Source organism: Spea bombifrons, chromosome 5 (assembly GCF_027358695.1).
Source record: "Spea bombifrons isolate aSpeBom1 chromosome 5, aSpeBom1.2.pri, whole genome shotgun sequence".
Classification (NCBI taxonomy): Eukaryota; Metazoa; Chordata; class Amphibia; order Anura; family Pelobatidae; genus Spea; species Spea bombifrons.
The window spans coordinates 76,366,132-76,434,008 of NC_071091.1; the positions used below are offsets into that span (position 1 = coordinate 76,366,132).

General features: G+C 38.2%; 2 protein-coding genes across 2 annotated transcripts; one reads left to right on the forward strand and one right to left on the reverse strand.

Moving 5' to 3' along the window:
- Nucleotides 1-291: 291 nt before the first annotated feature.
- LOC128497700 (laminin subunit alpha-1-like) lies at nt 292-46,614 on the forward strand. The gene is given in 48 exon segments (XM_053467860.1): nt 292-301; nt 2,051-2,221; nt 3,146-3,258; nt 7,993-8,235; nt 8,912-9,014; nt 9,904-10,010; nt 10,256-10,436; nt 11,578-11,714; nt 11,855-12,091; nt 12,284-12,469; nt 12,842-12,963; nt 13,100-13,220; nt 13,311-13,448; nt 15,034-15,155; nt 15,935-16,021; nt 16,465-16,658; nt 17,424-17,566; nt 18,930-19,028; nt 19,731-19,842; nt 21,624-21,783; nt 22,174-22,384; nt 22,616-22,732; nt 22,814-22,977; nt 23,323-23,461; nt 24,723-24,825; nt 25,409-25,525; nt 27,327-27,509; nt 28,584-28,738; nt 29,313-29,456; nt 30,057-30,190; nt 30,645-30,709; nt 30,712-30,773; nt 32,146-32,270; nt 34,068-34,218; nt 34,545-34,689; nt 34,854-34,995; nt 35,343-35,457; nt 35,838-36,008; nt 38,022-38,173; nt 38,480-38,668; nt 39,027-39,207; nt 39,799-39,914; nt 40,887-41,076; nt 41,722-41,880; nt 42,158-42,311; nt 42,904-43,037; nt 45,099-45,321; nt 46,407-46,614. Coding segments are annotated over 48 exon segments (6,888 nt in total). The 3' UTR covers nt 46,568-46,614.
- Nucleotides 46,615-53,227: 6,613 nt separating this feature from the next.
- On the reverse strand, nt 53,228-54,617 carry LOC128496720 (rho GTPase-activating protein 28-like). Its single transcript, XM_053466481.1, has 3 exons — nt 54,524-54,617; nt 54,006-54,070; nt 53,228-53,443 (listed from the first exon to the last, which is right to left on the reverse strand). Exons 1-3 carry the CDS (start codon nt 54,589-54,591, stop codon nt 53,352-53,354), a joined length of 225 nt encoding a protein of 74 aa, XP_053322456.1. The 5' UTR covers nt 54,592-54,617; the 3' UTR covers nt 53,228-53,351.
- Between the last annotated feature and the right edge of the window lie 13,260 nt (nt 54,618-67,877).

Below are 67,877 nucleotides of genomic sequence, written 5' to 3' on the forward strand. Positions count from 1 at the left end.
TATATACATAGCGATATCAAGATAATAAACCACAGGAGGAAGACTCAAAAAAAAAACAAAAAAAACACAATACTACAGTGTTTCTGACAACTGGTGAGGCCATTCATTCCATGTTAAGAAAATCATGTCTGAGAATAATCGTTGTTAACTCTTGCTTAAAGTATCAAACATTCTAAATGTTTAAAATGTACTATTTCTCAAGGCCCTTGGTGTATTGGAAGGAGGTGATTCTCTATGACCTACAAAGTTCTACAGGTTTCTATTTTTATTATAGCTGGGTTTCAACGCTCAATGGCTGCATGTGAGTGGGGTCAAGTCAGGTAGGTAGGGTTGGCTGCATACACGGGTTTGGGCTAGCGTACAGTGGACTATCGAAGGGGTGAGAGTGGAAGGAGCTGAGTCAAAGAAGGGAGAATCTGGAGAATAATGTAGGAAGGGTAGCCCATACAGCCAAGCCCCATAAAGAACACGGACTGCTGAGTAATATGATGTGACTTCTGTTCTGAACCCACATATTACTGTTGCTTACCTCACCTCAAACTACGCATCACCTTCGTTCTCTTTAAAGGATGTTTATTGTACTCAACAATCAAAGAACAAAAGGGTGTGGGGGGAAAGCAAGTGGTAACATCCACACAGCGGGTTATCTTCAATTTTTCTTTTGCTTTTCTTACTACCTATGGTTTTAATTGCTTAGAAGAAGGACACAAACTGAAAAGTATCTTTGAATATTCCATATAGGTCCTAACTTTGTTAAAAATATGGATAACTAAAATGTAGCTGTTATTTATTGATTTATGTCGTATCATCATATTCTGTAAAGCTTTACAATGGGTGACAAGTAGTGTAGCACATAACAAGTAGGACATACAGAACAATGCTTAGGTAATTGTTCATAAAGATCCTTTGCTTTTATCATTCTTTCAAATGATAAAAGGTTAAAACTTGACATATATTAAAAGAAAATATGTATTGATGACTGAGCAAAGCTCCCAATAAAAGGAATGTGCTATGAAGATAAGTTATCAGAACTTAAAAGGTCAGAGGCATACATAAGCTAAAGCCAGTCAAAATAATGGAAGGAATGTGCAGATTTGCAGTTTCATGGCTCTAGGAACATGAACACAGATAACAAAACCCTACAGTTTTTTTGGCAATTGAACTGCATGATTGCTTCATAAAGTAGAGCACTAACCAGACGCAAGCATGAGGGTAGCAAGAAAGTAAACAGGAAAACACTGCGATCCCAGGTCAGGAAGAATGCCTGAGCGAGCCCTTTGTTTGCCTTAATGTATTATATCTTTATCTAGAGCATCAACATTGAATTTTAAACATAATTGTATTCAAAGGCACTGTGTCACTTAGACAAAATGTTAATTACAAGCTCTTGCATGTTAAGTAAATTAACCTTTTACAGATCTGTCATTTTATTATTTAATTTGAAGGTTTAATTGCGTAAAAAGTCTTATCAGTTCATGTTTTTTTTGTGTCACTTGACAAGTGTTTCCCCCAAAAATGAAAATTAGGCAACTTGCATGAATATATAATTATTTCTGAGAAGAGTTTGCACTTTTGACAGCGCTAGAAATGATGTTTCCATGTTTCATTAAATTACAAAAGTGTGAAATTTAGCAGTGTATGGACAACAAGATACATAAGTTATATTATTAACATGTTCTTTTTAAGATTGGTCCATCAGGCATGGCAGATTATCTTTATCTTGTTTGGATATATATATAACTTTAAAACATGACATTTTATCAACATTTCTTGGGAGGTTTTTAGGACAATTCTTCTCTAATAAACGTACTATAATACATTGCTTCATAATATTGTTCTAAAGCAAGAACTGTTCACGGACGATACCAAAAATCACTAACATTGTGCTAATATATAGTGATGACAGCAAAGTAACCAGGGAAAAAGAGTTAATGCTTGATTAAATACACATACATATTGTGTTTTAAATCATCAACTGGAATACTTTAAAACTGAAAACACATTATTCCCCTGTTATTCTACATGGTAAATCTTGTTGTGTTCTGTTTAGGTTTGTTTCCCGCTATACTGAATCTTGCCAGTAATGCCGTTATTACCACTAATGCCACATGTGGTGAAATGGGACCAGAAATGTTTTGTAAACTTGTAGAACATGTGCGAGGGAGGCCAATACGCAACCCTCAATGTAGCATCTGTGATGAGAACAGTTCCAATCCCAAAGGTAAGTTACCCATCTTCTGATATACTGTTGAGTCTATTCACCAACAAATAGTTAAATGGTTTAGTCACATGTCATTACATGCAAGCAATTCATATAGTCACTCAAATACAAAATGTAAAAGTTAAAAAGGCTGAACCCTGTAAGTGCAAAGGGGTGGACAGTGAAGTACCTCATTCACTCCTAGTTCACCGACTTGGATTTTTTGGGGGGAGGGGGGTAAATAGGGTGTTTAATATAAAGTTTATTTTTTTGTACTCAATAACCTTTTCCCCCAGTATATTTTAAACTTCATCCCAGTAAACACTAAATTATGTAGAGCATGGTGGGCTTTATACCCCAATATAGTCTATTATTACCCCCTACCCCACCACATACAGGGTAGGGGATAAAGGTGGATGGGTTGTTGACCCCCTTGCTTAATGTGGGGATCCCTGTTTCATTTCTATTATTATTTTTGTAATTAATCTTTTTTTGGTGTCTGTGTGTGTGGGAGGTTACATGTCACCCCCTGAGGCTACAAAGAGAAATTTGCAAGCTTCAGCTTATATTTACAAATCACAAGCAATCTGGGGGTTGAATTATTCTGCATATTGCTTGCTTTTTTCAAGCAATCAATGTGCAGAATAAGTTGTGTGTGTTTGAGTATGTGAGTTAGTAATAGTGAATATATGAATGAGCTGCTACAAATTAAGATTTGTTTGCCAACTCTCATGCACTCACATTGTAGTTAAAAGACCTCATTATGTGTTGTACATCTTGCTGGTTAACTGCAAACAGGCATCGTTATTTCTGTAGTATTTTGTTTACTGACCGGAACCCAATAATCCTCTCACCAAAATATATAGAAATAAAATGCTTTCTTACTCAATTTTCTATTCTCTTTCACTTGCAAGCTGGTATATGTTTTTATTTGTTTATTTACAGAACGGCACCCGATAACCAATGCAATCGATGGCACTAATGATTGGTGGCAAAGTCCCAGTATTCAGAATGGCAGAATATATCACTGGGTCACCATAACACTGGATTTAAGACAAGTAATTATGACACTTTCTTGTTTTAATGTTTTTTCTAGCTAAAATCTTTTTTCCTGATTTAAAATAGCACCTTTCTGCATAGTCCTACACATTTGCAGTTCTTTATGGCATCTATGTAGTATTTGTGGGAGAATAGTCAACTAAGGGTATGGTGTGACACCAGGGTTATTTTATCTTTTAGTTAGCACAGTTAGAACCAGATTGCCTATACCTTCACATTTTAATATGTATGGATCAAGTACTGCACAACCCCTACTGTATTAGAAAGACCTTCATTACTCTTTAATTACAAGCATCCTGAATTGGAAATACCACACATATACCAAATGTGTAAGATATCACATTTCCAGTTCCTTTGAACAATCTAAATTACAAGCTAACCAAATAACGTCTGGATCCTTATAAATCTCACATGTACAGTCTTTGTTCCACTTGGAAGTACTCATTATACGGTCCTCTGTTTCTCTATAAATAACCTGTAAACTGCATAATATATGGACTGCTTATCTGTAGTGTTTATGTCTTTTATCTGTGAACTTTCTAAATAGTGCATGTAATACTGTGTAGAAAAAATAGCGGCACACAATGCTTTACATTTAGTTGATAAAGTCAAAATCTCATGGGAAAAAAATATGTTTCTCTTTGAGGATTAAATATAATGATTTATGCATTTCATTAATCAGAGTGTCCTGCTGGGTGATTAAGACTGAGCCATTCAATTATTTGAAAGGAGTAAGGGTGTTTGCCTAGTAGGTTGGGCTCAGATAACAGAGCTACATCACAGATATGAACGTCTGCCTGAAAATATTATATTTTGCTAAAACTACAACTATTAAATAAGGAAACCATATTTGTAACCTGGTACTAAGTAAAATAAATAGTCACAATTCCCTTTTAATAGTGTGGTTGATCACAATCCAAGAATTTGAAAGGTAACAAAGTAAATGACATTCAAAATAATAAGTATTATTATTATTATTGTATTAGTAATACTAAATTGTTCTGTTACGTGCATGAAATGGACATAGCAGGTCAAAGATATCACTAGGATCAATACTAGAATCAATTCTCGCCAATTCTTTCCCCACCACTATATCATAAATGCCCCAAATCCTCTTGTGTGTAAAAAATTTACTTTATTTAGGGCATAAGGACAGCTTTAGCATTTGCGACTAGGAATAATTAATTAAACCCTGTATTAGTGCTTCTCATTTTCAGTGTTGGTTAATGCATGATAAGGGGTTTACATTTTAATTCAGTTTACTTTAACCGGGGGATCCATTTGTCTGCTTATTAACCATGCCTAACCACCTTAATGAGAAAGCTAGGGTCACATCTCTACATTATCTCATTATATTAAAAAATAGATTAAATTAAGCTATATGAAAATGTATTGTTTTTTTCAAATTTGGTACGTTTTTGAAACCTCTGAGATTCCAAAGATTTATGTTATTCTACGGCTTTAGCCCAATTAAATATATCAACTTTAATGTAGGACCTCTTGAACAAACATGGCTATAGCCATTTTCCTTATTTAAGGGACAGCCATCATATGCACTTCAATTCATGTGGTTCCTTTAAATGTTCCTGTTGTCTGCTTTGTGAATACATGAGGCTAGGGTTTAGGGTTCTGTAGAATCCCCCACCCCATATGTGTTTGCCCCTTTTCCAAGTCGGGTTTTTTCTTTCCAACCCTGAACTCAGTCCCGACTCAGAAAGGCTAATGTGCCACTATATTTGCTACATTTATGCAGAAAAAAATTACATGTTATTTGTTTCAAAACAGTTGTGGTTTTCATATAATACAATGTTTTGACATTAGATACAATACAGTTCAGAAGTTTGGGGTCATGGAAATTTGTAACTGTGCTAATATAGTTGCAAAACGGGTTTTCTAATGATCAATTAGCCTTTTAAATGTAAACTTGGATTAGCAAACATAACGTGCCATTGGAACACAGGAGTGATGGGAGTGATAAAGGGCCTAGTACGCCAATGAAGATATTCCATACAAAATCAGCTCTTTCCATCTGCAATAGTCATTTAACAACATTAACGACGTCTGCACGGTATTTCTCATCCATTCCATGTTATTCTAATAGACAAAAATGTATTTTCTTTCGAAAACAAGCAAGTTGGTAAGTGACCCCAAACTTTTGAACGGTTGCGTGTATCCATATTAGATATATGTTTTATCTCTGTTATCTCAGTCCAATCATCTAGACGACAAACTAGGTCCTCATCATGCTACCTTGCTGTTAAACGCAGAATGTCTAGTCTAATTAATGGAGTGGACACTCTGACTACTGACTCGAGGAGATTATTTCATTAGATAAACAATACTTTATATCATCGCAATGTCCCATTTAAAATAATGCATCCTAAATTTGCATACGTGTTTGCATGTTATCCCTACAAGCTTTAAGGTATTCATGCATAAATCTACTTATTTGCTCTTTGTGTCAAATATTGTGCAGCAAAAAGAGACATCACTGATCTGGTAAATTTATCCTGAGAGAATCATCAGTCACGTTGCTCATCCATTGTGTTGTAAGGAGACAGTTTTACAGCATGTTGCTTGACTGCCTATTATTTTCCATGGGTTTTTTCCCAGGCCACTGTCATATAGCCATTTATTTGGTGTCAAGGGTTACTTTCATGCCTTATATTCTTAGCAGTTTTATTATATATTTTTCAGCACACTGGGTGAACTTTTTTTTTCTTTAAATACTCTTAAACACTTCCACTGTATTTTCTGGGGACACATTGCATACAATATAAATATATAAGTTTGTGAAAGAAACAAAACACTCTAATAGAATTTGGATTTTAGAAGCCATTTTCCTCCTAGTGGTTGTTGCAATAAATGGGATTATAGTAAGTGGGTGGTGATGTCATTATTTAGATCCTAAAATACATGCAGAATGAGCTGTTCTCTCTTAAGTTCAGAAAGTGTTTTTATGATGTTAAGCTATTTGTCAACACACTGCTTGTTAGCAGTTTACGCTAATCCTCCTAAATGCCTAAGAATTTTATGTGCCTTTTTACTCTGCCACCTAGTCTATTCTATGGTGTCCTGCAAGGTACAGACCAGTGAAATGTCCCATCTGTGCAACCTCTATATACATCTCTAAGGGTACCAACTGTTAAACTAAGGAAAATAATTAAGTCTGCAACCCAAAATATGTATGCCTCAGTCTGAAGACAAATATAAATCTGATCTTTGTGCTTACAGAATTTCACTCCGCTTACCTCTTCCCGTCGCACACTGTCCCACCCTATCTCGCAATGTTCACACCAGATTAATATCAGTTAGCACACATCAAGCTATGAAAGACAAAAAGTCAATCTTTTATGATAAAATAATGTACACAGAATATTTTAAATAACTTATAAGTTATTAAGCAGGTTTAAAAATAATCACCTAAAATATCTCTTATCATGTAAGTACATAAGGTACATGTTATTAGCAGCAACGGAGGGTATTAATATGCATCCCAGGATTGGTTGGAGAACTTGCGTAAATATAATTACCTTGATAGCTTGCCAATTAATTCATTGCTGTTCCATTGTGTTGTTATGGTATGCACAATTGTATGGATTTCAGGTGTAGAAAGACAACTTTCAGACCAAGGTCATGTTTGACCAATTATACCATTTAGATAACAACATGGTGCCACATCTAGAACATCTAAAATCCTGTCCAGGTCGGGAACTGTTGGTCACGCAGCACTGGGCTTAAAACGAAGGTCCCATCATAGTGCAGATGGGATGTTAGCCCACGGACAACTGGAGGAAATCGGTCCATCAGCCTTAAGTGGCTCCTGTAATCACACTGGACACTCCTTTTCTTGCCCATATGTTACAGAGAGCGATAGTGGGATGTTGTTTGGATGGCAAATTAAAATGTATAATTCATATTGGCTCGTAAGCGGTATAGCTTTAAATTGGTGCTTCTGCATGTTCTCTAAATTGAAGAATGAAACAGGCTACAGGAGAAACATATATTGTTGCAAATACTTGTCCAGTGTGGGCTTACAATGAGCTACATCAGCTGTAGCTTTGTTAAGACTCATGACTCTGGAGCCATTCAGAAAAAATCTCAGTACAATATGAACCGGCTCATTTGTCGTTCACTCAACCATATAACAAACAGGGAGGCAAGTTAGCAGAATACACAGTGTGGGGGAGAAAATACTGTGATGGTAATATAAGCGCAGTTTCATGGATAAATAGTAATGCACATTACAAACCCCTGAAAAATATATATTAAGGTTTTCACTTAAGAATGGGAAACACACATATCTAGATTGTAAGCTCAGTTAGCAGGGCTCTCCTTATCTTTTCTTCTTGGAAATCCAAATTATTTTGTACTGCTTACCTGAAGTACAGTTCTGCAAAATATGAGAAATGGATACATAATAATAAGTTAAGAGCTATTATATGTATTCTCTTTTTGCAAATATCCATATTTGTGCAGTATGTGTATTATGGAAAGAAAAAAAAAATAATACTGGCATATTTTAATCCTTTTGGTGCAAATTGTTAGGAAAATATATCTTTACAAGCGTTTTGCCTGGTACAATTAGGAGGTAACTTATAACCCTGGAAATACAGTTAAGAAAAGACAAATTGAGGGGCAGTGTCTTATAGCAATTGTGTAGCAATAGGAATGAAAAAGAAAATGTTTTTGTGTGAAATATGTATTTAATGAAACATTCTTTTTGTGTGCAGATCTTCCAAGTTGCATACATAATAATTAAAGCAGCAAATTCCCCACGGCCAGGTAACTGGATATTAGAACGTTCTCAGGATGGTGTTGAGTTCACGCCTTGGCAGTATTATGCAATCAGTGACTACGAGTGCTTGAGTCGATACAACGTGACACCAAGACTTGGGCCACCAACGTACAGAAGGGATGATGAAGTGATTTGCACGTCATTTTATTCAAGACTTGTGCCACTGGAACATGGAGAGGCATAATTATTTCAAATTTTACTTTTCCACTGATTAAATAGTTGCAGACTGGTGTAGTATGTATTTATACCCATCACTTTCACCATGATTCATGGAACCTTGCTTTTTTGGTTACATCCCAATGTACGTAAACAACAGCCTGTTTTTTAGATGCCTTCTCCAGAATCCTGGAGCAGAAATCTGTGCTTCCATTGTCACGCAGATAGACCATGTACAACCGTTTGCCCTCTGCTTGTATTAGTAAATGAGATTGCTGTTGTGTTTCCTCATCTAATCTACAGACCAATGACATGACCAGCAAGGACAATTTGTTGGAAATTCTTGTCTTTGATGATCTCTTCAGCCTTGCGGTCATTGTCTGCAGGGAGCAAAGATAAGAGGAGCAGTAATCTTTGCAGTCTGTAGTTTCTCCCATAGGGAAAATATATATCAGTATGTATTTAGTTATAATTGGCTGATTTACATCAAAACCAAAAAAGATTTGCAGTGTTAAATTCCTTTGATTATCTTTGGAATTTTGTCTCTATCAAGATAAAAACTGTTGCTTTCAGGAAAAAAAACAAAACAGCTGGAATATCGCTCGAGCAGTCATAGTGTTTCCATAGACAGAATTTAAAGAAACATATAGCTGTTTCATATTTTGTTACAAGGTCTTTTAAGCATATTCTGTATAAAGCAGCCATTCATCACCTACTGTCTGATAGTGAAGAGAGTTTGCGCGGTGTTTGGAGGTTTAGTAAAATTTGAAGAAGGTAGCAGACAAAGGCTTTTCGATAAATGTTAGTTTATTACTCTAAAATCCCATAAAATAAACGATGGAAACTATAGTGGCAATTTATGAGCAGAAATAACTACATACATTTATCCATTAATAAAAAACATACAAAAAGGTACAAAGGTACAAATCCATCCAAGAAATCCATCGTTGGTGCCTTTGTTATTGCGTCAGCCAGATAACCCCGCCCACTCGATTGTGAATGGCTGATTCCATGCATATATTAACTCCCGTTTGACTTGACTGTGCAGCCGAGCAAATACTTTAGAAGTATAGCTAAGATAAACATAATAATGCAAAGTAATCATACTAATAAATTAAGTACCCATAGGAGATTTTAATATGACAAAACAAAAAAAGTTTAAGCACTCGCCATAACTTAAGTAGGGCAGCATTTCGCGTGACATAAATACCGCTGCGGTTGACTGTACATATTGTGTTGGTGGGTATGAGCCCCTGTGATTCAGGACGGAGTCACCTTCTTTGTAGTAAGGAGGCAGTATTCTCCCGTGGGCCCACCAACACCGATCTAGTTAAGAAAACGGCGCACTCTCCGTTGGTGTCACAAATGTGGCGTTTACTTGACTAGGATTGTCTTTTTTGTGCCTTTTATTTCTTGTTGTGCCTCAACATTTCCCGTTGATTAATCCCTATAGCTGTATGCACGTTATGTCTTCGGATAGTTGAATGAAGGCATCTAGTTTATTGTGGAATTTCCCTTCTTTTTTCCCTTAAACATCTGCTGGTTTTTTTTTCTGGCAGACTAAGCTTTTGAATGCAAACAAATGCATTATTCACTATGTATCATATTTATTTTTTTAAATGTGTATATTTGCTAATTTAAAAAAGTTGACCATTATTTACGTCTATTTTTTTCCTTTTCTTTTTTTAAGCTTGCCAATGCCATCCTGAAAGCTCTGTTTCAGGCATTTGTCGCCACGAGACTGGCATATGTGAATGTAAACCAAATGTGTTTGGAAAAAGATGCGATCAGTGCGTGGTAAGAAACAATAAAACCGGTTATTCTTAAAGTGAATGTATAGTGTAAAAAGAATAAGATCAGGGCAATTAAATATAGTTGATTTTATAACAGATACAAAGATAGATAACATAACAGTATTCTCCTGTGGACTCACCAACACGGATCCGGTTAAGCAAACGGCACTTCTATAGGGCCATTAACGCACTCTAGGAATTAAATACATTTTCATGGAAAGTGAGTGACTTTATGGTTTATTCCCACAGCATGGATTCTACGGTTTGACGTCTGGCATTGGATGTCTCCCCTGTGATTGTAACGAGTCAGGCTCCGTTTCAGATGCTTGTAATGATGCCGGGCAGTGCACCTGCGTACCTGGAGTAGCTGGACTCAAGTGTGATGTTTGTGCCCATGGATTTTATGCATACCAGGATGGCGGCTGCACTCGTAGGTTTTGCACAGTGTTGATTAGTTATGTTTTGGAGCTGATGCATAGCTATATTCAATTCTATGATCGCATGCCCCCCAGCTGTCCCGATTCAGGCGGGACAGTCCCGATTTGGGGTCTCTGTCCCGGGATGCCAGCGGCCGGAAGGGGCTTTCAATCCTGTTCGCAGCCGCTCAGAGGCTGTTTTCAATGTTGGCCGGCAGATCAACATTGAAAACAGCCGCTGAGCGGCTGCAAACGGGATTGAAAGCCTTTTCCGGCCGCCGGCGTCTAATGAAAATAAAGGGGCTGGCGTGCACCCACCGCGCCGCCCAATGGCCGTGCCTCAGCTCTTCGTCCCACCCCTTTTAAACTCTGCCTCCAGAGTGGCTTATAGGGGTATAAGGCATTTCTGGAGGCAGTGTGGCATATAGGGGGTATAAGGCATTTCTGGAGGCAGAGTGCCATATAGGGGGGTATAAGGCATATAGGGGGTTAAAAGGCATATCATGGGGCAGAGCGGCATATAGGAGGGTATAAGGCATATCAGGAAGGCAGAGTGTCATATAGGGGGTATAATGCATTTCTGGGGGCAGCTGTGCATAACTGGGGGGGTTGGCAAATAAAAGGAAATTTCTTAATAAATATGAAACAATTGTTTACATGAATTAACAAAGAAATAAAAGTTTCTTACAAGAATATCGTGAAGAATAATGTCATCAATTTTTGCAGTATCAAACGTTTTGATTCCAAAAATCAATGGAGGGAGGATAACATTAGCCTTTTTTAATTTAAAAAAAAAATTCTGCTGCTGTGGACTACTCTTCCAATGGTGCTCAGCCAGCATTATGGTGGACACCTGGCTGGATGGCTGAGAATCATAGGAATTGTAGTTCACAGCTAGCATCTGCAGCTTTACTGTTGCTGCACTTCCCATGACGCTCAGCCAGCATCATGGAAGTAGTATGTCTGGCTGAGCCTTATGGGAATTCAATTCAATGTGTTGGTTATTTTTAATATGCATGACTGTGCTGACAAAAATAAAGTGTGTTTTAAGTGGTGATGCAATTGCTTGTATCGGAGAGTTTTTTTTAAAAAAAAGTGTCCCCCTTTCACATTTTGCAATTTTCCAACATTGTTGTGTTACGTTTTCCTTCCCAGCTTGTGACTGTGCACACACCCAGAATAACTGTGATCCTGAGTCTGGAGAGTGCATCTGCCCTCCTCATACGCATGGACCCAAGTGTGAATTCTGTGACACCAACTACTGGGGTCATGATCCAGAACTTGGATGTCTGGTAAGAGACCTCTAGAATTATCAAAGCCTGTGCCAGATAACCATGTGACCAACAACCTAGTTGGTCTGGCGGGGATATCTGCCAACAGGATCATATTAATGCTGCAAATGTCAAGATGTCATGTATTTGTCTGATTTCAGGAATGTAACTGCAGCAAAGATGGGTCCAACAGCCTCCAGTGTGACCTTTCAACTGGCCAGTGCCATTGCAGAAAGGAATTTGGTGGACAGAGCTGCAGCGCCTGCCTGTTTGGATATAGGAAATATCCCGAGTGCGTTTCTTGTGACTGTGATCCCGAAGGCACGCAGTCTGCATGGTGTGATGATGAACGGAAGGTGTGCAGCTGCGTGGAAGAGACCGGCGAATGTGCTTGTAAGGTAAATAAACCCTGTTCTCTGTATTACTCCAACACGTGTTTTATAACATAACTTGATAAAAAAAAATATAACATGGTATAATACATTGTATAGCTTCAAAGAAGAATTCCAAGATATGAATATAACATAAAAATTTATTGTTGAGCCGTAAACCATGTTTTACACTTTTATCTTCTATTTATCTGGCCACAGATTTTGGCCTACGGTGGAATGCTGTCATATGTCATTACTTATTATGCTCTGGGAGATTCTGGTTCCTCTGATTTTGAGCCGAAGATTTTAATGAAAGGTGGGAGCGCCAGCAAACTGATTATATCTATGTACACCCCTGCTCCTGGAAACGCGGTGAGAACGGAGATTCAAGCCAGCATGACAGAGGTAAGTACTGTATATAAGTAATAGCCTGGCTTCTCAGCAGCTGCTCAAGTTCTCCACAGTTAAAACCAACTGGGCAAAATAAAACTGAGCCACATCAAACCAACATATGTATTACTTAGTAACCAACTCATAATGCTGCTAAGGATTAAGGCTCTTAGTTGAATGTTCAGTGCCAAGGTACAGACTTTTGGAACATTGTCTCTGATGCTTTAGACATTATTATTCTAAAGAGTAGGACAGCAAAATGTGAGCAATCCAATGGTCTATGCTGTGATCACAAAACTTCTCTGGAACTGTGTTTTTGTTTAATCCAATGTAATGGTTACCATTTAACTTCACTGAATGTTTCCTTTATTTGCTTGTCATTTGCAGAATAACTGGAGGTATTTTGATTCTGAGCAGACTGTAACAAGATCAGATTTCATGTATGTTTTAAACAACATTGATTACATTCTAATCAAAGCATCTTATGGATATGGATTACAACAAAGCAGGTAAAGATTTAGTAAATTATGTACATAAATCACAGTCACGTTATACTTATGTGCTTGTAAAACATCAGGTCATCAGTTAATGTGTTCATTCTGTGTTAAATTCCTATTATTTTCCTCTTTTTTTGAACATTCCTAGGATCTCTAATATATCAATGGAGATTGCGGTGGAGGCATCAGACATGCATTCTGGCCGAGAAGCTGCTCATCTCATTGAGGTCTGCGAGTGCCCCCCTGGTTATAGAGGACTTTCATGTCAGGTAGGTTGCATTTCCAAAAAGTAGAATTTTATTCTGCCGTTTCAAAAACAATGGATTTACCCTTTTCACCCCATTTTTTTCTTTCTTTAGGAGTGTGCACCTGGATACTATAGAGAGAAGCTCTCAGAAATCAGTATCTTAGGGTTACGTTTCCAAAACCCTCCCTGTGTCCCCTGTCAGTGCAGCAACCACAGCGAGATCTGTGATCCAGATACTGGCAGATGCATGGTATGTAACATTATACAGGATCTCAAAGCAGCCAGATATATTACATTTCAGTCTCATTTATGATAATGCATTCTACATTGTAATTACATTAATAACTAACATTAAAATAATGTTAGAATAAAATTAGGGTGAAAACTTGTCAATTTTAGGGTCCTTGAGAGATAATATATTTTCAGTATTTACATCGTATTTATATATTATTTCATATCTTAATATTGCCTCACATTGAAGGGGTCAGTCAACATTTACAATTGAAACAATATTTTCATTTATTCAAGTCTACCTATGTTATATATAAGTAAAATCAGGGGTATTTTGTATGATTCTGAATGTATGTGCAAAACTGTAACTCTAGACCATCTAGATAAATATTTTTCCATTTGTGGTTATGTCTGTTTGAGCATTTAAATATTAGTTTATATGATAGTAGATCAAGCCAGATGACTAAGGTGAATGTTATTGCATGTAATACCCACTGGCGTTGTACAATTTTATCCTACGACTCCCCCACCAGAGAGTTGGTTAATATTTTAATAATTTGCAATAATTTACTGTATAATCCCAATTTCCCATTCAATAAAAATAGTGTGACAAACCCTATAGCATGAGGGCCATACATGTCACTTTTAGGGGTCCTAAGCACAGTCCTCTGGGGCAATCAGAGTCAGGAACAGTAGCTTTGAACAAAACAGCGCTTTATTTTAACCGCTTAAACCCCAAAAACCAAATCATAAAAAGAAAACCTAGCTCCCAATTGGAGCCCTCTCTAACTTAACTATGCTGGTCCAGACTGACCAGCCTAATCACCCACTAACTCAACCTGCCAGCCAGACCCAGCTACGCCAGGCTCTGGAAAACCTCCCCCAGACAACACACAAAACGTCCAGGCAGGTATTGCCTCACTTGGCTCAGGGATTGTCTTCTTCAGGGCCTCTCCTTGCCCTGGGTGCACAGGGAACTTCCTCTCCCCCCAACAGTCTCTCTGAGTATCAGGCTCCAGGGGTTTTTAATGTCCAGCACCTGTGCCTTATGCCGGCCCCATAGGAATCCCGGACCGGATCCTGTGGACTTCTTGCCTCCTGGAAAACCTGGCATGGAATTTCCACAAAATGGGGGAAATGGAGCATTGGCCCACCCTGCTCTCCAATTGCTCCACCCCAGGGACCCATATGTATAATCTGCATAGCAGCTGTACCCAGATGCCATGCCAATCAACTCCCTGGGGCTCACAGTCTCACAATAGATACAGCCATTAGCGGGCCAACATGTTAATAAAATACCATAAAAATACCATAACTATTTAGCTATGCTCACATGTCTAACACCGCATAGTGAACAAAAAAATCAATCTCCGAGTGCAAAAAAGTGTCTTTCATAAAAACATATGCCTTATAGCAATAGATAACATGCATCGACCAGTCTAAAAACCATACTGTCAGATTTCACCAATTTCCCTGATCATTACCTGAAAGTGGGTACATTGTTATAGAACCTCCTTGCTGCAGTATTAAGTGAAGGATTAGTGTATTACCAGCGACAACCAGTTATAGGCAATGCTGATTGTTGGTTTGCTGTCATGTTGCAGGACTGCCAAGATAATACAGCTGGTGACCACTGCCATCTATGTGCTCCTGGCTACTATGGGAAAGTAACTGGGTCAATTGCAGATTGCTCATTGTGTGCTTGTCCCAAGGGCAACAGCCAGAGGTAATTTTACATCTAAACACCTATTTTATGTTGAAATGTGTGTACAGTCTTCTCCCTTGTCTGCCATTACTCCACAAATCAGATATTTATGTTTTAATATTGCTTTTTTTTAGAATCTTTTCTGATGGTGTCAGTTTCTAGTCCTCTTAGCATTAATGCTGGAATCAACATGATATGGTATCATAAACCGCAATTATATTGTTGAGAAATAACCATAAGAAGGCATCTTGAAGCGTCTGCAAATGAGCCAAAAATATATGCTTAACATCAATGTCCTACTTAGAAGCTTTTGTGAAAATGGGGTACTAAGTTGTACAGTGGAATACAGAGTTCAAGTGTCTGAATGACTACCTTTACGGTGGTATAGATCTGTCTGACCACTCCACCTCTGCATATAGATAGATGATGTCTGCGCATGACACCATATTCTGGCACTAAATATTCAGTTGCACGCGGAAGCATGACGGAGAAGTTCAGACCTCTTCCTTCTCCCAAAACAATGTGCTGTGTTGAGTAGATTGATCTCTTAAACCTCCTAGCTGGGGCTCAATAGGCCGTTTGAAGCTGGCATTCTTCTGAGGTCTCCTGTCCTTGGAAGCTGACTAGGGTAATATAGCTCTGATTACATGCTGTATTAGCAAATTAGAGAAATTAAGTATAAAAATATAAACATAGAGAAATAAAATCTGCTCTAATATGACAGTATGCAGTTCTGCGCTATAAATTGTGAGAAGAATTGTTAAACATTTTAAACTCCCTTTTACTGTTTATGTTCCTAGTTTTAGCCCCACATGCGTCCTAGAAGGTATTAATGATTTCCGTTGTGATGCCTGTCTACCTGGATATGAAGGGCGATACTGTGAAAGGTAAGGACCATATGTGCTATTGAAAAGAGAGTATTACAGTCAGTTTTTACTCTTTTTTTGGGGGGCGAACATTGAAAACAACAAAGAAGACATACTTTTCTGTGTTTTCCCAATAGCTTATGCCATCTTCAGCAAAAGACCCTGTCATCTTTTGGACCAAAACCCTATCAATTTTCCTAAAGCTTGAGGCGAGCACTAAACTCAGTGGCTCCTGTAAATGCTATTATCACTGAAGCCTATGAAACAAGCCAGGTTGTCGGTGTTGGCCAAGCTGTTGGGCTTCACAGAAACACTAGAAAAGTTGGACCAGTTCAGTTATTTAAAAGACGCTAAAATAAGAACTTGACATTTTCTTTAACAATAGCTACTTATGATGCAAGGGAGTTATGGTGCAAACATAAAGTATTTAATAATGTATTCTGTATATGTTTTGTAACATGTAGGTGTTCTCTTGGCTACTACGGAAATCCAAATGAGCCTGATGGCTTCTGCCAGAAATGTGACTGCAACCCAAGCGGCTCATTGAATAATGAATGTGATCGGCTAACCGGCCAGTGCATTTGCAAAACAGGAGTAACTGGCCGTCTTTGTGATACTTGTGAATTAAGACACATTCTTTTGGAAGAAGAATGTATATGTAAGTAACACACATCAGTACACTCTATACTGTGCCGATAACCTAGCTATTTTGTTAGTGGAAGAAAGGGACCTTTGACATAGGTATATAGAGTTGGGTGGACGGGGAATGACGCTGTGATAAGAGCAACTTATAAGTCAAAAGAACCAGTTCACACACATAGTCGAAAAAGTTTAATAATGCAAGGAAAGTGATGGATCAGAGGCACGAACAAGTACATTTCGGTACAATGGCCAATCTAAGCCAAAAATTAGGCGGTCACCCTTGCCACTAGTGGTGCACCTAATAAATCGCACTTCATGTGACCCAAACATAATAAGATATGAAACCGTTGAATATGTTTTATTTCATATTATAATTAGATACGGGTAAAGAGTGTCCTCGTTATTTAATGCTGTTTAACGATTCCTTCACCAACTCTTACTAGATGCTTCGTGCTCATTGTGTGGGATAACGTTATTAATGTGAGACGTTCAGGGAAACTTACCCAAGCCTGTTTCAGTGGTGTCCTGCGTGTGATAATACATAGTGACGGGCCAAGCTGCTACATAGTAGTGCTGCCCTTTGATTGGAAGTAAAGGGTTTTTTAGAACCTGTTGAGTCTATTATTGTAGGATCCATGCAACACTTCTTAATAGATATATCTTAACACCACTTCTTCAGTGCACCTTAATAAAATGATCTAATACTACTGGGGTATAAAGTACTCAAGCTGTTTCCTGCCTGTCCATGGCTTTGACCATTTATTTGTTCTTTTATTTCCAGCTTGTGATGATGATTGCACTGGAACCTTACTTGATGATTTGGATAGTTTGCACCAGGCCATCTTCTCTTTTAATATGACCGGTATTGGTAGACCACCTCATCAAACTCTATTCAACTTGGAAAATGTGACAAAGCACTTTAAGGTATCTTACTCAAAACGTATAACACATATTTCAACCAGATATGGCGGTATTTGATTAGGTATTTATCTATCTATCTATCATCTATCTATCTATCTATCGCTTGCTTTCATCATGTTTCATCCATCCATCTGTAATATAGACTTATAAGAAAGTTATACTTTACTGTAAGAGTGGCAGATAAGTGGAACAGCCTCCCAGAAGAAATGGTAGATATATGTAGAATGTGGGTCTAGTTTAATTTTAATCAACAACATTAGATTGCAAATGAAATATTATAACATAGGCAGCTTTGTGAATAAGAACGTGTTTTAATAAATATTAATTATGTTACTTTAAGTTTCCCTCCATCCCTCCGTACAAATAATGTAGTTGCTCTCTGTAGACAAGTTGTGGCTGATACTGTCCAGATCGGGGAAAACTGGATAAAATCTAATAAAGGGTCTTTATGATGTTCTTGAAACTGTTCAAATTGGATCTGTAGATGAAGTTGCTGCTCTCTCCGTAATGTAATCAGGTCCCGGCTTAGAGCATGATGTTCGCCAATTACCAGAGGCAATTATATGCAAATATAATTTTAATACATATTTAAATATGCCTTAAAAGCCAAAAACGATGGTTGATAGGAGATTAAGATACAACAAACATTGAGGTTCATGGAAAGGGCTCACAGGATTTATTGAAAGGTTACGAGCACATAGCTGAAACGCAACAGCTCTTAAAGTCTAAATCAACAGCAATCACTTTATTTGGAGGTCTGCCCGGAAAAAAAAAAATAATACAAAGTGTTGAAAGTCACACATTAAATAAACTGAAAGTAAATAGCATCTATCTATCTATAAAATACCCTGTTCTTTGGCCATTTATACATTTCTGCATGTTTTAGGCTTGTATCTCTAGATTGTAAATTTGTTTGATCAGTGCCTTCCTCACCTGTTGTCTCTGTAAGTCAATTTGTTATGTTATATACTACTTGTTATGTCCTGTCCACCCATTGTACAGCGCTACGGAATTTGATGGCGCTATATAAAACAATAAATAATAATAATCCATGTATGTTCAGGCTGGAGAAGTACAGATTTGATTTGTATTCCTGTCCAAGGTCCATGAGCATTTATTATGGCATCTCTGGAATCTCTTATATTTCTCAGTCAGGTTAATGTCATCATTACATTTTTTAAATGTATTTGACTAAAAACACATATTCATTTATTTCATATGTACATACGGTATATTCCATCTGTTAGGTATATTCCCAAGTAAAGTTTACATTATTTTTATCTAGGTTTATGCAAGTAAAATGTGTAGTTTTAAGTCACGTTTCTCAATATTCTCAATAACTAGACAAATTTGGATTGTTTTTCAGGAGTCTGTGCCAATAAGAGTCAGCCCAATAATATCCCTGGACAAGACAATGGAGCAGCTCAGTTCTTTGTCTAAAGACACCCTCCAACTTGAGCAGCACGTGAGTACACGCCATAATCTGCAGATTGATTTTCCTACAGTGCCTCTTTTATTAAGATCGCCATAATATGAAGTTTGCTTTGTTATACCTTGGACAGCTTTAATTCTATTTACGTCTATTTCTTAATGTAAAATCTAGTAAGGCAAATATTAAAAAGTAGACCTCATATGTGTCCAATAAGGTCAATACATATAGTGCTACAAAAACGCAATTGCCCCCAATTTCTATTTTTGCATATTTGTCACCATTTTTTTTTTTTTTTTTTTTTGATCATCCAAATAATTTTAATATTAGGCAAAGATAACGTGCAGTTCTTAAATGATCTTTTCATTTGTAGAAGGAAAAAAAATCTGACCCTTGCCCCCTTAGATACTAAACCAATTAACCAAATATAATAGATAATTGGGTTTAATTTCACTAGACACACACAGACATAATTACAATAAATACCTTTTCAGGGCACTGTAGTATTTCTTTTTTTTTGCTTTATGAAATTCGTATATCTATCCTGCGAGATCAATTAAAATTAGGTTAATTATGTAAAATATTTTATTACATACAGGTGCTTTGGAGCGTTTAAGATTCAGTGATATTATTAAATGGTTCAAAATGATCTATACATTGCTCATTGTTCTACAACTTAAATGTAATTTGTTTTGCATTTTAAAAAATCTAAATCATACATGTTTACTTTTCCCTAAGATGGAGCAGGTGATAGGTGATGGAGAAGCACTGAACAATGCCACCATCAGAACTCTGAATAAGACTCAAGAGTTAATCGGCTTTATTGACAAAATGCAAACGACTATTCAAGGTACATTTATTGCCATTTAAATGGGGTTATCCCCAACAGTTGTTGAACTACAGATACCTATCCAGCAATTATCTGGTTGTCAAAGATAGAAGTTGTTTGGCGATATAAGGGCAGTTCTTCCTTTTTGCGCGTACTTTATTAACTTTAAATAGTTATTTAAATCAACGCAGACTTTCTTCTAGTACTGAGGTTGATAGCATACATGGACAACTATAGGACTTCTAGCACCCATGGTAAATTAAGTGCTACATGTATACTTTCTTTGTAAAAAAAAACATACTGTATATACCGGCGTATAAGACGACTTTTTAACCCCAGAAAATCTTCTTAAAAGTGGGGGGTCGTCTTATACGCCGGGTACTAACTTAGAAACCCCTAAGAAATGCAACCACCGGGTACTTACCAAGCCGGAGGTTCCCACGAAGCCACCAATCTCTAGGGGAGGGGCGAGTGAAGAAGCCGCCTCCCCTGGGCCGGTCTTCAGGGCCGCGCCGAGGTAGGTGCAAGATCGTGATCTCCCCAACTAGCCCTGATCAGCAGGGCTGGTTGGGGAGATCACGACCTCCCTCTAACTAGCCCGACATTAGGGAGCTCGAGGTCTGGCACTTCAGACCTCGGCTTCCCTGCTCTCTAATCACTACGTGTCGGCTATTGATGCCGAGCCTGGGGATGACGTCATGTCCCGGCGCTCGGCATCAATTGCCGGCGCGTAGTGATGAGGGAGCAGGGAAGCCGAGGTCTGAAGTGCCAGACCTCGCGCTCCCACAACTGGATGGAAGAAAGAAGACAGAAGATAAGGTAAGAGATGGGGAGAAAGGGGTGTGAGTGCAGTGTATGTATGTTGGTGTGATATGGTCAGTGTATTTGTAAGCTGGTGTGTGTATATATACACACACACACACACACACACACGTGTCCTGATGAAAGTCTAATAAACAGACTGAAACGTTGATTAGAAAACTGCTGTTTCTGGAGTGATTATTTAAAGAAGTCCCTGGAGTGCCGGTAACGATTTTTTTGATATTATAAGATTTGCTGTTGCAGCTACTTGGCACCGGGCTAAAAAAGTGGTGATTGGTGTGCAATTGTTGATTTTGGACTTTGTATATATATATATATATATATATATATATATATATATATATATTTATATATAATATATATACACACACACTGATGTATGTATGTATGTATATATATATATATATATATATATATACATACGTGTGTGTGTATATATACATATACATATACATGTGTGTAAAGGCAGGGGTGTGTGGTGAGGGCAGTGTATAAATGTGTATGTATGGACAGGCATATGTGTAGATATATATATACACACACATATATATATATACACACACATATATATACACACACATATATATATATATATATATACACATATATATATATTATATATATGTGTGTGTGTGTGTGTGTGTGTAAGGGCAGTGCATGTATGTATATGTCAGCAAATCAACCAGCAAATCACCGGTAAGGTACATTGCTTGCCGTGATTGGCTGGTTGTTGTATGCTGGGTAGAGGGGTAGTCTTATACGGCGAGTATAGTCCAAACTCTATATTTGAACTGTAAAAGTTGGGGGTCGTCTTATACGCCCGGTCGTCTTATACGCCGGAATATACGGTATATATAGAGAGTGGCACCCCTACCAACTCAGCATACTAGACAGCTGCCTAATTTGACTATGTGGCCAGATCTGTCGTTTCTAGTGTTTGGGAGCTTTCTAAATGAGCTATTAACCTATCTTTCTTGCAGTATTGGTGGAAGTGGTCGAAAGCCTAAATGAGACGAGCATTGATACACAGCTCTCTGACAATTTGCAATTAAATTATGAGGATGATGTCTCCTTAATGCTCAGTTCTATGAGGTCGAAATATTTTAATGATCAAAGTCAAGATGCTACCAAAACCCTCAAGTAAGCGCTTTTATTTTCTTGTTTTTGCGAAATATATATATGTATGTGTGTATGTATATGTATGTGTGTATGTGTATATATATATATATATATATATATATTAGTATACATGTTAGTACGTATACATTTTATATTATTATTATACGTACATATATTTGTTTTGTTTATTAGATGTTCACAGGGAAAAAAGGAATTGCTAAATCAAATATATCTATATAAATTAAAACACACTTTTAAAATGAGTTGCCCTTTTCCTTATTTTTTTATACCGCCTGTCACAAGAACACAAGAAGTTAGACTAAAGGTGAATTCTGCAGAGAGTACCAGACCCGAACCAATAGCGGTATTTACTTTTATCTGAGTAGTTTTTTTCCTTTTATGATTTATCAGAGTATCAGAAGGCTATCTACACAGAGTTGAGAAAGAATATGAGAAGCCACACCAAGATTTAACAAAGTTAAAAAATAGTCTTGAAAATGCCCTCGCACAACGTAACAACAAACTACTGGCAGCGGAGGATTTGCTGTATGTGGCATCTGCAAACACCAACAACACCAACGATCTGCTGGTCATTATACAAAGAAATCTGGCTGATTTGAGGGTAAGTGAGTTTCAGAATTTATGTTTGTAATTACCTATTAATGTGGTAAAACAATTGATCAAGGTTAAAAAAATACTTTTACGTTTGAAACATCTTTGCATCCCGGGGGAACTCTGCATTAGTCCTAGGGGCTGCAAGTATGAAAGTTGACCCATGGATAACTAAAAAAAATCATAAGGAACAATCAAAATAATTTTAGCGGAATGTATTTTTATTTATTTTCCCTTACAGACAAAAAAACACGACCTTCAGGAAAATAAGAACCGTTCTGTGTTGTTGATTGAGGAAGGTCTTGGGCTGGTGGATGATGCAGTTTTGCTTGCAGAGGACACCATTAATGCTACATCTGTATGTATCCAGGTGTCACTGAATCAATTGGACCATAGAGAGTCATTTAATGTGGATTTAATGTTGTAATGTTGTCCATAGGTTTTGGAGACCCACCAAGAGGAGCTTCTTCTTTGGAATTCTAAACTGAGACACCATGTAGATCGTCTGGTAATGCAGATGGCCAAAAGAGACGCACTTGACATGGTCTATAAGGCAGAAGATTATGCAGCTGAACTACACAAACTTTCTGCTTCTCTAAATAGGTAAACATAGCAGTGTTAATACCAAAATGTAGTTATTAATTCATCCAGTTCAGTCATATTCATATAAGTCAGCATTGCCATCTACCTTGGTTTTGTCACGGTATTAAGTTAAATGGAAGTCAAATCTAAATTGCTACAAGCTGGGTAGTAGAAGAAGATGTGATTATTTTATTAAAACAAATGCATAAGCAGAACAACACATCTGCTATTTAAAGCTGTAAACCTTAGTTGTAGCATTTGATGATGTGATTTTTTTTAACTCATTTTGCTACAAAATCTTTTCAGCAAAAACATCATATTTTAAAGGGACAATATAATAATATATCTTTTTTTGTGTGTTCCCAGTTCTCTTTTAGATGTAAGGAATGCCTCTTTGAATGCCACCAGTGCGATCCATTCTCACACAGATATCAAAAATATGATTGAGCAATCAGAGGTTCTTGCAGAACAGTGTAACCACACAGTTACAGGAGTCCTGGCAATGGTAAGGTCTTCAAAGAGCGGCAGGTGCATAGGTCTAAAGAACATGGAATGGTAAAAAGATTACTGTTAGTGTTATCAATCCACAATGACATTTTAATAGACAATTGTATTAACACTCTTAATAGACTTGTATCCTAATGACATCCATATGCTAAAAAATATACAAAATTTAGGTTACGGTACACCTTCTATAGCCAAAACTCTCCAGTACAGTATCAAAGATTAAGCACATTTTATTAGAACGTGGGTTTTTATTTTTCAGATTATTATATTAACTAGATTGATTAATGTTTATTGGAAATAATGTCACTAGTAATGTCCACTCACTGTTACTTAAGATCAGTAAGAATTGCTAGTTCATTTTTAGGTTGTATAATTTTCATCAGTTAACCCTATGAACTATATGATATGGCGCCTAAGGTTTTAGACCTAAAAAGTAAGCACTAATGTATAGTTTAGTTAACTGGCAAAAAAACCCAACTAATCCATAGTGTCTGATAAGTAGTGGCTTCCCTGGCCAGGTACCCCTGTAATAAATTAGCCCAGAAAATGTGTCTTACAATGACAGAAATCATACACGAAACCTAGAGAAGAACTATAGAATGCATCTGGTCACAAACAAAATTCTCCTTAAAGTAAAATAATAACTTAGATCTCCAGTGTTATGTGAAAGCATCAACATCCCATCACTTTCCAGACCTCTATTTGCTTAGTGTTAGAATATATTTTGTCCTTCACATCACAACAATGCAAAAAGCTTATTGGATCTCAGGTTTATGGACCCCCAAACATGTAGATAACTTTTTGAAAAAGGACCATATCCTAGAACTCATTTTGTTCTAAATGCAACATTTTATATTGGGACTGTTTCTGCTGTGCTTAGTTTTAAGTAGTTATCCAATGCCTACATCATAGTGTTGCCTATAACCAGTTTTTTTTAATTGTCCATTTGATTTGTCCTTATAGCGTTCATATTAAAATATGTATGGTGCCAACAAATGGCATCCTTGACCAAATATTAAGATATAATGCAGTTATTTTCTTTAATAGCACTTGATAAATGTGTAAATGACAGACAATATATACCACCTGACTTGAGCTTAATTCCCCAACCTACCTTACTGACCATGGTTAACATTTTATCACTGCAGGTATAGCACTGAAACTACAACTTTTACTCTAAGAACACAAACAAACACAAATCATTTTTGACTTATTACATCATTTAAAAAATCTGATAACGATATGTTTTCTTTTAAAAGGTTTCAGGGGCAAATGGATCTTTACAAGTTGCACCAAAAAATTCTATGAAGTTCAGCACACAACTTCTGAATGAGGCCAAAAATTTAAGTCTTAGCACGGAAGGTAAGGGTCTGGGAACTTTGATAGTTTCGTACCATATTATACTATATTTTTGTCAGTACCATAGCTTTACATGACTTTAGGAGTATTAGCTACTTTTATAGACCCCAATGATAGACATTCTTATTTGATCCAATAAAAGAATGGTTATATGAGGACGCATGCCACACTCCTATACCTCTGCAGTGTCCAGCTTCGTGTGTCCAGCTGGCAGCCAGATCTACGACAGTAAAGTTAAGTGACCAGCGCCATCTGGCACTGGCCCACAAGGCATTTACCCGGTTTGCCAGTTGGCCAGTCCAGGCCTGCATACAAATAGATTACTGTTTATTTCAGTGATTCTGTGTCATTTTGGATGTTTTAAACAAAAAAATGGAAGCTGAAAGGTTACGTGGCATCCGCACTGTAATCAAATGACACTTCAGTACGACAACGTGAAGTTACCATCATCAGACAGAGCAGAAACACCTACTGAGAAAAATAAAAATCCAATTTCTTATGCCCGACACTTGTTTGTCATTGACAGTTCTTCCTTTCAGATATTTAAATTGGTAATCTTCTCAAACTCTTTTGTTCGTTCCCATAGGTCTTGTGTCTGATTTGAACGATCTGAAAACAAAAGCAGATACAATACAAAAACGCACTCATGCATTTACACGTCAAATAAGTGAACAGCTTCTGGCTCTGAGAAATTTACCAAATGGTAAGTAGCATTAAGGCGTATTCATTTACTTCTAGCTGTACCTACAAATTGTACTTCCACTAATAAAAATGTGCATCTTTGATGGAAATGCAGACAAAAGAGTCTTTGTACAGGTGCACAATAGAAACACATAAATGATTTGCTTCGGTTTAATTCCTGACCATCTCAGCATAATCCTCTGTTCATTCCAAATGGGCATTAACAAAACAAAGCTGAATTTTATCCTAGTGTAAAAGGTATCTTCTTTACCTATAAAACAAAACTTTTTTTCAGTTTTTATAGCAAGAATCTATTAGTGTCTGCTTTTTGGTTGCCTATGTTCCTGGAAAAAACATATACAGTATTAAATAATTATTTCTTGGGCATATTCATTAGAGTAGGTGGAACACTGCATTTAAAAGGGAGGTTCCGCAAGTTCTCAGACATTATATATATTTGAAAAGACTCTAAAAGAAGAAATGTATGGTTTTGTGATGACAACGTAATGAATACAGTAATGATGACATCACGCTTATGTCATTAATGAGACATTGCTATGCTTCAGAAACTGAAAATGTGATGAGACTGCCAAAAAAAAAAAGAAAGGTCTCCTAAGATTTATTTGCTAAACATATTGCTGGAACAGAAGCTTTAATTATTGATTCAGTTCAGACATACAATGCCTAGACTTCCTCCTGAGAGCGAGGCCTGCTTACCTGGTAATGGCTGTTCAGTGTGATTTTCTGACAAAATAAGTCATTAAATGCTGTGAATATGTTTCGATACACACTAAAAGGCTGTAACCGTGCTCCTAACAAAAATGTGTCCTTCTTTTGCCTTTTGAAATGTTGAGAAGCATAATTTCTGAAATAACCTCTGAGCTTCCAAGCCCATGCTTTTATTTCTTGCAAAACAATAACTGCGTATCCACATCCCCAACAGGGCAGGAGCCCAGGGGCGGGCTGGGCCGGGGGGCAATTGCCCCCCAGGCCGCCCGAAATCTAATCTAAACGGCCGCTGGGTGCTGATGCCGCCGGCCGGCGCTACTTTAATACTTTTTTTTTTTTAAATTTAATATGGCAAGCCGGATCGGCTATTAAATGAAAAAAAAAGTATTAAAGCAGCGCCGGCCGGCGGCATCAGCACCCAGCGGCCGTATGCAACGGCCGCCAAGTGATGGGAGCAGCGTGAGGGGTGAAAGCTCCGCCCCCTCGCACTCACCTTTCACCCCTCACGCTGCTCCCATCACTATGCGGCCATCAGATTGTTGGAAATCGAATTTAAATGGCCGCTGGGTGCTGATGCTGCCAGCCGGCGCTACTTTAATACTTTATTTATTTATTTTTAATATGGCAAGCCGATCCGGTGTATTAAATAAATAAAAAAAAAAAGGATTAAAGTAGCTCTGGCCGGTGGCATCAGCACCCAGCGGCTGTTTAGATCAGTTTTCCAGCAGTCTGATGGCCGCGTAGTGATGGGAGCAGCGTGAGGGGTGAAAGGTGAGTGCGAGGGGGCGGAGCCACTTCACTTGACTTGCCCCCCAGGCCTTAGGCTGCCGGCCCTCCCCTGCAGGAGCCACATTAATGTCTGTGAGTAATTTAGTGTGGGGTTAGTATTAAAATCTAGTCTGCATTCATTCCTCATAAGAATAATCCTCATTGGGATTTTGTGTCCTAAATTGAGAACCACCCCTTAATTCAGGTTTCAATAACAGCCTCTTTATATGTACTTTTTCTTAGAAATGTTTTCCCTTTTCTCAATTTTTCAACTTCACTTTTCAAAGCGAAAAAGTTCATAATTTGCTTTATCTACCCTGGAACAGATACCAGTGAGAAACTACAAGATGCTAAAGAGCTTGCCTTGTCTGCCAATGTCAGTGCAGCTGGCACTTTAAACCATATCACGAACTTCAACCAAAAGGTGTTAACTGCGTCCTCTGCGCTGTCCAAAGTCAATGACACGCTGCGGAAAACCAACGAGCTTCTAGCGGACTCATCCAAGACGGGTATGTTTCCTGCATTAATGCACTCGCCGATACTTTTCTGCAAAAATATAGGGTGCACGGAATACTTTGGCATAGAATGTACAATCGTTGTGGAAGAGGTTTAATATGCTGTTCATTTTTTTTATCTGCTCTGTAAAGCCCGAGCAAGAGCCAAAGCAGAGCTTGGCCAGGCTTATTGAGTCATCTCAAACTCTGGAGACAAGCAGACTAAACTGACCAAATATCTCTTATCTACTGTCAAATTCAAAATTTCCTGAAATAAGGGACCCCATTTTCAGCTTGACTACCAGCTCATGGTCTCCCCCCCCCCGAAGAGCTGTCACAACTGCTGTGAACCAGAAGCGTACACACCACAGTTCTTCAGCCTGATAGAGCCTTCAGCCTTCAGCCTCAAGAGGTTGAGCCCCAAAATAAGAAGACAGGGACTTTGGTGATCAAAATAGTGTGGAGGTGTATAATATATAATATATATAGGAAGAGTCATATGTAGCACTTGCTGGAGGTACAGAATACCTGTCTACTTAATGCCTCAGGTAGGTACTCAGGACAGGTACCACAGAATGCCAGGTCAGATAGTAGCCAGCGCTGGGTATGTTATAATAAACAAGTAGTCAGAAAAAGCCAAGGTTGGTACACAGCGCAGGTAGTCGGGATAGCTGGGTTTGGGACGCAGATAATGTCAGCAAGGTACAAAATCGCAAGCCAGAGAGTCAACAGAACTTTCTGGAGCAGATTCTCCTGATACGTGTAACAGGAACACAATAGGGTGCTTCTTAATAGCAGTTCCGGGTTTTTAAATCCATCGCAGGGATGCCTCTTGTTGCGCGGCACAGGTTGGCCCTCTAGTGCGCATCACAAATTTGCCTGCAGCCCGATGGGACTGCACTGCAGACGGCTGTCGGGTAGGCACTGGCAGAACTGGCTAGCTGCCGCTTGGTTGCCGGTAGTAGGACTTTTCTTCGTGACAAAGGCCATGCTAAGAACACACAACGCGCCCGAGTATTAGGTTCACCTATGTTAATGTTTTTATGTATACTGTATGTGCAAGCTCCTAAATATGTTGTGTTTCACCAGCGGTAACAGCGGAAAGCAGAATTAAAGAAGTGGAAACACAGGCCAACATTTTATTGGATAGACTGAAACCCTTGAAATTGCTTGAGGAAAACCTAAGCAGAAATCTATCTGAAATTAAAGAGCTTATTAGTCAGGCCCGTAAACAGGCCGCATCGGTAAGTGTGATAAAAGTGTTACGGAAAAAAGAGAGTTTCAACTATTACCTTTTACTGATGACTTCTTAGTCAGCCATAGATAGTATAAGGCATATTTAGAATAATGATCTCAGTACCATAAAAACAACCCCTTTCGATGGTTAAAAGAGGCGCTATTTTTAATAGAATCAGTTACCATACAAGTGGAAGCGGATTTCCAAGAAAAACACATATCTAAAAACATATCATATTTTTTAAACCCAAACATTTCTTTGCAACAAAAATTGGATTTATAGATGAATTATTTCAATATTGGTTCTGGTCCACTTACCATTTCACTGATTGAGGATACTGTTCCCTTGCGTACCATAGACAGCTCACTACAGATAACTGCCTTTTAGTTTATCTAAGAGAGACAGCAGTACCACTTTAAGGAGAGAGACCCTGACATAAAATAAGTTTGATAAGTAGCTGTGGTGTTGGCATGGCCTGTTAATAGTCTATATAATTTAGCTATAAAGCACTCTACAGCACATAGCACTGAACGAGCAATTGTTTTTCGATATTAATAATAAATTGTTTTCTATTTTTTCAGATTAAAGTGGCTGTTTCAGCCGACAGAGATTGTGTACGCTCTTACCACCCAGAGCTCTATTCTACACATTTCAGCACTCTAACTCTTAATGTTAAGACCGGCGAGCCGGACAACCTGCTTTTCTACCTGGGCAGCAGCACGAAAGTGAGTGACTTTAATGTTTCATGCATTTGTTGACAAAAAGCCATTTCAATGCCAGATGTATCATGCAGTAAAGAGAAATTTGAAGAACATTTACTAAGAAAAGATCGTGTCCCTCTACAGTCATACAGTCAGGTTTAAAGTGCAAATTTGCCCTTGTGGAGAAACTTGCAATGTCTGGCCCTTCTTGCATTGGGATACTTCTAAGCTTCAGACTCCATTATGTGCCATAGATACTCAAATCAACGTTTCCAAGAAATGTTCGACTATCAATAACTTGGGGGCTAAAAGTTTCCTACGAGTTGTTCTCCCATTGAGTTGAGTCTTTATTCAGTTCTGTATGAGTTGTGCATTCACCTGGCGTTTACCTGGACACTGAACATGAAAGCGGCTACAAAAGTTTTGAAGTCATTTTGATCTACAGTATGCAACTAAAGTAATCGTATATATGAACATACAGAAGACAGATATTCCAGGGAATTATTACACAGTGAAAAGGATTTTATTATTAATAAAACTTCTAGTCATAATGTTAATGAAATTACAGCATTTGAAAAATGGGGCTTTATTAGCACATTGATCATTTATTTTGTTTTTTTGCAGGCTGACTTCATGGCGGTAGAAATGCTGAAAGGCAAGGTTTCCTTCCTTTGGGACCTGGGCGCAGGATCTGTAAGGCTCGAAGAACCTGATATCCAGATAAACAATAACAAGTGGCATAAAATACACGCAACAAGGTAAAGCTTATTTAGATGTGACCAGTAAAACATATGGCAATTGTACAGAATTTTAATGATTTGTTCTTTAGTGTGACGATTTCTACAAGAGTTCATTTACTGTACTTACTGACCACCAAAAAATATCTTCAAACTTGAACCCCACATTTTCCACTCTATACTTTGATGTAATTCCTTTGTGTTCTGGTACTTTATCTTTTATCAAAAAGTAATTTCGCTGAGACGTAAATTAATATAGTTGACCTTCTCTGATAAATAAATTCAGTACCAATTACTGAGATGTTCCTTCCAGGTTGAAAAAAACACTTTATAACATTTTATACAGGATCAGTGTATGTATGCGTTTAGTTAGATAGACACAAAGACAACAAAAACTAATTAGTTGAGAGAGTTGGTTATACAAATATGATATTGTAGTATCATTAGCTATAACATCCATGGTTCATCTTCACAGGTTTGGTAAATCAGGTTCATTGACTGTGGAAGAAACTGGCACTTCTCAGAAGCCCACAGCCAAAATGTCATACTCCACATCGATAACTCAACATTGATGTTTGTTGGGGGAATAGGAGGACAATTACAGGTATATTTCCCAGATGAAATGCATTTTTTGAGCATGAACTTATTTGTTACCTATAATAATTGTAGACATGGTTAAACCTACAATATAGAAAAAAAAATGATTAATCATATTATAGACTCAAGCTCCATAATTTGGTCTTCTTGCACCGTTGTTGCTGTATCATTGTGAAACAGAAGTGTTTATATATATATATATATATATATATATATATATATATACTGTATTGGCTCGAATATAGGCCGCACCGGCACCGGCACCGGAAGTTGCATACGCGTATTGCGTAGATGTCCCCCGCCGGCCCCGCAAGACACCCGGGAGTCTGCTCCGGTAAGTCGAGGAGGGGGGGGGCAGAGGAGGACAGTGGCAGCATATCTCGGGGGGGGGGAGGACAGTGGTAGCGTATCTCGGGGGGGGGAGGACAGTGGTAGCATATCTCTGTGGGGGGGACAGTGGTAGCGTATCTCGGGGGGGGAGGAGGAGGACAGTGGTAGCATATCTCGGGGAGGGAGGACAGTGGTAGCGTATCTCGGGGGGGGAGGGAGGACAGTGGTAGCATATCTCGGGGGGGGAGGACAGTGGTAGCGTATCTCGGGGGGGGGGCAGTGGTAGCGTATCTCGGGGGGGAGGAGGAGGACAGTGGTAGCATATCTCGGGGAGGGAGGACAGTGGTAGCGTATCTCGGGGGGGGGGGGGACAGTGGTAGCATATCTCGGGGAGGGGGGACAGAGTGGCAGCATTTTTTTTTTTTTTTGGTGCTTTTTTAAAGAAAAAAACTTTTTCTTTAAAAAAGCACCAGACTTTTAGGGTGCGGCCTATATACGGGGGCGGCCTATATCCGAGCCAATACGGTATATATATATATATATATATATATATACATATATATTTTTATATTTAGGAAAACCATCTTATAGGTGTACAGAAACCTGGAGCAACCCAAACCCTCCTCTGGTTCACACTCCTTCTCCCTTCCTCATGGATATTAAGCATATCAGTAGATATAGCTTGGCATGTAGACACTGGCTTAAGCCAAAATCAGTATCTTTGTGACATTGTAACCTAGGATGCATTCAAGATGTCTGAGCAGAGTCAAAAAGAAGTGTGCTAGAACATAGTCCAAAAACATGTTTGTTCAACAGGCATTTGACAGACCTTTGATGTCCTCTACCTAAAATATGTATGCATTATTCCATAGGTAGTATGTAGGGCTTGCCTGATGTTGTCACACTTAGATACAGACCTGTAGGCTGCCTAAAGACATCAGGAGAGGTTCTGCTTTCCCATATAGTTAGGAAAATATATTTTTAAAATAACATTAAAACGTGTATAAACAAATCCCATGGCTAATTATCCGTGTATTTTTCTTTCCTAGAAATCAACAGCAGTCAAGACCACAGATTTTAAAGGTTGCATGGGCGAGGCGTTCCTTAATGGGCACTCCATTGGTTTATGGAACTATGTTGAGAGAGAGGGCAAATGTGGTGGATGCTATGGAAGGTATTATTTAGCTTCCTAAAAGTATTAATGCTATTTCTATATTGTTGCCATGCTACCTTTTACTAATGTATGTTTTGTAAGCTCACTTATCTTCTTTAGAGAAGCTCTTCTGCCCCCCCCCTAATTAATAAAATAAAATATATTTGGTTTATTTAATATTTTGTCAACAAAATAAATATGTAAAATGCAAAAACCTATAATGGGTATTCAGATAGAAGCCAGACATACTATTATTAAACCAAAAGTGGCTGCAGGAGGATATTCTGTTTCTTTTCATGTTCAGCCCATCATTACTGTTAGAGGCACAGTTTCACACCAAAATAGAAAACATTTAAATATATGGAAAATTCTAAGAAAAGTGTTTTCTACTTGTTTTTACACGTCTGGAAATTTAAATGATGCTGGAATTCCTGCAGGAAGCAGAGAGCGTGATTTTATAGATTTTTTTTTTTTTTTTTTTTTGGTTTTATCTTTTTATGGAAAATTGTACTCGCCTCTAACACAGATACCAGCTTTAATCACTAAAAATGGACACATTGATTCTATTTTTATTTTTTCCTACAGAGCATGGCTAAAACATATTTTATTACTTTCTCATAAAAAGTGGGTACGCTTTAGGAATGTGTTAAAATATGCAAATGTGTAAATTGTTTTAGTTTACAAGGAATATTTTTCCTAGCTATGTATTTTAATGCTAAGTCCTAAATAACTATTAGTAATCACTTCTTATTTATTTTCAAAGATTTTTTTTAAACACGTGCTGATTTTTCCCTTTGTGCAGTTCTTGGAGAAGCAATAACCAATTCCAATGTAGAATCACACATCTGCCATTAGCCATGACATATGTATATAACGGATAATCTTCCTAAAATGGGGGTCCAGCATGCGTTACAATGTAGAATTATGTAGATTTTCACATGCTACCCACAATTGAAAATCAGATACATGAAATCGGTTATTGAACTGTTCTATGAGTACATACTGCAAGGTAGCAGTACTCAGCCACAAGTAAAATGTATATATATATGTCCTGCAAATTAATGGGTGATGGGACACCCCTAAATATTACAAATGTCAATTATATGAATGTAGGATTCATCCCTTCGTAACACCACTGTTTGTGAGTGAGTAGTTATGACACGTTCATACCAGCAGGTGGCAATATTACAATTTATATTGACCAGCAAGAGCGTTATAAGGCGTAAAACTTCTGCAGGGATCTAAGTTCTTGGTGTATTCCAAATGTTAGTTATGTAGTTGTTTGCATTAATAATTTCTACGTAATGCCAGATAGTTACATAGTTACTCCTATAAAAGCATAAACCGTGGACACGCTCCATGCTTGTCATAGTCGTTTGCAATGAGTATAGCTATAGTAAGTCAACAGGTATACAGCTGGCCGGTGCCAGCTGTCGCCAGTCACTTACCTTAACTGCCACTTGCATGCCAGATCTGGCCTTTTAATGTGCAGCTGCACCATGAGAGAGTGTAAGAGTGTAGCCTGCATCTGCATACATACGTCACTTATGGGCTGCTGGCCTTAAAGTGCCTGTGTCTGGCCCAATTCAACTCCCCGGTAGAGCCCTGCTAATAATTACACTTGATTTTAACATGGAGATGAGTAAATGTTGTTACCCCTTGTTAAATCATATACCGGTATTAAACTTGCCTAATTGTGATATATCCACCTGCAATGCTATTCTTAATCATATACTAGTTATCTCAATGGCACTTGTAGTGCCAGCATTTGTCCACCACGATATGGCTTGACTGAAATTTTCCCTTTTGTATTTGTAGCCCACGAGAAGAAGAAACTGCTTTCCATTTTGACGGCAGTGGATATTCTATTGTAGAGAAGACGCTTCGTTCCACTTCATCTCAGATAGTTATCCATTTCCGAACATTCGCTCCAAATGGCCTTCTTTTGTATCTTGCTTCCAATGGAACAGTAAGACCTTGCCCTTTAGTTATTTTCATTTCTTTCCAGCTATTGTTTTCTACGTTCTAAAAGTTAATCATTTAAAAATGAAAACACATGTTTTTTTGCTAATCCCTTGCTTTTTGGTGCTTGGCTTTTGGTCCAGCTGTTTACTTGTTGATGAACCCAAGCCTTAAAGCAATACCCAGATGATGTTTAGAATAAGTCAAGGTTCGCTTTTTTAAACTAATTTATTTAACTGGTAGACACATTGGTGAAATAAGTTTAACATCCTAGTGTTTAGCTGCTCAGTATGGTTCAACAAAGTTGATCAAACTTCGTTCTTGTTTTATCAGCGAGATTATTTATCTATGGAAATGGTGGACGGTAAACTGAGAGTATCTGTCGAATTGGGATCAGGACCTCTGATACTGATGACAGATGGACGCTATAATGATGGAGCATGGCATAAAGTAGCCTTCCAGCGCAACAGGAAGCAAGGTACGGCTGAAGCTCACACACACAAACCAGTCAAGTGTCTGTCGTGGCCATCCTTGACACTTTTTTAAAAGTTTTTGGGCCTCTAAGAACTTGTTGTAGATCATTTCAACTAGTGAAGTATTTGAAGTTTCGTTTTAAGACCGATGTGTTCTCTTGTGACAAAGGTATACTGGCTGTGATGGATTCCTACAACTCAACCCAGAGAGAAACCAAGCAAGGAGAAGCTCCAGGCGTTGCTTCAGACCTTAACCGGTCAGATAAGGATCCTATTTATATTGGTGGACTTCCCAGATCCAGGAGTGTTAGGTATTACGTCTAGTTATAATTTTCTTTGTAGATTTTTGGACGAACATAAACTGCATTAGTAAATAAAACATCTGTTTGAAAACAAGAAGAAATGATTTGATCCCAGGCTGATCTTCCAAAGGATGAATCTTGCAGTAAAGCTAAATTAAATGTTTTAATGATGGCTCCCCTTAGAAGAGATGTGTGTTTAAATGCAACTCAACTACACAATTTTTATGAAAATTTTTACTTCAAGCCAACGAAGATTATTCAAACTTAGTATAAAGAAAGTATCCTTTATCTAAAACATTTTCAAACATGTTCATTATGTTTTTATCACATCAATTGCAAATCTTTCTTGATTTTAGAAAACAGCTTAGCAGCAGGTCATATGTGGGCTGTATAAAGAACTTGGAGATTTCCCGCTCAAATTTTGACTTGCTAAGAAATGCCTATGGTGTAAGAAAAGGCTGTAAACTGGAGGTAAGAAACCTTCCTATCCAAATTGTATGAGGCAATGCCAATTATAATCAGTGAAATGTCTCAGAAGTCACCTCATATATTATTTACCGCAGCTCTCCTACAAACTCCTGCTTTTCTTCACTTACTAAATTCAATACAGTTTAGGTTATCATAGATGCATTAACTGAAGTTTATACATTTACCTTACCGCATCTACAATCAGGTACATTTAATCTGATTATCGGTTGCATATCTATCAACCAATAAGCATATTATTATTTATGTTATTATTCATTTGATAGCATCTGTGAGACTCCACAATTTTTAATCCACTGTAATCTGAGTGAATGATTTTGAATCCAACCACTAAAGTATTTTTGTGTCTTTTTCTCCTGCCGTAGCCAACTCGTAGCATTACCGTTTTAAAAGATGGCTACGTGGAAATGCAGCCAGTATCATTGGCAGCAGAATCAGAGCTAATGGTATCGTTCTCCACACTCAATGAATCTGGAATTATCGTGGCTGGATTTGGCAAGGGAGCGGAAAAACGCAGTCGCAGGCAAGCTCTCTTGGTGAGTAATCAAATGATTATTATTATTATTATTATAATTTTATGAAACATATTTACACAAATAATTCAGATTTATGACGGTTTTATAAAATTACAGAGCTTGGTGATTGGTCCCTGTTGCAGGACAAAGAGAGCTCCAAAGAAGGGCAGATATTTTATTATAACAGCTAACCTGTAGTTTGCTTGAAAAGCAAGATGAGTCCTATAAATGTAAATGTACTTTTTATATCATGTGTATCAAAATGTTACTACCGTGTTTCCCCGATAGTAGGACACCCCCGATTGTAAGACGTATCGGGAGTTTCAGAGGGGTCAGCTATATAAGCCGTACCCCGAAAGTAAGACATATGTCTTACTTTCGGGGAAACACGGGGGATTTGCCGGGTCCGCCACTCTAAGGGGCCGGGAAGTCCCCACCAAGGCCGGCCTTACGTGTCTGCGGCCGCACAGGATTTAAATTAAAACATCGGGGTTTTTTTTTAACTTTATTTAACATCCTCCATGTTAAATAAAGTTAAAAAAACTTTATTTAACATGGAGGATGTTAAATAAAGTTTTTTTTAACTTTATTTAACATGGAGGATGTTAAATAAAGTTGAAAAAAACCCCCGATGTTTTTATTTAAACCCTGTGCGGCCGCAGACCCCTAAGGCCGGCCCCTTAGAGCAGGGCCGACCTTTGGGGTGTGCGACCGCACAGGGCGCCACACTCCAGGGGGTGCCAACCTGCGGCACCCGGCACCCCTCCAGAGACGGACAGTAATGTCCGCCGCTGGAGGAGCAGGCTCGCAAGGGAGCGGTATCGGAGGTCTTTAACAGACCTCCGGCTCCCTTGAGTGATTTTAAGCCGGGTTCAACCCGGCTTAAAATCACTCAAGGGAGCCGGAGGTCTGTTAATGACCTCCGATACCGCTCCCTTGTGATCTGCGCGGCAACAGCTGTTGTGCGCCGGGGTTTCTTGTCAGATCCCGGCGCACAACACTGAAGCCGCGCCCACCGCTGTCCGTGCCCTCTGAACCAGGAAGAAGACAGAACTGAAGAAGAGGAGCGAAGAGGAGGAAAAGAAGCTGAAAGAAGAAAGGAAAGGTAGGAAAGCATTAAGTGAGAGTGGATTGGTGTATATGTGTGTGGATTGGTGTATGTGTGTGTGGATTGGTGTATATGTGTGTGTGGATTGGTGTATATGTGTGTGTGGATTGGTGTATATGTGTGTGTGGTTTGGTGTATATGTGTGTGTGGATTGGTGTATATGTGTGTGGATTGGTGTATATGTGTGTGGATTGGTGTATATGTGTGTGGATTGGTATATGTGTGTGGATTAGTGTATATGTGTGTGGATTTGTGTATACGTGTGGATTGGTGTATATGTGTGTGGATTGGTATACGTGTGGATTGGTAGGTGTGTTGATTGGTAAGTGTGTGAGAGTGATGGGTGTTATGCTGTACCATTTCCAATGTATTTTTCATGATCTAATTATGCTCTAAAAGTACATCATAACTCCCATCACTCTCAATTTTTTCCCAATATAAGACATACCCCGAAAGTAAGACATAGTGGGGCTTTTAGGGATAAAAAGAAAGTAAGACACTGTCTTACTTTCGGGGAAACACGGTAGCACTAGACCGTATATAATAATGTATATAACCATTACATAAGTTATGGTGGGTAAAAGGTGATGGAAACCCCTAAGGGTTTAAGGGGTAGTAGAAGTATTATTAAACTCTCATCTACAGACACCAGACAAGCCAGGAGGCTTGTTTTTCCCTCAGAAATCTCATGGTGCTGCCACAACCACACGGGATTCTGGGTAGGCGCATGCAAAATAAGGTTAACAATTAGAGGCAAAGGTGATAATTGTTAACCTTATTTGCATGCACATTCTTCCGTGACAAGGGCCTCATGTGGTCCTTGAATGTATATAAATCAGTACTATCCATGTGCTTGTATCTCTTTGATGGGAATCTCAGCCCTCAGAACTAACATATAGATTTTAAAACCATATATTTTCATTTAGCCATTCTTTGCTATAATGCTGGTGAATGGACATATTGAATTCCATATCAACCCTGTGGATGGTGCCAGCACAAGAAAGGTCATCATCAAATCTCCTACTGGAACCTTTAGTGATGGACAAGAACACTCTATTATTGTCATCCGGAACAAGAGGTAATTGCAAAACATATAGGTTTATATTATAAACTCTAGAAAGTGTAGAAAGATGCATCAGGGAATGTTTCATATTCTTCATATATGACAAATGATACATTTTAAGGGAAAGATATAATAGAAACCTCTTAAAATTTTAGGAATTTAATAAAGTTCCATAAATAAAGTTAATTATTATAATTAATATGTTAATTATAATATGTTAAGATATTGTAATCTTTGCTAGAGAAAAATATACATTCTATGACTTCAGTTATCAAGTGGGTCAAGTGGGCAGAATTGACAATTTGGACATTATTTTTTTAGACTTGTGAATGTACAAGTGGATGAAGGAAAACCTTCCGAGGTGAAGATGAACGGACCATCTGTCGATTCCATCTCTATAAATGCTTCCAATTTTTATGTCGGTGGCGTCCCTGGTAAAATGGGTACAGCCCCCCTCAAAACAAGCCAGTCTTTCTACGGATGTATACGCAATCTGGTTGTAAATATGGAGTAAGTTTCATCAAACTGTCTAATATGCATTAATCCAAAAAAAGCACAAAACTTTAGATAACTTATTTTTAAACTGATAACAGCAATAACAATGGCGGGAGTTCTGTTTTAATGCTTATGTTAACCAATATTTTTAATTAAATAAAATAACTCAACACTTATTTATACAAATATATTTTAGCTTATAAAATATTTAAACAACTTTTATTTTAGTTTATAAAATATTTAAATAATCTCAACTTTTATTTTTGTTTAGTTTATGTACTCTGTTTTATGTAAGTGTTAATTCTCTTTTTAAGGAAAAAATAAACTGCTAATAAACTGTACAAAATAATACATTTTCCCTTTTGCAATAAAGGCAGATGGATTTCACCAATGTCCTGAAATATGAGGGGGTTCATATGGATAGCTGCATGCTGTCAGAGAAGCCTAAATCCATTGCCCAGCTGGAAGTGGAAGTTCTGCCGACTGCAACGCCTGCTCAGCCTGTCACAGAGAGAAAATTAACTACCCCCATACAGAAATCATTTGTAACTAAGGTAAAACAGTCTATTCTAGAAATTCCCATTCAATAAGGTTTTCTAAAAACCATGAGTTCCGTGCAAATTAAGAATGAACAACTCCAGTAAATTTTGAATCAAACAAGGGCAGTGGTTTATCATTCGGGGGTGGCAAAAAGGGTCAGAAGCTAAGCCCAGAATTCCTAGGGGTCAGCTAGCTCTGCAACAACTGATCTATTAGTAGACGGTGTCCCATCGGAAAGAACAGTAGGGTTTGTGTTATACCATGGTGCTGATACGTAGGTTCCATAAAAAATGGCAGTCTAAGTTGTGGGGTAAAAATGTTTCCAGGGGTCCCTAGAAGGTCATGTGTGTCTACATCTTGTTACATGAGTATGCTGCTCCTCTAGGACCAATGCCGTAAAATCTATTTTAAGAAAATGTAGCTTTAATAAAACCGTTATTTTTCATACAGATATTAGGTCCTTTACCAGTTTATCCTCACCACTGGTTAGTTCACAACTCCTGTCCTTTAAAAAGCTAAGGCATTTTAAGTGTTTGAAAATGTAGTTAATATTATATTTATTTGTCAAATCAATATATCTATAAAAGTGACATTTTTGCCTGCAGCCATTGCAGTGTGCACTGGAGATGAAGCCGGACCATGTGCCAGATGCTCACCAGTTTGGCCTCACTCAGGGAAGCCACATTGTACTGCCTTTTGACCAATCAGCTGTCAGAAGAAAGTAAGTACATTGTAAAGCTGATTATAAATATATAATATTTAAGAACATATGTACTTTCCAAGACAAGTAAACATGTTATAATAACTTTCAAAGAGATGTCGACAAACCTTTATGGTGATATGCTCAGGTTACAGTTTCACGTCAACTGATGGATTTGTTATTTTGTCATGTTTTTTAATCAATTGATTTTGCTCTATTTGGTAGGGGTATCCGGCTTGTACAGTTCCTTTTGTTGAGGAACCACAACTACCATGATACTAAGCTAGGAATAAATGAGATTATTTTCTTTGACTAAGCACTCCAGCCCTATTTCCATGTTAAATGCATCTTGCATGGACTCCATATCATTTTACTGCATGCAGAACTGTGCAAACATTCTTTAGTTATTCAAGTTTTTATTTTTCATTTAACTCCTCCTCCAGCACCTTTACTGAGAGCAAGGTTCATACTGCAGTATGCTTCTTGCACATGTGCAGTAGAACTCCCATGCTTGTCAGTGACAATCAGACTGCTTCTGAGTATGATGATGTTTGCATTCTAATGCGTCCAGTTGTCAGTAGAGGCCTTAAATGAGATAGATATGTTAACTCCTATCACTAAAGGTTGTATGCCCTAATTTTCAGTAAAATACATTGGAGTCAATGCAAAATGAAATAATAAAACTATTTTGGAAACTAGACTTTTCATTTAAGGATGCTGCGTGAGCATCGTGGGAGATATAGTTCCTGCCGGTGACCTACATGTCACTACCTGATGTATAATACATCATAGTAATTACAAAATGTTCTAAAATCAAACTGATTACAATACACTTTTAAATCTGCTTTTATATTATTTAATATGTTTTGCTTATTAATGGAAATAATTGATAAAATTCCAAGTATATACTCCTTCATGGATTAGTGGAAAACTGGTAATTTATAGTCATTTCTGAAAAAGAAATATGAAATTAAATAAAATTCTTTTTCCCAGACTCTCTGTACAGATAACTCTCAGGACATATGCCACCAGTGGTCTTATTTACTATATGGCTCACCAGAACCAGATGGATTACGCTGCACTTCAACTTCATGAAGGGAAACTTTATTTCTTATTTGATATGGGAAAAGGACGGACTCAGGCTTTCCATACGGCTGTTATTAATGATGGAAAGTGGCACACAGTAAGTGACTGCTGCTTATATTTTCAGTTACTTAAGATGTGAACAATTATCATTATCAACCCCCAAAAATCTCAACTAGCTGGTATTTGAGTTATAACCATGCCTGGGAACTTATAGTAAAACTCTGTTTAAGTAAGTCTCTAGGTAAGGCTCTGCTTTCTCACATGTGCATTCAATATGCGGGCCGGAGACCAGCGTTTGATCACATTTACTCCCTGGGAAATTACCAAGAGTTCCCAGGTTTGGTTATATCCTACAAAAGAAGAAAACCTCTGCCTCATCATTAGTTTATTTCACCTTTTTAATCTATTGCACAATGGCCAATCATTTCGTTATTAGAATCCGTCTCTATGCCTATCTTTCATCGACACCATACAGCAAAGATAATACTGAAAATCATCATTTCAACAAACAAAAATGAATTAGTGCTCGTCGATGCACTGGTGGTGATATTTGTAAGTGTACAGACTGAAGTGGCCCTTTAATGAAGTCACACAACACTGTTATAATACATTCATTAATATGAAATGCATATTAAGAAGCAAGAATATGAACGTATATTAGAGTATTTAGGAAATATAATTTTTTGCTCAATCTGGTATCCTGTCTTTATTATTATATGTCACAGCCATCTGTTTTTTTCAGGTAATAACAGAATATTATAAAAGAAAAGGTACGATTACTATTGATGGTCAGGAATCAGCATCAGTTAGTGCTCCAGGGGACAGCAATACTTTGGATGTGGAAGGGAAGCTTTATCTTGGTGGGCTTCCACTAGACTATACAGCGAAGAGCATTGGGAATGTAAGTAAACTGCTTGTATTGAAACAAAACTTTGGAGACAAAAATATATTATATATATTATATTGCACATGCTATCAGGCTATTGATGGCCAAGTACAGTTTGAGGACTGACTGTAGGTAGAAAAAGATGGACAGGCAGATAAGCCAAATTCCCTCAAATTCTATTTCTGTGCACTTGGTTGCTTGTTTTGTCTCGGAATGAAAACAGTTGTGGCCAAATGGCTGCTAACAAGAGGTGGCAATGTACTAATTAGCCGTCATTCTCTCTTTCATTTAGATCACACACAGTGTCCCAGCATGCATTGGCAAAGTTGCCATTAATAACAAACAACTGGATAAGGAGAGCGCTATCTCCATACACGCAGTAAATAAGTGCTACGCATCTGTCCAAGAGGGAACTTACTTTGATGGAACTGGATTTGCTGCCCTTGGTAAATATGACTTGAATAGCACTTACTGTGCATACTAAGCACCTTTTCACACTTAATAGGTTTGTATGTTCCTATCGGGTTTAATTATGGTTAAATCATGGTTTTAAGAAATAATAATTATTGTGAACACTTACTGTTTCTAGATCAAACTCTATAACTTTAATACTATAATAAAGCTGATATTAACATAATTTCCAATAAACCAAATTAGACTCCCAATTGGTGCTTTTACTACCAGTATGTTTTGATTGATATCCCTGCTTGAATGCAGGTGACTTAATTAGATATATGTTTAAATAATGACAGGTCAAGGTTTCCACAAGGACTGGTATTAGTCATTTGGTGAACACATCTGGTGTGTCACTACATAAAATCTGCACTATGGTCTATTAAAGAATTAACATATCAGGTATGGTCATCACATATGATGCATCCTTTCTCTTAGAAAATATCTGATTCTTTACAATGATCTGTTACAGTAAGCATTACAATAAATGTAGAGTTCTTTTGTTTTAAAAATTCACAAGTATTGCTTGCTGAGGAACCTACAAGTATATAATTAATATACACGTTATAAATCTTTGGTTTGTAGTTAAAGAGGGGTACAAAGTCCGCTCAGACGTAAACGTGTCTCTCGAGTTCCGCACTACACAGATGAACGGTGTTCTTCTTGGAATTAGCAGCGCTAAAGTTGATGCCATTGGCCTGGAAATCATACATGGCAAGGTAAGCATCTTTTGGCTGTCCTTTGTGTATGCTTTTGACATCAGAAATGTAATTATAACTGTATAGTGACAGAATTCTAGGAATCAAATATGCATAAGAAAACACTGAGGTTATAAACCTTGAAATGTCCTATAATGTGTTTCATTTTAATTAAACGCTAAACAGTTTTTGTAAAACATAGACAAATGAGATGAGTTTGTTGATTCTCAAATGTTTCCTGCCAAGGACGTAGCACATCCTTGACATCTTCCAGCTCATTTCTACATTTTTTAATGCTTTGTAGGAAATACATTCTGCCTGTGATTTTGCTGATGGATGCAAGTGTGTAATGCACACAGATCCACCCTCAGAGAGGAGGATGTTTACCTCATCTTACAAATGGGTTTTCTTTTTTCTCAGACCATTTCTTCCTTGCCCCTAACAGGCATCATCCATGGTGTCTCCAATAGATCCATCTAGTGTGATACTTTAAGGGGGAACTGTCACATACTTTAGCATAAGTAAATTACCGTATTGGCTCGAATATAGGCCGCACTTTTTTCCCCCACTTTAAGTTTTTAAAGTGGGGGTGCGGCCTATATTCGGGCTCTAGCGCCCGACGCCCGGGACATGCAGTCCCGGGCGCCGGGCAGGCAGCGGGGTTAAGATACAGATCCCCCGCAGCGGTGCAGGGGACCTGCATCCTTCTCCCCGATACGCTCAGACAGCCTCCCCTGCCAGCACTTCCCACGGGGGGGGGGTGCCGGCACGGGAGGTTATCTAAGCGTTTTACCTCTGCCCACCCCCGACTTACCGGAGCAGACTCCCGGGTGTCTTGCGGGGCCGGCGGGAGACATTTACGCAATACGCGCATGCAACTTCCGGTACCGGAAGTTGCATACGCGTATTGCGTAGATGTCCCTCGCCGGCCCCGCAAGACACCCGGGAGTCTGCTCCGGTAAGTCGAGGAGGGGGGGCAGAGGAGGACAGCGGCAGCGTATCGCGGGGAGGGAGTACAGCGGCAGCGGATCGCGGGGAGGGAGGACAGCGGCAGCGGATCGCGGGGAGGGAGGACAGCGGCAGCGGATCGCGGGGAGGGAGGACAGCGGCAGCGGATCGCGGTGAGGGAGGACAGCGGCAGCGGATCTCGGGGAGGGAGGACAGCGGCAGCGGATCTCGGGGAGGGAGGACAGCGGCAGCGGATCTCGGGGAGGGAGGACAGCGGCAGCGGATCTCGGGGGGGGAGACAGAGTGGCAGCATGTTTTTTTTGGTGCTTTTTTAAAGAAAAAAAACTTTTTCTTTAAAAAAGCACCAAACTTTTAGGGTGCGGCCTATATACGGGGGCGGCCTATATCCGAGCCAATACGGTAATTTATTGAAACCACCTACAGCCACTGCTCTTTGCCAGAGTCATAGACGTTGGGGTTGGAAATGTTGCTAAATATTGTCACCTAAAAATAACAATAACAAAGCCAGGAGTCTTGGGGACAATGCTCTTCCTGTCAGGTTATGTAAACATTTTGATGGTGACAGTCCGTTGGGCTTTATACCATATTGTCCTAATTCCAGCCAGAGACTCGCACCTTGTCTTGACACGGTATCTCAGTTCCACAAGAGACCCATGGTATATCTACATACACATAACGTTTAGCCCTATGTTGAATGAATAGTGGACAACAACAAGTATGTGATGACGTATTCTAATGGGCTGATTGAGCACACTGCCCTGTTGTCTACTTCATGAGCACACACAACTGCAACAGATGAGTAGTGTCACAAAAGCGAAACCAGAGACATTATAATGGGATCCAAAGACTCATGTGCATAATTTATATTGTGGAGTAGGAGGATCTGTGAATTCAGTGGCAAGTATCTCTTTTCTCCTCCTTCAGTGGAGGTCTACATGCACAGAGACCAAGGGAGCCTGGTTATGATGACCCAGTGCCTCTTGTCTCTGCTAGAGTGCAGACCATCAAGGCATCAGGAGAAGAGTGGTCTGTACCATCAAAAGGATGATCTTGAAATGATAATATTAACTATATGACCAGAACTGATTTAATCATTGCGTTCTATTTTGACAGGTTTTGTTCCATGTTAATAATGGTGCCGGCAGAATAACAGCAGTGTACAAGCCAGAGAGCCCCAGCTCTTTATGTGATGGCAAGTGGCATAAGCTTCAGGCCAGTAAAATTAAACATCGCATTGTCCTTACGGTGGATGGAAATGTTGTGAATGCAGAGAGCCCACATGTCCAGTCAACCTCTGCAGACACTAACAATCCGATTTATGTTGGAGGCTATCCGGGTAAGAGCAATTTACCGTAATCTTCAAAGAATTATTTCTGGTTAGAGTATCCCCTGACTCATTGACTAATGTGTCTGTGGTCTTGTCTTAGATTTAGGATAGCTTATCTTAGACTTATCTAACACCTTCTCGGTAAGGTCAATTGAGACCTCAGTTTTTACACCTTTAAACTTTCGTATTTGTATATCATTACTTAAAGCCCGCTTTTGCCACAGCCGACACAACTAGAATGTATTTTATTTATTACTTTGTTATCAAAGCCAACATCCTTATACATATATTTACATATACAGGCGCACGATACCTCAAAATGATCTCCGTTTGTAAGCTCAATATAAAACGATATGTCTCCAAACATTTAAAATGCAATGTAAAATAGTGTTGGCTCCATCACGTCACCAGTGTTGTGTCTACTTAATTAAATAAGGCGAGGCACTGTGAAAACATAAAGCCATAGGGAAGGAAGTTTGAGTCACTAATAGTAGGAATGTAAGTAAGATGTATAAACAACTTCCAGGATCACAGGTTAATGTAATAATTGCAAGCTCCATTTGTTTTAACTCTTCCAGTCCACATTTTAAAGTTATATCAAGTTATTAAGGGAAAACATTCACCATGAAATTCTGTGTGCCGGCGCTTTGTTAAAGTAAATGCTGTGCTTCACTGTATCCGGCTCCTTGTTCTATCCCTTTTACTGCTTACAGAAAGCTATTAAATCTGCTATTACATTGATACATTGATGAATATCCATATCACAGCCAAAGCCATATTCGAAAGGACCTACTTTTAATTTATGATTTGTTTGATAAATTGGAAAACATATTATATATAATATTTATAATATATAAATAAATACAAAATTATAAAAATTAATTGTGAGCAGGGCCCTCCTGATTTATCAGTTTTTTTGTTAAAGATAATAATAATAATCAGTGAAATATATATATATATACACAAATTACATAGGTGAAGGAACACCTTTGACAACTATGTCAGCTTCCCCACAACTGTCCCCAAATGTGCACAGAATGGAATGAAAACAAACATTGACACTCTTTTTCTTTGTTTTTTTCCTTCGTATGTAGCTGATGTGAAGCAAAACTGCTTGACCAGCCAGACCTCATTCCACGGATGCATACGCAACATGAAACTGGTGAAGGGCACGCAGACCGAAGCCAGTGATTTCAGCAAAGCCTTTGAAATGCGCGGAGTCTTTCCTCATTCCTGTCCTGGAACAGAACAATAAACAGGAGACATATCTCCTACATATACATTCATCGAACAAGATGTTATCAAGTAGAGGAGGTCTATACTTCCATGCTGTTATTCTCAAAGTAGGTTTGGAACCAGCTCTTTAAGTAACAGCATGAAGTAATATTAGCTCACAAAGTGCTGCCAACGACACCATCTGAAATATAAACACATATTGGGTGATACAGGGACACAGAGCCTATTTAATCTGTTATTCAGTACACAAAACCCCTGAATTTCCCAGGTCTTCTAAGAACACGGTAAAGCATTTGGGGCCTGTCTCCTTGCCATAGGACCTTGGGTGGCAGTTTTGATCTAATGTGAAAATATATCTTTTTTTTATTAACTGTTACCCCATTTTCTCAATGGTGCTCCAAAACTTTTTAATTCATATTTCCAACTCAGGAACTTGTTTTTTAAAAGTTTTAGCAATTTAATTTTTTTTTGAGGAAAAATACAACAAATACCTCCAGTAGGATAGCAGTGAATTGAAATATTTTTCTTTATACATTTGCTGCTGAGAATCTGACAGTATTTTGTTTTTGCTCAGTGCTAATTGTTTTAAGAGCTGTTAAAATGCAAACATTTCTCAAAATGATTTACAATAAAATACGCATGACTTCTTTAAAAATAATGACTGATAGCTTTGATTTTTATTACCCTCTCTGCATAAACAACAAATCTGTATCTGCTATTTATTCATAACTAACTTAGACTGTGCATCCGATTTACAATGAATTCCAAAACATAAATACTTAATATCCAAGTTTTGCAGCTATAACACTAAAAAGTATTGCAGATTCCATATTAATACATATTCTTAATACATATTTTTGAGAACTGCAACAATGGTGTCCCATTGGACAATGTTATTTTTTTAGTTTAATTTACTAATTTTCAGATTATATTATGGGTCACAGCCAGTGAGAAGCGGCCTTAGCCCAGCCATTGTGTGGGGGCATTATACTGACTGTGCTATATAGAAACAGCGAGCTGTGCTATACCTCAGCCCACAGAATAAGAGCATTGCCCCGCATCAGACTTTCCCATCACTGTACTGGAACATTACCACCCCCTGCCTTGTATCGGGGCTTTACTACTCCCTCTTCTGCCCCATACCTGAGCTCTGCAACCCTTACCAATCCACCAATCCTTATCTCTCTCCTGCCCCGTACTGGAACCTTACCCCTCTCCTTATACAAACACCCACTCCTCTGTATCGGAATGATGCCTACCTCTCCCATATAGTAACTACGCTGCCTTATACCCGATCATTACCTCTGCTCCATACCTCCTATAATTCTATATACAGTGCCCTTATACAGAGGAATGCTACAACTATATACAGACACATGAGCCCTTTTTACAGGGGCACTTTATACACACACACCCCATATATATACACACTGTATAATTGATTTATAACCAGTGTCATGCAATTTTACTAGCATTTTGCACTTACTGCCTTGAGCCAATTTTAATGGCGTTATACAGCAATAAAACCTTTGGTTGTAAGTGCATACTGTGCATTGTTGCAATTTTCAGGTAATCTGAATGATACAGAACCTGTGGCCGGCGACACTAGTGTTTACGGTAGCATGGAAATATCAATTTAGTACCCTCCGATTGGTGATTTTCCTTTCATTTTAAAATAAAGGCAATTTCCAGTATGTTTAATTTTGAAAATTAGCAACAAAAACCAGGGTCAGACTTTGCAAGGTTGGTATGTGTTTGTCCCAACCCGGATGTAGTCATGGAGAATCATGTCGGTTTTTGTAGAGCTACAGCTGAAAGACACATGCTTTCTTCCCTTTGTAATGGGAAGATGTTCAGTAGTGCCGCCAAGCGACTGAAAAACTGTAGCAGGAGGCAGTTTGTTCACCAAAGGGCTGGAGACAAGTATGCATGTTTGTAGGCTACAGTGATGCATGGTGGAAGTTCCTTGCAGGTTTGTGGCTGCACTTCTGAAGTGAAGTTGGTGATTTGGTCAGAATTAATGGTCTCCTTAATGCTGAAAAGTGCAGGCAGACATGAATCCACCATGCACATGAAATACCATCAGGGAGGCCCCAAATTCATTGTGCAGCATAACAACGACCCCAAACATACAGCCGAGACATATGCTGAATGACTATCTTCAGTGTAAAGAAGAAGAAAGGAGTCCTGGAAGTGATGGTATGCCCCCCAAAGAGCCCTCATTGCGACATCAACGAGTCTGTTTCGGATTACATATATATATATAGAGAGAGAAGCAACTGAGGCTGCCTGAATCTGCCGAAGTCTGTGCCTGAAGAGGGGTTAGTTCTTCAAGATTTTTGGAAGAATTGATGATGTTTTGAAGGCAGGGGAGGTTACACCGAAGGGTGCTGAGGAGCAGTTGAGAAGATCCTCTGATCTCCTTTGACCAGCCCAGGGAGCTGTAAAATCAATATGACCACCTTGCAATGCTCCGAAGCTGAGCACCACAAGGTGGCTCTTGGGCTGTGGTGACCAGGTGGTCATAACAACTTCTGTGGCTGAAGCAGAAGCATGAATGTAAAACAACATGCATACCAGAATACATAATAACAAGAGTAATAGCCATCTGCCATCTAGACCACCAGATGATGGCTTGGCATGGGGTACAGAGCTTAGTCCTTAGCCCTCACAAACACATTTACAACCTGTGTAACTGAAATTGTTACAACAGATGCATCGATTTAGTTAGTATACAGAGACATTAGAGTACATTAGAGGATTAGTGAATATTAGAGGAACAGCCCAGTCTATGTCTTACATAAAATAAAATGGAACCCCATCTTGTGTGGATATCTGTACATTTTACAACATGCAGATTAATGCATACAGTATTGGTTACAAAATATTCTGACTTCTGTTCTTTTCACAGTGATGTTTGCTAAGGACAGTAAAATGAACTCAAAGCATCATCTCAGTTAATATATAGCATAAACTTAATGATCATGATAATATTTATGCAGCAGCACCTTATAATTTATTGTTTCCTAGCCACGTTTTTGACAAATTGAACTTGACAATATCAGATCATATGTAATTTGCTTTAGTGCAATCATATAATTGTCTAGAACAAATGAGAGGAGCAGGTTTGTGTGAATACGTCATGTGGCCCGTAATGATACTGCAATTAAAACACCTATAATTAAGTCTGCATAAAAATATTTATCTTTAGGCACAGCCTTAAGTGGCTATGTTTTAACTGTCTGCAATCAAAGGGCTTTTGTATTCACCATTATCTTTTTATTATTAGAGTAGTTAATGCCAAGAATATGCTGTGTAATTGTAAATTTGGAATCCACCTTAAGCATTCGCCCCGGGGCTCCTGGTAGCAATGAAGCCCCGATGGCTTACTTACTGAATTGTATTTTATGTATTTGCGTTCAATGCCAAGCAAGCATACGTCTTGTGTTGGCTTTACATATGTCACACAAGGCATAATGCATATACCTTAACAGGCACAATCACATGCATTTATATAAAGATATATCCACTTAAAGCCGTACACACCGACTGCCCTAAACACAGATCCAAGCTCCAACCTACAGAGTATCTCTTTTCCTGAAGCTGCTGACTCAAGCTGCATATGCTGGTTCTCTGTCTTATCAGCAGTGATTTATCTGGAATGTAGTATATTAATGATGTACATCAATTAAGAAATACCGGTAAGGTCGGCTGTGATTCTTTTATTTCTTACTTCAATTAAATAAAATGTACATGCTTTCTTTAGTGATAAAAATAAGTATTTGCACAGCATATCATTCTTTAATTTTTCTATGTGTAACAGATGACTAGACCGCACTCAGCTAATCAGTGACATTGGATTACATGGATAAAAGGACAGCTACATTTGTTATAAGAACACAAAACAAAGCAAGACTTCAGTGCATACCCAATGAGTGCCATTTAATACAATCTATGGCATAACTATTGGAGATTTTGTCACACTATACGGCCATATATTGCTTACCCCAGGTTTCACAAGTCCTATCTAATTTTTCATGGCTAAATAGCTAAATCAATGAGACTGCACCACATTTTCACCCAAATGAGACTCCTAAACAATTGAAAGCCTTCTCTGATCAAATGATATACTACTTGTGTAGTTAAATTAAATGAGAGAGGATTATGTTTGAAAACCAGGTAGCTAAAGTGCAAAAAATCCTTTAGTCCTTAAGGCAGCAACTGTGTTACACGTCTGATGTGAGCCTTAATAAAAGGGAATTCAGTAACAGAATGTCTGCGTGGTCTATACATGGACGTGGACTATACATGGTAGCTTCAGGACACTTAACCTTACCAGAAGTATGTACTACTGTTTTCTAAATGACTTTTCCTTGGTACTAACTTGATAACGTTGAAGCCACAGGCTAAATAAATGTTTGTTGCATGTTTTGTTTCATGTTGTTGATCCAAATCCATTTTCTCTACTGTTGTTTCCCTTATGGGCTCAGAATGTTTCCTGGGTACTGGTACTTCATAGAACTTAGAAGCAATAAAACCACAGCGACGCGTACCAACATGGCAGAATGTTATTGTTAGTACATAACCCACATGGAAACTCATATATTGGAAATTTATTTTAACACAGAAGACAAACATTATGTGACAACAGTAAGTTATAAAAATGCACCAACTCCTACCCTTCCTTGTTTCCGTAGAAAGTCAGAGTTTATTGTTAATAGCTAACTTATTATTTCATAACATTAACTTTGTTGTATACATTGATTATACACAATACCTAACACATGCAATGAGTTCATTCATCACTGGCAGTGAAAAAAAACTAAAGATCAATCAAGTTAATTCTTATGTCAACAGTTGGCTCCAGAGAGAGGGGGTTATGATCGGGGAGAAAAGGGAATAAAAGGGTTAAGCGGGGAGAAAAAAATGGTGAATGGTAAGAAAGAAGTAATAACTTGTGTATTGACAAACCTTATGGCATTTATTTTATGTTCAATCACCTGAACATATAAAAATATTCCAGACCTCAGGGGTGTTACTTTCATAGAAAGCCATAAAAATGATGTCGCATTCCAGACATCGTTGGAAAGTTCTTTAAGAATCGTTGCCTCGGTCTCATCTCTAAAGGAACATAATCCTTTAACAAATGGAACATCAGCTGTTTTGAGCTAAGTTGTTGGAACCTTTAAGAATGTCTACATCCCAAAATAGAAATAAACAGAGACACTTATTTTAGGAAGATACCCAGGTCATTTTTCCTGCTTCATGTCATTCAAGGACAGCGACATATACTCTGCTTTCATAAAGTGAATTCCTTCTATCGTAGTGAAATGTGCATGATATCCAATGTTTTAAAGGGATAGTATAGGCTGTATATATGGTCTAACACATTTTTTTAAATAGGGGCTCAAATTCTATTTCACCGAAAGAGAAAATATACCATCATCATAGATATACGGATACTCATTAGGTCCCAACCAGCTTATGTTATAGAAGATCTAAATATATAGTTTGCGTGGCAGTTTCCGGGATGTAACAGTTTTCTTTCAAACACCCCCAGATAACACATTTAAAGATGATAACCACGCTGAATAGCCAGAATATCATTATAAAAAAAACAGGGCCATCACACCGTATAAAATGTACAAATTGCAACACAAATCGACAGAAACAAAAGAGTAATTTATTCACGGATTGTTCTTTTATGCCAAGTATGTTGACTTTATTCTATTTCATGTTTTGGTGGGTTTTAATCATGGTTACTAACACTGACGCAGCTTTTAACAAGGAGAAGCATAGCAAACACTGATACGTGGCCAGGGTCGTGGTTGAGCTAAAAATGTGTGATCGGACAATATATTTTGATAATATGAATCTTTTGTCGCAAACATAGACACAAATATTTGCTTTTCTTTAGTAACCTGGAGAAGCCATTAGGTTCATCTGTAAAAAGCCCGATGGGCTGGTGGAATGTTAACTTGGATTGCTTTAGTTTGGTATAATAGGTTTGCATCTATATGCATCTAATGTAGTATATAACTAGCAATATACCAGAAATGTCCTTTTTTTAAGTTAAGGTTGTTTTTTCAATAAATTATTTGAGATGCTTAGAACATTCTGCCGTAAGAACTAGTGATACAGGTTAACCTCTCGCTACAATACTGAAATAATGTAAGACTGGTTACACATACACACATACATGCACAATATTATGATACATTACAATACAAATTGAAACACCGGTGCCTGTACAAAATGATATAAACATAACTGTACATAGTGGTTTATACATAAGAATGTACAAAATTGAGATACCATCAGGCTGTGAAATACATAAGTGAGGCACTTATATCACATAAAACATTTAACGTTAATAATAAAAATGTTACTAGAAAAGAAATATTGTTACTATCAAAGGATTATGGGGTCCTAGTTTGTCCAGGAGTGCATTTTAACAGATACACAAGCCAAATCTGTACGTCAAAAATAATACTTTTATGTGATCAGACTGATGACCTCATGGATATCTTGACCGTCTGTCCCTTATGTAGGTAGGTTTTTGTTGGTGTGTCATTTCACTATATATTTTTAGTATATATTCCCTAGAAACATTTTTCCATGGTCTGCTCTTTTCCTGAAAGGGTTACGGTTTCATTCTCCTTGTGGTTTAGTACCTCTATTTCTTTTCAAAGTCTTGAGCCGAGTCTCCATCATTATTGTTCCTATTGCTCAGAGTCTTCTGCATTCCATTGGCGCAGTCTACTGCATTTGTAAAGCATGTCCTTCAAATCACCTTCACATTTTCAGCTGTTTTTTGGCTTTAAAATCCATTCTGCGCGAGGGTTCACATTGTACACATCCAACATATAGGTATCTGGATCCAGGCAATGCTCTCCTAAGATAAACATAGGCAAAGGTCATTAGTGAAGACTAGGAAACATAAACCATTGCTATAAGACACTGGTGAACCATCTCCACCCAAAAAATACATATATAATATATATATATATATATATATATATATATATATATATATATATATATATATATATATATATACATACCGGTATATTAGTCACTAAGTAATTCTAGTATGAGGTCTTTTATACTATTTATGGAATCTAAATAGAAAAACAATGATAGTTGAGCTATTAGGCATTTACTAGTTTTTAATGAACCTGTATAAAGGGAGATAAATAATATTTTCTTAAAACTTCCAAAAAAGGACCTCATTGTTTAAGTTTTATAAGCAATTGCCAAGAAAAATCAATAAAATAATTCAGTACCTAAATAGTGCTGACACTAGTGCTGGTCCAATATGAACTATCGACCAGTAGAGTACTAGCAATCAGTCAGTTGACTTTATAAAATCTAATTTGCTGATATTCTCTCATATTTCTCCCATGCCAGTACACATGATGTAAGTTCTATGGAACCATTTGGTATACCATGCTTACCTATATTTCCTCCTATTTCATATAAACTTTGGTTGTTTATTCTGTCACTGTCTGGTGTTCCGTTACTACAAAGAAGAAGACAAATTATAAAACGTTATAATAATGTGGACAAAAATGGGCAGATGATTAACACCTTTTTTTATCAAGCTGCTGGAATACCTCTCTCATCTGCCATCAAATTGTATGTTAATCTAATATAAAACATATTCAACGTAATTATTTCTCAAGTTACAGGACAAGAAGGAAACTCGCACAAATAGTTTCTAGGCACACGGAAGAAACACACTCTGGCGAAATGATGCTAAATTAACACAGAGCGTATCAAAGTAACATATCTAGTAGAACTTATCTTTTTTTTTAAATCGAAATTGAAAAAGACATACACCGAACACTGTGATACCAGATTTATATTACACATAATAAAGGTCACTCTGTAGGTTATCCAAAATAATTGAAATGACTACTGTTATTAAACCTGTCATTTTGAAGGAAATGTAAAAATGTGGTCCTCTTCACACCTGTTTTCGCACTGAAACCTTGCCAAGATGTCTTTGGCTTTCGTCCGACTGTTCAGCTGGATCGCCATGGAAACCTTTGAGTGCAATGGAGCGTAAACTCTTATCACTTCTTCAGGTACATCACAGTGCTGTAATACAATAGCAAAGCACAACTGTGATAACTAGCACGGGGACTGGTATAACTTAATCAGGTCTTCTCAATCATCGCGGATGCCATGTATTACATCACTTTACATTTCATTTACAGAACGCCAGAAGAACAATAATCTTATTTACATTTGGAAAAAAAATGAGTAGCTTTTATGATCCATTTTGTTATTTTTTTGTTGGATATGTTAGATGCCTAGCCCACTATAAAGCAGCTTCTCATATGTTTAGCGAGAACTTGACATGTATGCATGTGATGCTGGTCAACAAGCTACATCTGGGCATAAGTACTTACATTGTATACTTAAACTCATAGTATTTCATTTCCTCCTATTTGTTCAGGTTACATATACAACTGACGTGCAAAATCCTGTTTATATTAGTTACTCAAATATTCTTTGGAATTTATTTAAGCCAGCTTTGGAAAAGTACTAGAAAAACTATTTTTTAGAAAAAGTTTTTTTTTTTTTTTTACTATGCCTTTAAATTACTTTTCACATTTGATTATTCTTTCTTGTCCTTTTGTTGGTCAATGAAATAATCTCATTAATTAAGTTATCCACAGCAGGGAATAGCTACATTATAAATGAGATCAAAGTAGGTTTAAATGTATTGTGTAAAGTACCTATGAATGAAAGGGGAGATTATCAGGTTGTAGGTTAAATGAGGCTGCCATCGTTCTACTTTGTAAAAAGTCTGTCTATCGGTGCTAAGAGAACAATAATAAAAAAAAGTTCATTGAAGTAACATGGCCTTTTCTGAATATCAGCCAACAGTACCTCACGTCTTTCAGGTCTTTCTCTTTCCATTGTCTTCCTCCGTAACAGCTTCCTTACACTTTTATCGAAAATTAGCTGCTTTTTGTTATTACTCAAAGCTGCGTCATTCATTTTACGAACTTGAGAAATTAAAAAGGATGGAACCTAGGTCAACACAGGGAAAAAAAACAAATAAAACACATTAGTGGAGGTCCTTCTACAACGTGTCTGTCTTCTTCTGTATATATGCCACCCAGCAATTTTAGCATAACATAAATTTTCAGTTGGTTACTACATGGGATGCTAAAAGTAACTTATTAACAAAATAATCAGCCAAGTGATTATAGATAAAGACGTATAGCGGATGTATGCAGAGATAAGCAGCCAAAACCCAGACACATGGATTACTTTATTGTAAGGGGACAACAGTTGGGAGCTGTTCGTTTGTACGAATTGGCAGCTTTTTAAAGCAAAAGGCTCTATTATTTTACATCTGGCTATGTTTAAAAGTAAATATTATTATGAAAAGCTTAAGTTTGATGTACCAACAGGAATTAAGAGATTCCACTCAATGGACTATTTACAGTATTTAGTACAGTTTCCTTTAGGGTTATCCCACATACATATCCTGTAGGCTTTAATATGAAAAAAATATGTGGATATGGAGCGGTACAACTGGATAACCATAGACAAATATGTACAGCTACATAAGCTTTTAAGACCTCAGATGTCTCTTCTTCTGATGGAATTCATGTGTCTTGTATGTGTGAGGACAAGAGGTCATAATCTTAAAGTAGTAGGTCAGAAGCTTAGATGTAATGGAAGAAAGTTTTCCTATGATGACAGTGTGATAGGTTAGTGGTAGGTTAATGGAACAACCTCCCAGCGGTAGTGGTCGAGGCTAATACAGTGAGGGAATTTAAACTTGCATGGGATAAGGATATGGCTATTCCTAATCTAGGACGAGACCAAGGACTGATTGAGGATTGAGTCTTCACAACAGGATTAATGGGCTGAATGGTTATTATCTGTCCTCAAATTCTACGTTTTCTATATTTTTCATCTGATCTGAAGAAGGGACTTGTGAGCAGGGCCGGACTGGCCCACCGGGATACCGGGAAATTTCCCGGTGGGCCGGCAGGTCCGTGGGCTGGGCGGCCCGCAGACTTACCCTGAAGACAGCCGCTGAGCGGCTGCAAATGACATTGAAGGCCTCCCTCTGCGCCAGGGACGGGCTGGGCAGGGGGGCAATTGCCCCCCAGGCTGCCCGAAATCTAATCAAAGCGGCCGCTGGGTGCTGATGCGGCCGGCATCAGCACCCAGCAGCCGTGTGCGATGGCCGTCTAGTGATGGGAGCAGCGTGAGGGGTGAAAGCTCCGCCCCCTCGCACTGACCTTTCACCCCTCACGCTGCTCCCATCACTATGCGGCCATCAGACTGCTGGGAATGTAATCTAAACGGCCGGTGCGTGCTGATGCCGCCGGCCGGCTCTGCTTTAATACTTTTTTTTTTACTTTATATGGCAAGCCGATCCAGCTTACCGTATAAATAAAAAAAAGTGTTAAAGTAGCTCCGGCCGGCGGCATCAGCACGCACCGGCCGTTTAGATTACATTCCCAGCAGTCTGATGGCTGCATAGTGATGGGAGCAGCGTGAGGTGGAAGCTCCGCCCCCTCGCACTCAGACTGCTGCAGCACCGGATGGCTGGTCAGTGACATCCTGTCAGCATAAAGGAGAACAGTGTGGAGCTACCAGAGGACGGAAGTCAAGAGAAGTAGGTGAGTAAACCAATGTATTTTTTGTACTGTGTAATATTTTTCTGTATTTGTTAAAAACAAAAAAAATCGGCATGTGTGTTGATGTAAGTGTGACCCCTATATGCTCCTCTGCCCCATGATATGCCTTTTAACCCCCTTTATGCCACTCTGCCTCCAGAAATGCCTTATACCCCCCTATATGCCACTCTGTCCCATGATATGCCTTTTAACCCCCTATATGCCAGAGCTGCATATAGGGGTATAAGGCATTTCTGGATGCAGAGTGACATATAGGGGGTCAAAAGGCATATCTGGAGGCAGAGTGGCATAAAGGGGGTTAAAAGGCATATCATGGGGCAGAGTGGCATATAGGGGGCATAAGGCTTTTCTGGAGGCAGATTGCCCCATGATATGCCTTTTAACCCCCTTCATGCCACTCTGCCTCCAGAAATGCCTTATACCCCCCTATATGCCACTCTGTCCCATGATATGCCTTTTAACCCCCTATATGGCAGAGTGGCATATAGGGGGTTAGAAGGCATATCATGGGACAGAGTGGCATATAGGGGTATAAGGCATTTCTGGATGCAGTGACATATAGGGGGTCAAAAGGCATATCTGGAGGTAGAGTGGCAAAAAGGGGGTTAAAAGGCATATCACGGGGCAGAGGGGCATATAGGAGGGTTGAGGCATATCAGAGAGGCAGAGTGGCATATAGGGGGTATAAGGCTTTTCTGGAGGCAGAGTGCCCCATGATATGCCTTTTAACCCCCTTTATGCCACTCTGCCTCCAGAAATGCCTTATACCCCCTATATGCCACTCTGCCCCATGATATGCCTTTTAACCCCCTATATGCCAGAGTTGCATATAGGGGTATAAGGCATTTCTGGATGCAGAGTGACATATAGGGGGTCAAAAGGCATATCTGGAGGCAGAGTGGCATAAAGGGGGTTAAAAGGCATATCATGGGGCAGAGTGGCATATAGGGGGCATAAGGCTTTTCTAGAGGCAGATTGCCCCATGATATGCCTTTTAACCCCCTTCATGCCACTCTGCCTCCAGAAATGCCTTATACCCCCCCTATATGCCACTCTGTCCCATGATATGCCTTTTAACCCCCTATATGGCAGAGTGGCATATAGGGGGTTAGAAGGCATATCATGGGACAGAGTGGCATATAGGGGTATAAGGCATTTCTGGATGCAGTGACATATAGGGGGTCAAAAGGCATATCTGGAGGTAGAGTGGCAAAAAGGGGGTTAAAAGGCATATCACGGGGCAGAGGGGCATATAGGAGGGTTGAGGCATATCAGAGAGGCAGAGTGGCATATAGGGGGTATAAGGCTTTTCTGGAGGCAGAGTGCCCCATTATATGCCTTTTAACCCCCTTTATGCCACTCTGCCTCCAGAAATGCCTTATACCCCCCTATATGCCACTCTGTCCCATGATATGCCTTTTAACCCCCTATATGCCAGAGTGACATATAGGGGTATAAGGCATTTCTGGAGGCAGAGTGGCCATGATATGCCTTTTAACCCCCTTTATGCCACTCTGCCTCCAGGAATGCCTTATACCCACTATATGCCACTCTGTCCCATGATATGCCTTTTAACCCCCTATATGGCAGAGTGGCATATTTGGGGTTAGAAGGCATATCATGGGGCAGACTGGCATATAGGGGCCATAAGACATTTCTGGAGGCAGAGTGGCATATAGGGGGTTTGAAGGCATATCAGGGGGGCAGAGGTGCATAACTCGGGAGTAGGTTGTCAAATGAAAGGAAATAAAAACCAAACATGTCTCAATCATAGCTTTTATTAAATATGGAAAAAAATAGTCTACATGAATTAATAAAGAAATAAAAGTTTCTTACCAGAATATCGTGAAGAATAATGTGATCAGTGTTTTGTTCCACTGAATAAAATGGAACTCTTTCATCTAAAAATGTTCGCAGTAGTAAATGTTTTGATCCCATTATGTGTAATGTATTTCATTTATTAGGGCCTTTTAACACTTTTGCTTTCTGGCATTTTAATACAAATAATGAGATAAAAAGAATGGCACATATATATAGGTATGTATAAGGGGTGCGTGTGGGTATAAGAGCTTCACCGTGAGATAAACTATATGGGGCTGGTCTCCAAATTTTTCCAGGGCTGCTTTTCGGTCCCAGTCCGGCCCTGCTTGTGAGGTCTCAAAAGCCTATGTTACTTTACAGCATTTTCTGGGTTGGCCCAATAAAAGGTATTACCTTTGATGAAAGACTCCATCCGAAGGGTTTACATGACTGTTAGTATGTGTTCATGCAGTGAGTAGCACAGCGCATCAACATAAAACAGACAAAGCCACAAAGCACTGTCAAGGATTTGCAGCTGTTTGCCTCTAGAAATGCCCTTTTTCTTTGAAGTTGTCTAGACAATACATGAATAAGACTACTGTTATCCATAACGTAAAAATAAAAAGACCCATAAAGCCAACGCTGCCTTTGGCATTCAGTTCAGCTGGTCTGAGTCAATATTTAATTATATTAATATTTAGGGGATTTACAGGTTTCTGAAAAAAAAAATTGCTCAAAGTTTTACCGCAACCCTATGTAGAATTCAAGGTAAATTGCCTTAAAGGGATAGTCCAATGCACAGAATGCACTTAAACTGTACATGCTAATATATGTGTATATATATATATATATAAGGGGTAGTAGAAGTATTGTTAAACTCTCATCTACACACACCAGACAAGCCAGAAGGCTTGCTTTTCCCTCAGAAATCTCATGGTGCTTTCACAACCACAAGAGAATCCCTTGTGGTTGTGAAAGCACCATGAGATTTCTGAGGGAAAAGCAAGCCTTCTGGCTTGTCTGGTGTGTGTAGATGAGTGTTTAACAATACTTCTACTACCCCTTAAATTTAAGTGGAAGGGTTTCCATCACCTTTTACCCACCATAACTTATGTAATGATATTTCTTAGTTACCCCAAGCCTCATACTATTAAGCCAGTATCCCAACCTCATGCTGACGAGTCCCATGAAGGACGAAACAGCTGTCCATGAGTGGTGATCTGGCTATTGTACCTCTTCCTGAGTTTTGTCTAAAGGCTGTTTTGTACAGCGGGCAATTACTTTCAAGGAATCCATGTATAAAGTGGATATAGAGGCAAAGGTGATAATTGTTAACCTTGTTTGCATGCGCCTACCCAGAATCCCTTGTGGTTGTGAAAGCACCATGAGATTTCTGAGGGAAAAGCAAGCCTCCTGGCTTGTCTGGTGTGTGTAGATGAGTGTTTAATAATACTTCTACTACCCCTTAAATTTAAGTGGAAGGGTTTCCATCACCTTTTACCCACCATAACTTATGTAATGATATATATCATATATATATATATATATGTCATCAAGGTGTTTTAGATATATGCTTACCCCAAGAAAATGTGTAGATACAAGTTGCGTACCTACTGAAATTAGTGAGGACACTGATCAGTGGTCCTAAGAAGATGACATGATCATCATAGATAAGAGGTTATATTCTAAAACTAGAGAGATTCTTAGATGTAATGCAATTCAATTTCACTTTACTGAGAAGGGGCGTAGGTAAGTGGAACGGTCTCCAAGCAGAAGGGGTAGAGGTTAATACAGTAACAGAATTTATATGCATGGGACAGAACAGCAGGGAAATATGGGCAGACTGGATGGGCCAAATGGTTCTTCTCTGTGTCAAATTCAATGTTTCTTATGGTTTTATTGCTAGTGTCTTCAAACAGGAGATAAAAGGGGGAAGGTTATGTGAGCGACCAAAGTGCATCAAACAACACTTAACCAGTTTTAGTAAATGATATAGCGCACTAAAACAGAATGACATACAAGACACGATTCATGTTATACTCAGAGTTATGTTTCTGTCATTTGACACAGACCCTTAAAAATGTGATATTATAAAGCTAAACAAATATAACCATGAACTTCAAATGTTTATACACTTGGAAGCTTGTTACTGTTTTACTAAATGAAAACATACATCCCAACAGTCTTGGTTTTCATAGGACAGATTTTTTTTTTTCATAGGACAGACCAGATTTTGGGGCACTGTCCCAATGTCACGCTTTTACAGTGATGATCATGGACTAGTTGGGGAGATCCTCTGTTGAGCATACTGTTGAGCTCCCACGTGGCTTCCTCGCTTCTTCTGGATTGCTCAGCCAAGCCAACCCAAATAATAATTAATGGATATGACTTTGGACTCCTCAATTACCTTTTTCCTTAAAGTTCCTTCAAAGCAAGATGTTAAACCACAGTTGGTGAAGAAGACACTTAGGGAGCCGCAAAAGAGTTACATTTCAATGGCAAATCATCCACTGTAAAATGACCTTTAACATTGTATATGATGTAATCATTTTACATTCATTATTAACATTATTTAATTGAATACCATATTTGGCGAAAACATTATAAAATACGTTGTAACTTTAGATAAAGAATGTTGAGTGAAAGTTGCACAAATAGAATTGTGTGAATCAGACCATTTATGAAACTGTGTACTTTACTTCGTTTTTGTAAATCCCACTTAATCCCGCGTCGTGCCATTGTTCAGGTCTATCAAAGTGTTTAAAAGTAAGGCTCAGTTGTATAATTCAGAAATATAAACCAACACTGGATTAAAGGGGATTTTCTCATGTGATATACAATTACAACCACTTATCCCAAAGCGCCAAAGTGGCTCCGGGGACCTCTCTGGACAGCGTCATACTGATATACTGATCAGACCTTCGTGGTTCATATCAAGAGTTTTTGTATATAGATTTACACCCCGTTTATTGTATATTTCACTGACCTTGTGTGCAAATCATATCATATATTAGGTAGGGGCAAAATTAGACCTTATGGTCACAATGACCCATTCGGAACATCTTGAAACTTTAGTTTTTCTCCCTGCGCTTAAAATATGGGTTCCAGTAGAAATGTGCTGATTCTTGGATATTACCAAAAAAACATCTTAAATTCCTCAAGTAAACTCATGTCATAGTGTTTACAGATTAAGCAAACTTTGTAATAAAACTCCTTAACCTCATGTTTTTATAATCTACAGAAATGATTATCCCTATTAATATGTTGCTCAACGTAGATTTGCCACTTTTCCCAAATCCTACATTTTGTAATTTTAGTGATTTTACAGATTAAAATAAGCAAAGTATATGTAGAAAACACTTTATGTATAAAGGTATCTTTCTTTTTCCCACGTTCTATATGGTTATTCTTCCTGTAATCTCTGGTTTATGGTGTTGATTGGTTCAAGCAGTCTTTATAAGGGTTGGCGAGTAAGAAGGAGAATATTTCAGGGCAGGAATTTGATAAGATAATGTTGGCTTTGCCACTTTTGAGACACAGATCTCAGCTTTAAAGTGTTGCATTTTTTAAAAAGAATATCTCCAAAAAACAATTACAGCAAAGATACAGAGAGTTTCAGGTAATTAGTGACTTCTTTAAATAGGAAATGTATTTCAATTAAGAATATAAAGTAATTATATATCATTGTCACGATTTTATATATTCACAAAAGGTTAATTTCCCTTTTTGCAATTACATTTCGTGTACAGAAGGATCATACTGCTGTATGATAAAGGTCCTCTGAGTAAAAAAATAAATCTTGGAATTTGAGGTCATCCACAATTACATTACAAAAACTGCTTGGCCACCCTTGTCGTGTATCACTTATGTTAAAGTCTTTATTTGTACATTTGGATACATTTTGTTTAATCAGTAGTGCACACAACATTTACACCATAGTTGCATTTTATAAGAAGTAGTCCAAAAAGATGTTTTACAGAAATGGAACTGAAAGGGTTAATGAATCGTCATAAAATTAAATTAGTTAATGTTAAAGTGAGATTTAAGATTAAAATAAAGATTTACTAGATTTAGATAAGCATTTTTCTTACAATTTTAAGATTGGGACAGAAACTTGGTTTCCAAACTCATTTCAAGCAGGAGTCAGTCTGTGAAGGACCCCAGACATAAAGGTGCCAAGCGCAAGTTGGATTAAGATAAGGAGATGTGGAAGCTTGTTTTAGGACTAACTTGTAATTAGTTCTTAATTGTTAGATGAGGACAAGCTATTTACTAAATGACACAGAGGTGATCCTTCCTAACAGCACAGTTTTTGGGTCTTTTTAAGCGCTGGATATTAGAATGCCTCCCAAATAATCCTCTACATGAAACCCATTAAACCGTATTGAGCAAAAACTCAAAAAAGCCTTTCCTTGTAATAGGCCTTTCCTGGTAATAGGCCATATTCCCATAATTAATGTAAGGAATTAGAAACATTTAACCTACAGAAGTGACAAAGGCCTTTTAGTACAATGCTAACTCACTATTGCACTTTGAAGGAGGAACACTCTACTCATAGACCAAAAATAAGGGGATCACTCCCAGCCATAAAACCAACATGCTGGGTTATACCTTGGGTTATGTGTTAAAATAATAATTGCTGTTGAAATATGGCCTTGTCACCTAAACAAGTAATGGAATGGTCATGATCATTGATAAGACCACTTTTTGAACTTTACACCAGAATCACTTTTTATATAAATACGCTTTTATGCCATCCAATTGGTTTTCTTTATGCTTAAATACTTCTCACTCAATGTAAACTTAATCTGAAGCATGATTGTCTATTCATCTTAAAATGTCAAATGGCCGTTAATATTCAAGGAGTCACAAAGAGCTAAACATAATAAAAGTGTATGAACAACCAAATTAGCATATGCAATTCTATATGGACAACTGCAGTACGTATCTGAGATATCTTGGCGTCTTATTCTGCCCATAATAGATGTTTTGTTTCTGAATAACTTGCACTTACATAACCTTAGATCTTAGTTTCTCTGTTGCTCATTGTATTACAAGCAAGATTGCTGGAGGAACCCACATGGACTATTAGAGTCTTGCCTACTGCATACTAATGATTAACCCCTGGAATCCCAAATAAGTCTACCACATTGGGTCTGCATTCATAGTAAATTATCTGACATACAAACGGTTAATCTCTATGGCATTCTGTACATTCTAGTGAAGACCAACGTTTTATTGTCGATTGTCCATTAACTTCTAATGCATAAGGTTAATATACATTGCACTGTTTTTCTTCTGAGTCTCAAATGTACTCCTTACACTATTTCCTCTTCAGAATGATTTACTTTTGCGTTAGTAAATAATCCTTCACACACGTCTGGCTTTGTGAGCATATAACCCCCCTGACTTGCGTTATATATATGATACCACTGTAACTTTGTAACTTAAAATGACATACATTGATTATGAATCTCAATCTTTGTCACGAACAGATTTAGCTGTTCTATGGTTCATTAGTCAGTAACTGCCTGAACGACTGTGGGAAGAGTAAGTTCCTGCAACTTGTGATGTTAGCCAAGAGGAAAAAATGCAGCACAAGGGCTTTTAAGCTGTGGTGATGTCTGATAGGCTAAACGTTGCTTTACATTTCCTTTATTTATGGTACATCACTTATCTAATCAGCCTAGAATGCTTAGTCTGTATTTTAACTCTTTGTAATGTTTTGGCATGGACAATGCCTTGTCCTGATGAAGGTTTAGATCGTATCAGAGACCTTAACACTGCAAACTATTCTTTCACCAAAATAATTATGTCCTTTGAAAGGTCCTCGGGTTTCAAGTATTTTCCCAAACAAGTTGAGGTGCTTTGAACTGGTCTGCAGACAGATGGGGAAAATTAGCTCTAAAAACAAGGAGTTAGAGCGTAGGAAGTATTCAGTAACGTAGCCTCAATTGATCATTCCACTCACATAGTCACATTCAGTTTAGTTTGTTATATTATATCCTTGATTTATCTAAATAAGTCTGTTTGACATTACAGGGTCTAATTGTATAAGTGCTTTGAAAAATATATCATTTAGATTAATGAAAAAAAGGATTCCGTAGTATCCATAGCTTTTTGCACATTATAACATTTTGTGTTTATAGTTCTAAGCCTTACATTTGTAAAGGCCCAAACATGTGGCAGTAACCCCGTATGTCTTACACACACCGCCACAACAATATCAGCCCTTAAAATAAGTATAACCCACTACACCTAATTCACCAAATTAAAGTCAATTACGCTACCGCCACATAGACGTCAGCAAGCTTATGTCATGGAGGCTGAAGCTTTGATTGATCAATTGAGGTACCAAGTTGTACCATTTTCTGACATTGGCACCCAAATTTCATACATGCTTCTGGGTCACTGATGTGAATAGGAAGCTGCTTGGTGCAAAGCAAGAACTTGTATTTATGTTTATGCATGGAATGACGGTGTCCATAGCAGATGACTTGTCTGCCGACTTTATGACATCATTATTGTGTTCTGCACAGTACTGGAAACACCCAAAAGTTATAGCTGGCATTGAAAAACCACAGGTCAGCAAGGCTGATTTCCTAAAATAAAAGTTAACAGGGCATAAGATTTTGGGTCCTTCTGTAGGCCCAGGTCCCACTTGCTTGTCGGGTTCTCATGCTATAAACTGTTATCACTCAAATGCAAACTTTGCTAGGATGGTCCTTAAAGGAACTGGGTAGTCAACCTGACATAACCCTGCTAAAACTCAGCTTTGGGAACCAGACAGAATATTTATGGCGCCAGCTTGGAAATGATTTTGAAGCCAAGGATTGATGCTTCCATAGATAAAAGCTAGTAGGATTTTGGAAGCCATAGAATCTTGGCTCCTGGAATCCTTCCAGTCCTGACCGGACCATTGAAAAAAAGAAAAGATAATTTTCTGATTAAAAAAAAAAGTATACCTCCTTACACTCATAGTAATTAACCATTTTCTCTTGGCCAGAGGGAATTATTTAAGATTCAGCACAGACACTAGAATTCTTTATTTCTTTTTGTTTGGGAGTTAGTCATGCAGGTCTAGTCAATTACCCTGTAATTAAGACTGAACACTTCTAGCCAGGGGCTGATATTTTGTGGCCTGTTAGCTCAACCAACAAGAGATAACACGGAAGGCAATATAAATGTGGCATTCTAGACCCAGTTGTTTTAAGTATATTTGTGCATTGCGTTATAATGGTGCAGTCACCACAGTAACCAGGGCAATGGTGAAGATAAATAGAAATTGTGTTATTCTGTAACACTCCTAATATAAATCTGAGGGCTACCACCTAACGGTTTGCAGGCTGGCAGGATGTTTAGCTCTACATCTGCAGGGCTACAACCATCTGCTGAACAAAATTATGTTTATTGAATGTCCGTATTTATTAACCCCAGTCCAAACATTCTTCAGAAAGTGTGCTACCAAGAATGATTTGATTTGTAAAGAACACTAAAACCACCGACACAAAACATAAATACAGGAGCTAGAAAGTAAACATCCTCTGCTATTTTCTTAAGTAACCTAGCCGTGAAAGCCGGGCTTCCACAGGCGCTTCCAGCTGTCTTGCATCTGCAAGTTAATATTCCAAATTTCCTGATCACTGCTAGGAGCATCATGTTCCAGGCCAGGTGCTACATTTCTGGGGCAAGGGTTTTCACACTGTCCCCCATCTCATTTAACTTCTTTTTTTTTTACAATATGTCAACACAGTCATTAAAGCATTTTAAACGTCAGCTCCTTTGTAGTGTGATCTGCAAACATACAATCATGACATATGTTCCGTTGTTCTTTCTCAGTGCAGTTGTAGTAAAGTAGGAAAAGTACACAGGTAGTATGCATACCAAGGCTGTTTGATGTTTTCTAGACTGGTGGTTGGAGTTCAGCTGTGAAAATACCGGTACTTAAAATTAGGCATCTGAGACAACCCGGATAAAAGGAATAGCAACCTCAAAATAATTAATTCTGTATAGTATAAAGCAGCCATATAGCTTATCAACCATTCCACCCAACTCCAGGGGTTATTATCAATAATATACACAATAAACCTGAATAACTGTGAATGCAGCACTCCTTTTTACTGTAAAAGCCTTCAGACACTTCAGGAAGAAGGCAAAACCTCCAGTTGAGGAGGCCACCATAGTATTTTACAATGTGAATTTTTTTGCAACCCTTTCAAGGGCTAAATTTGTGGCTAGTTTCATTCAAGATAAAGGTGAACTTGACTTGTAGGAAATTATTAATGCTTGGAAAAATATTATCTTTAGTACTAATTTGTATATCAGAAGACACATATACTTTATTCTTATAAGCAAGATTTCACGTACAATTATTAATTATTCCCCAGTTCAATAGCTTAATGTATGTTTGGGTGATGGTTTTAAACTGGCGAATTTACCCATATTCAACCAAGTGCGGTTGTAGCAGTGTGATGCGTTTGGACATCATAGTAAGTGGTCCATTGTGGGGAAAACAGATCACCATAAAAACCAAGGGTGCGTAATAATCAACACCTAAAAGTTCAAAGATTATTTTCTTATTGATCATTTGATGGGCTGGTTATTTATTTTCTTTGTATTGGGGGTAACAATCTATCCCATATATATCAGGATATATATATATTAGAACATTCATAAGGTAATATCATTTTTAACTTTGCCTCGTTGTCATGACCCTCTATGAGAGATTACCTCCAAGGCATTTTACACATATACCTGCTCTCAGAAAAGCAGGTTTTTGCAAACAGAAGTTCAACAAAGCAACACAGGAAATGAAATTTGGTATGAATGGGAAAAGAGCCCTGGAGAGGAACT

What these genes read in the sequence shown, in the direction of transcription:
- LOC128496720 (XM_053466481.1), bottom strand. Translation starts at nt 54,591, where the DNA reads ATGGCGATCCAGCTGAACAGTCGGACGAAAGCCAAAGACATCTTGGCA. An exon ending in AGGTTTCAGTGCGAAAACAG is followed by an intron (nt 54,071 to 54,523) that starts GTGTGAAGAGGA and finishes TCTTCTTTGTAG; the next exon opens with TAACGGAACACCAGACAGTG. An exon ending in TGAAATAGGAGGAAATATAG is followed by an intron (nt 53,444 to 54,005) that starts GTAAGCATGGTA and finishes TGTTTATCTTAG; the next exon opens with GAGAGCATTGCCTGGATCCA.